Genomic DNA, 72,089 nt, shown 5'->3' with positions numbered 1-72,089 from the left:
CCAGGAGGGCAGCAGTCGGCGTGACGTGGCTGTGTGAGGGGCAGACATGGAGGTGGCGGCGTTGGTGGCCGTGTCTGTGGTGCTGGGGGGGATCATCCTTCTGCTGGCAGTGTGGAGACAGAAGGGGAGAGAGGTCAGCGAGCCGGAGCCGAGCGGTAAGTGGCTGTACAATGAGGGGAGCAGTGATAGGAGGTGTGTGCTGAATGAATAAAGTGCAGTCACTTCTAATGTACAGTGCTGGAGCCGGCTATTCTGCTGGGATCAGGCATGTATACAGGGACAGGAAACTGATACAATGAAAAGTGCTTTATTTAAATAAAAATGTCATTCATTTATGGTACAGCTAAAGGCTAAACTTTTTCTATTTTTTTTTTTTTAGTTATGGATAGAATGGAGAGGGATTAGACCCCCCTGTCAGTTTTTTTTGCTATCTGTGCCCCCGCTTGGGAGATTCGCCCTCTCTATTTATCCTCTTTAACGTTCTCTGAAAATGAAAGAAAATCTCAAATTTAAGGTTGTCACCAAAACTGAAATAGAGGGGAAATCGTCCAACCTCTGTGACACCCGGGATTCCCTCACTTTGGAGAGATTTCCTCTCACTTCCTGTTTTAGTTATGGGACAGGAAGTGAAGGGAAATCGCCCAATGGAAAACAGATGGCCCAAAAAAAATGATTACCCCCATGTACTCACGAATGGTGGCTACAGTGCGGATGGCTAGTTCTGGGAGGCCGTCATGTGATTGCCTCCTGTGATAGCACCCGCTGGAAGCTCTGTGATCAGCAGTGGCCAGAGGACATCAGCTGCTCTTTACCACGTGATCAGTTGTGTCCAATCACAGATTTAAATGGAAGCCAGTTTTCAGCACTCCTTTCCTGATGCTAACATGCATGAGAAGAGAGCCGATAACTGGCTTCTCTAAGACCCCTTTCACATGGTCTTCCCGATCAGGGCCGCTTGTCAGTTTTTCAGGCAGACCTGATCAGATGCTCCATGCACCTCTATGGAGCAGCAAAGACATCTCCGCTGACACCAGCTGTCAGTGAAATCCAGACAGATGGAAACCCTATTTTCCATCCATCTGGAGGATCAGATTGGATGAAAACAGACAGGCGATCTGTTTTCATCTGATCTCCCATGGAGGAGAGCGGGGATCTGACAGGTCTGTCTCCGCAAAGTAAGCGGAGACGAAGCTGTCATCCACCTGCTCAGCGGGGATTGGCGGATCGATCCCCGCTGAGCAAAACGGACTATGTCGGGCGCCTGGCAGACTCGGTTTTGCTCAGCGGGGATCGATCCGCCAATCCCTGCTGAGCAGGTGGATGACAGCTTTGTCTCCGCTTACTTTGCAGAGACAGAGCTGTCAGATCCCCGCTCTCCTCTATGGGAGATCGGATGAGAACGGACCGCCTGTCCATTTTCATTCGATCTTATCCGATCCAATCCTCCAGATGGATGGAAAATAGGGTTTCCATCCGTCCAGATTTCACGGACAGGATCGGATCGAATAGCAGCTGGTGTCAGCGGAGATGTCTCCCGCTGACATCTGCCACTCCATAGGGCTGCATGGAGCATCTGATCCGGTCTGCCTGAAAAACTGACAGGCGGACCGGATCCGAAAGCCCGTGTGAAAGGGGTCTTACAGTTCTCAGTCATTGTAAACCGCTTCAAAGTTACTGTAGCAGTCCTGATACTGCAGAACACAAGCTTGTTCAGTGATCCTTTCCTGACATGAAATGCAGTTTATTTTATTAATTTATTTATTTTTATTTGAAACATTGGAAATCTAACTTAGGCAGGCCATACAGGGTTTGAATCTCAGCTGGTTCAGCAGGCTGAATGTACCAAAACGATTGATCGATCAACTTGGGAACAACCAGCATTCCGGGTTTTAAGCTGTGATTTAGTACTAGAAGCAGCTATAGCTAGCAATAATCACTGTCTTCTCCCGGCGGGGACGGACTGTCTGTGTTGATGGCGGAATCAAGCAAATTTCTTTCATGCAAGCAAATTTGCTCCGTTTATGGCCGGCCTAAGCCGTAGTATGTCAACATGATAAGGTCAGCTTGTGAGCTTACTTGCAACACAAGGACAGTTCAGTGTAATTTGCTGGCACTATGTAAATACAAGATTTTAACTGATTCCTCTTTCTCTGCTTTGCCTTTTTTTAAGCTATTGTGTATATAAATGTGTTTTCTTGTACTGCTGTACTAGTTCTAAAACTATTGCTTTTCAAGACAGGAAAGCCTTGTGTGTGTATAAGGCATGTAAAATTCATGTTAGTGGTCCGCGGGATTCAAAATTGTGGTCCTTAAGGTCTGAAAGGTTGGCAACCACTGTGTTAGGGAACATGTTGTTATGCTTTAAGTGTGCTTTACTATTGTAATAATTTACTTTTCAGATCACCAAGCCAATGGACAAGCCGTTCCAGAGAAGCAGCTATCTAAGAAGCAGAAACAGCAAAAACCACGTAAAGAAAAGACTCGGCAACACACCTTCACCCACCCTCTCCTGGCATCTGCACTTAAGGTATTCTTATTAATGTTTAATGCACATTTAAAGAGGAAGTAAACCCTCCTCTGCAACTTTTCCCTATAGGTAAGCCTATGATAAGGCTTACCTATAGGTACTGTAAATATCTCCTAAACATATTTACCTTACATGCAGCCAGTGACGTCACTGGCGCATGCGCTCTGAAGGAACGGCCGCTTGTGCCGTTCCTTCAGAGTCCCGTGACCGTCGGCTCTCGTGCGCGTGCGCGGGAGTGACGTCACTGCGTCAGATGGCCAGATGCCGCGATCCCGGAAGACGGGCGACTGGACATGTCGCCCGTCATAGAGGTGAGTGAGCGGCACGGCGGGGGCTCGTTCTAAGGTAAGTATTGCATAATGAGCTAGTATGCAATGCATACTAGCTCATTATGTCTTTCTCTTGCAGGGTGAAAAAAAGAAAAAAAAAATTCGAGTTTACAACCTCTTTAAGGCTTGCTTTACTTTGCTCAAGAGTTCTCTTGTTTATGCAGAGCAGCACATTTATTAAACATGGCTAGCCATGCTCGTTAAGAAATCAATAGCTTCCTCCATCTATGCTAAACTGTATGGATAGAGGAATCGCCTACTGCCAGCTATTGTATTCTGACAACCGCTGCTCCAGCAATTGTCAGAATACCCCAACAGTGACTGATTGGGTCCTTGGATTGGCAGTCACTGTGACTGACTTGGCTCCTTTTGATATTTGGATCAAAGCTTATAGAGCCAGGTGGTGGTGACAAGGCCACCCAAGTCTTGAATTTCAGCCAAATCAGCAGAAAGGAGTTGAAACTCAAGCTGGGCATGACCAGCATAACTGGCCCTTCAACCAAAGTGTACTTATCCTTTTAGACACCCCCCCCCCCCCATATCCCTGATGCATATTTACCCACATGACATGGCTTATTGCAATGTTTACATCTTTGGGTAAAAAAAAATTTGCATGCCGTCCTCACTTTCCCTTCCTTTTCTCCTCAACCCCCCTTCCAAAATGTCCTCACTCATCTCGGTAGTCATTTTGGCCAGAGGGTGTAAACACTGGGGTTGAAACTAAACAAAAAGTCTGTGCTCGTTGGGCAGGTAAGGCAACTAGCAAAGAAAACTATATATGCCAATTACAGTAAATTTATATAAATATATTTGCAGTGCCAAAAAATAATAGTCAGATAAATTCACTGTGAAAATCCTTTAGTGCCTATAAATATCACTAATGAAATAAATTTCCCCATATGTATAATGTGATAAAAAAAAAAAGTCTGTGTCTATAATCAAAGAAAGTTCATAAATAAAGTGCAAAAATCAAATAATGAATGCAGAATGTAAACCAATAAGTGCATCGGTGCCTTTCCCAAGTTGAAATAATAAATGTCAGCTGTGAAGTGAATCCAGTGATCCCAGCACTACAGGTAGGTAATATGCTTACCAGACCCACACCCTCTTATAAAGGGGCTGATTGCATGTGTGTAACTGATCTCGGGATGGATGGATCCTCTCAGCACTTCTCTGCTGATCAACTGTGCCATCCAATTCAGATTCCGCTTCTCACAACAGTTTGATTATAAAGCGCATAGAAGAAAACTTGCGGGGGAGATTGCAGTTGGAGACAGAAGCAGAGCGGGTAAGTTAAATTTCCATTAGGGTACACTTACCCTTTAAGGGTTGTGCATAGACATCAGAAAGCCTTTGTCCAGTTTGTATGTAGGATTGTGTATGCTGTGTCTAAATAGAACATTTTAAAGAAAATGAGTGAACTGATCCAGGTGGAACAGTTTAATTTGTTTGTAGCAATGTAAATCTATGCAGGATATTAAAGCGGAGTTCCGGCCACAGAATCGTTTTTTTTAAAAAAATACTTCCCAAATAGTGATCCACCGCCCTTCCGCTAATCCGGTTTTACACAGTTTAATAAGTGATTTGCAATCATAAAATCTTACTTTAGAAATCGTTTGCTGAGCGCCGCCATCTTTGTTGTGGTCACCCGAAGCCACATTATGAAAATGTATGCCCTGGTTCTTGCTGGATGGGGCAGATGAATGCAGCGCGACATCTCGCACATGCCCAGTACTATGCGATCGGCATAGTAAGGGTTTCCATAGGGACGCCTATCATCGCGTCATTTCCTGTTTGCAAATAACGCGATGAGAGGAGCTGCCGGCCGCCTTGTCACTGCCCATTGCCTCCTGGGAGTGACGAGTAAGAGCTCCCAGGACGCATTGCAGGACAGGAAGTGACAGCGCGGGCTGCGGCCGCAGAGGGAGGAAGTGGAAGGAAGGTAAGTATATTTTCTTCTGAAACAAGGTAAGTAAAAAAAAAAAATCGGGAATATCCAATTGTTTTTCAGGTGACACTAAGGAAGCCGATGGCTCAAAATCTATTGTGATAATTTTGCGGCCGGAACTCCGCTTTAACATAAATCTGCTGTATAGCCAGAATCATGGGGGCAGCAGTCATAATGAATAATTTCCTTGAACAGTATCTGACCTTTAGCAAATTGTGGACTGATTAATTAATTTCTGGTAGCCAGGTTGGAATTTTTCTGTCCATTGCCATTTATTCTTCTGCTATTGGAAGAAAGCTGTTCTGACAGAGGGCTTGTTTACTGACATCAATACTCATTCACTGGCAGCCTTAAGCTGGGGCTACATGTGCATATTTAATGGCTTGTTAGCAAGATATTTAACCCCTTACTGACAGCTGTTTCCATTGAAGCTAACGTACTGTATATGTGAAGCAGTTGTTGTTGGAAAGATATTTAGTCTTTTATTCAGAAGTATTTAAAATTAAACAAGCAGCGCTGCTTTAGAAAGTACATGGACAGCTTGTGATTTCCTTTCAAATTTGTGTTCATCCGGTGTCTAGGTATTCTATTTTACGATCTAGTGGATTTCACTGTCTGTATTTGAAGCATCAGTGGCCAGAAAATTGGGAATGCATTATAATATACTTGGATCTATCAATAATTGAATTGATGGTGTTTGGCTTTTATCCACAGGCTCACAGTGGAAATATAACATGTTTGGATTTCAGCAGCAATGGCAAATATTTGGCTTCATGCTCCGATGACAGAACTGTCAGAATATGGAGCACCAAAGACTTCCTTGAGAGAGAACACCGCTGCATGAGAGCCAACGTGGACTTTGATCATGCCACCCGGGTCCGCTTCAGTCCTGACTGTCGGTAATGTGCTCTTCTGAAAATAAAATATACACCCTTCTTTTTTTCTTTTTTTTTTTTTTTTTTTTTTTTTTTTTTTTTACAGTATCAATCAGCAAATCATGGCAGTGTTCAGCCAGAATGAAATTGTCTGCTAACTCAAAGCTGCTAAATGCTAAAATATAATTTTATAGGTTGCTCATCGTTACGAATACCAGAATCAGATTATGTGAATTGTAACATACATTAAAGGGATTGCAAACCTGTGTAGAAATATTAATTGAATAAAATTACTTCTTTTTTTCAGAACTTTTATAGTTTGGTTAGCTAATGGAGATACGATCCGAATGTTTAAAATGACCAAGAAAGACGACTCCTTCATCTTTTCTGCAGCTCATGAGGATTTCTCAAAGCGACACAAAGCTTCCATCATTAATATTGGAATAGCAGAAACAGGTATAAATAATAGACAAAATACATTTAATAGGAGCTATTCCAGTCTTTATTGCAACCTCTGTTACTTAATCCGGGTAAAGATGTGAAAGGAGATTAGACTCCCTCCTACTAGCTAAGCAGTACACTGCATAATATTTATTTGCAATATTTCATTTGCCTATAAAAATTTGAAAACATGTTGTTTTTATAGTGGTCAGGACCATACAAATATATACCCAACCGCTGTACTTTCCCTTTTTAAGAGGACATGTAAGACCACTATATATTTTTTTTTTTATCTGTATAAAGTTAAAACACAAAAACACTGTGCATGTTGAAAAGACTAAGCCAATATTCACACTAGTGTGGCTATATAATTTTGCCTTTTTATTGTGTTTGTGCAGCGCATTTTCATGCTTAATGCAGTTTTTGGAGGAGATTATTTTATACACAGATCTCAGCCAAAATTTATAAAAAAGATGCATGCACGTGAGTTTTACGTGCACTTTCCATGCATTCTAATTTAAGTATATGGGGCACCGTGGTGCACCAAATAATATCAGCACCTTTTAAAAAAACGCATTGCACTCTGCTGCATTGATGTGAACAGGCACCATAGACAATATTATGATTACCATTGTTGTGCATGTTAGCAATATGGCAAATGCAATAGAAAACGCACAAGTGTGAATGGAGGTTGAAACAAAATACATGCATTGCCACATCCTGTGAGCTGACATAACTGACATGCTTATATGAGTTGAGAAGTGCATTATGGGAACACATTGTAAAACTGTATTTCTCTTTCGTTCAGTGACAGACACAGCTCCTAAATCTTCTTAACCATTGGGTTATACTGCCTCCTACAGGAGTAGGACACTAGGCAGAGAAAAAGTTGACTATGTCTATGGGCAATCCCAGGGGGTATACACCCACTCTCAGCTATAGGCACTCAGTGATGTTTTTCTCTGCCTAGTCAGGAGTAAGGACCTAGTACCTTGCTGGGATCTCTGGCCCTGGCAATTTTAATGTTAATGGATTTTTTTCCTATCTTTGTTATTTTGTTCCTGGGAGAATCTACAATCAATTGCCAGACTGGGCGATGGACTGGAGGTCCCCCCAGTCTGACCTATCGCCGTGCTAGGTAGGCCACGACATAGCCCCCCTGTGGGGGTTGGTGACTGGGGCAGGGATGTCCTCTGGGCTCCCTGCGACGGTAGTTGGGCTTTGGGAGTGGATAATTCAGCATCCACGGGTACGTCCATCACGCAGCTAGATCCGGCCAAAAATTTAGGCTGCGGCTTTGCGGCCTACTAGTCGGAAACTACGTGAGGCGGCCCCTGTGAGGGTGGCTGAAACCACTGACTCCCATTTGAGCATCCACTGTCCCTGGTTGGTCGGCTCCGCTGGGGCTCGCATCCAAGCGGCTGGGCGCCCACAAAAATTTAGGCCGCGGCTTGCGGCCTACTAGGCCATGTGGCCGAGTCAGGCGCCTCCGTTGGTGGCCCCAGTGCTTTTAGCTGAAGCCCCCACTCTTCGTTTGGACATCTGCTGGGCTGGGATCCGTGTACTTGTGGCTGGGCCTCCACAAAAACGAAGGCCGCGGCCTGCTAGGCTCTGTGGTCATCTTGGCGGGGTGCGCTGTGGGGGGAGCTTCCCTTTTTTTTGGACAGCCTTGCCACTATTATTTTTGGGGGCACCTGCCCCTTTTAGTGTTGCAAGACCATCAGGGTACCCTGCCTGCGTGTTCACATCACTGTGGGCGGCCCCCTTTTAAGGGGGCTATTTCCAATTATGCCCTCTATGGAGGGCTCGGAGGCCCCCCTTGTTTTTTGCCGGGTCCAGTAGGTGGTCCATTTGTGGGCTCTTGGTCGCTGTCCCCTTTGTAGGATCGCAGTTGGCAGCCTCCCCTGCTTGTTATGTTTTCCGGATGAGCTTAGTATATAGCGACCCTACTGGGTCTGTGTCCAAGCACACTGAGTGCTCAGATAGTGAGGACGATTCCTCTGTTCCTATAGCCGCGCATGAAAAGGCGCTGGTGGATGCACTGTTTGTGTCAGTGCGTGACACTTTAAAAATGGAGGTTGCGGCTGATGCGGTCCCTTTTGTCACCCGCAGGCCCTCTAAAGCAGCGGGGGTGTTCCCTTTTCCGCTTACTTTGACAACATTGTCACATAACAGTGAGATTGTCCAAAACGCAGTGGTTCTTAAGCGCTTTTTGCTTGTGGTGTCCTTCTGAACGGTCCCACCTGTAGTGAACTCGTCAGTTTCCAGGTTAAATAAAGCTACCTTCATTCCGGTTGAGGAGTCCCTGACCTTTAAATATGCAGCGGATAGGTGGGCGGAGGCTCTGGCCCGCCATATGTTCGCTGTGGCTGGTTTGGCACTTAGGCCGGTATTTTACTATTGCCCTGGTGTCGCAAGCTCTGACGGAGTGGGCTAAATTTTTTACACCGGGACCTGGAGGGAAAACTGCTTCCCCCTGTCTTGCAGAGCTGGCGGATCAGTTGGTCCAGGGGCTACAGTTTATCTTTGATGCCTCTCTGGATGCTGCTCCTTTTTGATTTTAGGCTGTCTGTATCAGCAGTGGTTCTTCAGCGTATTATCTGGCTGAAATACTGGTCTGTGGACCAGGCATCTAAGAAGGCCTTATCTGATCTTCCTCTTGTAGGGGATTGCCTGTTTTGGAGCTTCCTTGGATAACATCGTTAAGGGTCTCATAGAGGAAGAGTACTCTTCTTCCGCAGGTTACCAAGGGCAAGGAGCCCCGTCGTAGATGTGGGCCATTCTCCTTGGCTCATGAGAGGTTTTTTCGTCCCGCAGGGTCTTAAGACAAGGGATCAAAAGTCAGGGCCTACACCGGAGGTTCCAAGAGGATCTGGCAAGCCACAAGCGGGCTCTTCCTTACATACGGGCAATGCTGCCTCTGCATGAAGGGGCGTCCTCACCCGCATCTGAGGTGGGGGGACGTCTTTGCTGGTTTCCGGATCCATGGACCTCCCTGGTATAGGACACGTGGGACCACGAAGTTATTCGGTCAGGCTACAAGATCAAGTTTGGTCTTATCCTCCAGAAAGGTTCTTCCCTTCCAACCTGCACTTGATCTGGGGACACTTGCAGGTCTCTTTGGGGTAGTGTAAGACTTTATTCCTTCAAGCGGTGATTGTTCCGATCCGGAACGTTTTCAGGGGTTTTTACTCAAACCTCTTTACAGTTCCCATGAAGGAAGGCAAGGTACGTCGAATTCTGGACCTCAAGGGGCTAAACTGCTTGTGCGAGTCGACATCAAGGACGCCTACTTGCACATTCTAATATGTGCCAGTCACCAACTCTTCCTCTGTTTTGCCGTGGGTGAGGAGCATTATCGGTTTGTGGCATGGACCTTTGGTCTCGCCTCCGCTCCTCGGGTCTTCACAAAAGTGTTGGCCTCTGTGCTGGCATTGTTTGAGTTAGCAGGGGATCGCGGTACTGGGGTACCTGGATGATCTTCTTCTGCGAGCGGAGTCTCCGACTGCTCTGATGGACAACTGGAGATTGCACTGCAGGGAGTTTGGTTGGATTCTGAACCTTCAGGAGTCTGCTTTGTTTCTGTCCACCAAAACTGGACTATCTGAGTCTGACTCTGGATTTGGCCTCAGCCAGCGTGTTCCTTCCTCTGGAAAAACTCCAGACATTGCAGGAGGCAATTCAGCTTCTGTTGTTCAACAGACGGTAATCCCTCTGGGCTTGCATGTGGGTGCTGGGCCTGATTGTGTCCACCCTTGAGATGGTCTGTTTGCACAGTTCCACACAAGATCTCTGCTAAAGGAATTCTGGAAAATGGGACAAGGATCCACTGTCTTTAGAGGTGGCTTCATTCTCTGGCACTTTGACAGGGAAAATCCTTTCTCCCCCTGTACTGGACGGTTGTCACCACGGATGCCAGCCTGTTCAGGTGGGCAGGCGTCCTCAGCAGATGTGCACAGGGGGTCTGGACTCTGGCAGAATCCAGACTGCCGATTTAATGTCCTGGAAATCCAAACGATCAGCCTTTGTCTGGCTCATTGGACAATTTGTCTTCAGGGCTGTCCGGTACAAATTCATTTGGACAATGCCACGGCCGTGGTCTATGTCAATCACAAAGGGGGCATGGGTAGTGTCCTGGCGGCTCAGTAAGTAGCCGGAATTCTAAGGTGGGCTGACCGGTTCGTTCCAGCCCTCTCAAATTTCTGCCATGACTCCTGTGCAGGATCAAAGTAGAAGGGATTCCATCCAGACTAACCTCGCTGCTGTTGGTACGCCAATCGGGTATGGCTGGTTGCCGAGGCTCCTTGGGAACTTCCTCTCAAGGAGGATCTGCTGTCCCAAGGACCGATCTTCCATCCTTCTTTACAGTCCTTGGCATTGACTGCTTTGCTGTTGATGAAGGTTTGTCTGAAGCTGAAGGATGAAGGTTTGTCTGAGTCGGTGATTCTTACGCTGTTGAAAGCTAGGCAATCTACTTCTAGGAAGATCTACCATCCTACGTGGTGTGAGTCTCTTGGGGTTCATCCTCGCTCCTTCTCAGTGGCTCTAATCTAAACCTACCTTCAAAGGGGGGTTGAACAGAAATTGTTCTTGAGTACCATCAAGAGCCAGGTATCGGTTTTGGCAGTTTTTTTCCAATGACCTTTGGCCTCACTCCCTGGCGTGTACCTTTTTCTTCAGGGTGTCCGACATTTTGGCTCCTTCAGTGCGGGCTCCATTGCTGCCCTGGGATCTTGATGTGGTGCTTTTGGTTCTACAGAAGCCTCCCTTTTGAAAATATTAGGGAGGTTTCCCTGCTTGCGCTGCCCCAGAAGGTGGCCTTTTTTGGTGGTTATCACTTCTGCATGCAGGGTGTCGGAACTGACGGCGTTATCCTGTCCACCTTATTGGTGATTCACAAGGAAAAGGTGGTGCTTCGCCCCTGTTCGTCATTCCTTCCTAAGGTGGTCTCTTGACTGTCATTTGAATGAAGACATTGTTGCCTTCCCTGTGTCCCAGGCCAAACATCTGAAGGAAATTGCCTTGGATGTGGTCCGGACAATTAGGGTGTACCTGGCAGCTACGGAGTCCTTTTTAGGAAATCATACTCTCTTTGTGCTCATGGACAGACCTCACAAAGGGTTGTCCACTTCTTCTGCAGCCATTTCCAGATGGATCAGACAGACGGTGGTTCAGGCCTCTTGCATCAGGGGTCAGGTTCCTCCTTTCCCTGTCAAGGAGCACTCTACTAGGACGCCTAGTGTCTCCTGGGCTTCTGTCGAAATTTTTATAAAGTGGATTTGTTGGCATCTGCAAATGCTTCTTTTGGCCGCAAGGTTTTGCCGGCTGCGGTTTAGAGGACCTGGTCCTCTTTGAGGGTGTATTGTGTTTTTGTGTTTTGGTTGTGTTTTTTTTTTTTTTTTAATGGTTTAGCTCCATGTTAGCTTGTTGGCTATGGTTAGCCTTGGGAATTTTTTTTCTGCTGTTTTCTCACCCCTCATGTTTAACACTGCTTTGGGACATCCCAATGGTTAAGAAGAATCAGGAGCTGTCTCCGTCAGTGAACGAAAGAGTGGGTTTTTTTACTTGCCGTAAAATCCATTTCTCTGATGTTCATTGACGGGACACAGCACCGACCCCTCTGTGAAGTTGGCTTTTCCTATGACACTGCTACTAACAAAACTGTTATTGTGATGGGTGCCTATAGCTGAAAGTGGGTGTATACCCCCTGGGACTGCCCATAGGCGTAGTCAAGCTTTTTCCTGCCTAGTGTCCTACTCCTGTAGGGGGCAGTATAATCCAGTGGTTAAGAATCAGGAGCTGTGTCCTTCGAACATCAGAGAAATGGAATTTACAGCAAGTCAAAAATCCCACTTTCGTATTATGAAAACCCAACACATGTTAATATTCACTATGCTTATGTGCACTGGATGGGGAAAAGAAGTTCCAGTTTGTACATGACAGCCTTCCTGTACACTGTAGATGAATGGAGTAGCTGATTTCTATTGTGTTTGCACATGTAGATGGTTTTGTTGAATACCAGTGGAGTAATTTTCATTTATGGTCACGTTAAGGTGTATCTAAACCCAAGAACAAAAATATGCCCTCATCCCCTTTACTGAATCTAAGAAGGAGCAGCATTGTCACCCTAGGACAAAACATGTGGGTACTACAGATCACCTCTTTACTTTCTATCTCCATAACCTGGGCAGGAGGTGTTCTGTAGGCCACAGATAGCTGAGAATAATGCTGACTATAAGAGTGCAGTAGAGACAAAATGTACAGGATAATTTCCTGTGTGCTCATTGAGCATTTATAATGGTACATAGCATGTAACAAACCAAAAGTTCATGAGTAGGAGACATTTATTAGGGTTCACATGCGCTTTAATTATTGCTAATAGTATGGAAGATTTTGAATTGATGCTTCCGAATTTAAAAAAAAAAAAAAAAAAAGCTAAATGCAGATTGTTCTGAGCTTCCCAAAAAGTGAAAAACACTTAATACATGGTCACATTCCTCAAACTGCCCCAAGTTATCTGAATTGTGGGGTGCTGCCTCCTCTCAACATCTGTTGATATTTGTATTTTGCACAGCTGTGCGTGTCTCCACCCGTACCGCCACCTCATCAATTCACAGGAATCTCTGAATGGGAAGACTACACATCCCACCATACCAGAGGGGACTATCAGATCATGCTGATACACATGCAGTGACAATACCACACTTGTAGTCCGTTTACTTTGTCCAGTCCCTTAACATAAGTTCTGTACCTCTGTATGGACCTAGAGCCGGTAGTGAATGATTCAGGAGCCAGTGCATTTCTCCCACAATGTATGTATTGAATGCAAAATTGTAAATGCACATTTTTTTTATTTTGTTATTGTGGTTGAAGTTATTTTTTGCAAAATGCAGACTATGCATTTTAAAATCCTCTGCGATCTAAGAGGGAAGCAGCATTCATTAAATCGCAATGAAGAAATAACTTTTTGTCACTGCTGGCTTTTCTACAGGGAGGTTTATCATGACTGCATCAGATGACACCAGCATATTGATTTGGGATATGAAGGGAGAGGTGCTAGCATCCATCAATACTAACCAGGTGGCAAATGCATATGCTACAGTTTCACCTTGCGGGAGGTAAGAACACGGTGTTGTGTGTGTGTGTGTTTTCTTATTTCTTTTTTTTTTTTTTTTTTTTCTTCTCTCTCTTTCTCTCTACCTTTTTTTTAGTAGTAATCTCTTTCAGGAAGCTGGGGGGGTTGTTAGGGGTTTATATGATTGGGCCATTTTAAGGCCTCATGCACACTGGGCATAAAAATGCTGCTTAAACAGGAATTTGGCATGGGTTTTTTTTTTCCCTCTTTTAGCCTGTAGAAACCATTTTGTGTTAGCCTGTGTGTTCATGCACATTTGGGCATTTACAGGCATATTTGTAGAGGAGCGTTTACAGGCTGTAAAAAGGGGGGAAAAAACGTCTTCAAGTGTGTTTGTTTTTTAAGAGGAGTTTTTGGGGAGGAAAAAAATGCTTGATGCCACTAAACATGGCATTTACGCATGTCAAGCATTTTTAAGTGTTCAATTTTTCTAGTTCTAAATGTAAACATGTCTACACACACCTAAACATGTGTACTGTATGCTGCTTTTTTCTGCCAGCAGTTCTGGCATTTTTTTCTACTGCCTAGTGTGCATGGACCCTAAAAAGACAGCTAGCATGTGTTGTTATCTGTTGACTAATTATGCATTGGATGCCTGCCACCAGATGCAGCTTGTCACTTATTACCTTTGCCTGCCACCAGATGCAGCTTCCCACTATCCTGCCACAGGATGTAGAATGTCACCTATAGCTTGCCACCAAAAATACGAATTGAAGGGTGGGGGCAGTCAACTAGGGTCGATATGTTTGCGCTACTGTGGTTGATGTTATTTGCCTTACTGCCCTGTACTACTATCTGTATGATTCTTGGATATGCATTATTTCCTTCTTGATTGTACTCCTTGATTTATATTGGACTGTTGTCTGTGTTTCATGTTTTATTAATAAAAATACCTTTAAAAAAAAAAATACGAATTGAAGACCAATTTTTTAAAGTTTTTTTTTTTTTTGTTTTTTTTTCTGCAGTTGATTCGCTTGTCTTACTCACTTGCAGCCTCACAGCCTCTTCCCGGCGCTACGGCGTCCAACAGAGCGGTGAAACTGGCACATACGCAGTTGCTACTGTGTTCCGTCCTATCCTAGTATGAGAGGACGGAACAGCAGTGATGCAGGACGGGCAGATCATCTCTCTGCTCGCCCCCCACACCCCGATCAGTGCAGGCCTTCGCGGCCCGGCTGCAAGTAGAGTACCGGCCTGCGGCCCAGAGCTTGGGGACCCCCGATTTGTAGAAAGTTAAAACCAATGGTCAATAAAGGGATCCTCAAGACAAATGCAGTTGTTTATGCTCTCCTTTGTGTTGTTCCCTGAGCACTTGGTAATAGAATTGTCTTTGTATTTTTTAAGTAGTGTAAATTATTTGGTATGCCTACTTTCTTCTTCACAAGTATTTTATTATCAAAAGGTTTGTTGCAAGCTGTGGATTTACTCCAGATGTGAAGGTTTGGGAGGTTTGTTTCGGTAAGTCGGGGGATTTCCGAGAAGTGTGTCGGGCATTCGAGTTGAAAGGCCACTCTGCTGGTGTATGTGGATTCGCTTTCTCCAATGACTCGAGAAGGTTAGTAGATTTGTAATCTGTGCCTCCAGTGCATTATACTCCCATGTGAAATGACTGTATCCGATCTTTGACCTTTGTGAGAAAACCCCCACTATATGGGTAAAGGGAGGAATGAATTCTAGATAGATAATCATCCCATTCCCATTCCATGAAGAATCTGCAGCTTCATAGAGGTTGTATATTCCAACAAAATAACAATCCAAAATACAACTGTCCAATGGAAAACATACATAATAATGCTTGGGAAAATTTAGTAAATAGGATGCTTCCTCTTTATAGAATCAAGAAGCATCTAAAAAAAATAAAATAAATAACAACCTGGAGTGAGGGGATGGCGTGTTCTAACTCCTGTGACCAACAAAACTGAGCTTATTTGTCTCTCTTACGCTGTAGGTTAGTGTTCCAGATAAGGCTGACCTAAGCTACAGTAACTTGGGCCCAAACCCGCGGAAAATGTCAGTTGTGGTTTGAAATTCCCTGATTCAAAGCCGTACTTAATAAAGGGGTGGAGATGGTGGTGACATCATTGACCTTATATGGTTATATTTGGTCAACGCCTTTGTCCAGATGTGGCCATATTAGGCCAACGTCTCTAGCATCCCTGCCCCTTTTACATGCGGCTGCAGGGTGGAGAATTCCACAGTTGCAGCTGATTGGGCTTGTGGCCTGCTATCCTGTGACTATCACTAGCGAGTTAGGCCTGAACCTTGTCTGATTCTTAGTCCAGATGTACTGTCTATGTATGATCTACAATCATGTATTTTTCTTTTTGAGGGGGAACCAACAACCCTCGCACCATTTTGTTTCTGCAAAATATTCTTTATTATGTAACAACCCTTGAATGTATGCACAAGCCCTAATGATGCACAGAACTATTGACTGCTGTTCCTTGTCACACATTTTGTATTACTTTTAAAATGCTATATCCTTCCTTTATGGCTATGTTTATACTTCAAATCCCTAACCTTCTGTATGCCTTGAAACTGGATAACCTATACCTGTGTACTTTAATTTTATTAATAAAATACATTCTAAAACAATATTTGGCAATAACTAATTCGAAACATTGGAATAGTAATACAAATATTTGGGTAAATCTGACTGTGCATACAGTACAATTTAAGATTTTATTCTGAACTAGAAGTGTCCTGCCATGTAAAAGGGGAGGAAATCATTTTATAAAGAAAGAGAATATAGATTGTTGACTAGTTACAAAGAATTACATTTGTCAAAAGAGTTGTTATCCACAGATTGTCTACACTTTTGCACTTGTTCCACATCTTGTGTTTATTTTCTTTAGGCCCATTTTACACGGGGTGGACTCTGCCAGGAGTCTGCTTGCTCAGTGGGTGATCTGTCTGCTAATTCCTGCTGGGCAGGCAGATGACTGGTCTGCGTCCACTCCTCTCCACTTATGCAGACCAGACACAGACTGTTCTCCTCTATGGGTGGTTTGATGTAAATGGACCACCTGTCTTTTTACACCCAACTGCCATCCGATCCAACCAGACCGTGGGGAACGGAACCCCCTTCCATCTGTTTTCAGCAGATCGAATCAGATTGGATGTAAGACGCCGCTCCATAGAGGAGAATGGAGGGTCTGCCCGAAAAACAGACAGGTGGACCAAATTGGACCGCTAGTTTAAAAGGGGCCTTAGTCTGTTAAATTATGTAACTGGTAATGGCACATTTTTAAGTTTGTAGAAACAAGCCATTTGTTATGTATGTTCCTGCAAAGGGTGTGTTCAATCTTTTTATACTAGACTTCATCTTATTCTCTTTTTGTTTGCTCAAATACTTCTACTATTTGTCTAATTTGTTCATCCACAGGATGGCAACTGTATCTAAAGATGGAACATGGAAGCTCTGGAATACAGATGTGGAGTACAAGAAGCAGCAGGACCCCTATTTGCTTTTCACAGGACAGTGGCGTGGGAGAGAGCCTTGCCGCATTGCATTGTCTCCTGATGGCCGTGTTGTTGCCATTGCCAGTGTCTCCGATATCACCGTGTATAATGCACAGACAGGGCAGATAGAAGAAGAATTCCAATTGGTACATGGAGAGATAATCTCAGACCTTGCTTTTGACACTACCAATAGATTCTTAGTCTCCACTGGAGATCGAGCTATCCGTGTATTCCATAATACAGCTGGATACAGAGCTGCTATTGCCGACATGAAGGAGCTGCTAAAGAAAGCCACTAACAAGGGCATGAAGGACAGGCTACAGCAGCAAATTAAAGATGCTCAGAGTGCATTAGATGCTGTGTGCAAACAGAGAAAGTGATAGACTCTGTTTTTTTACCATTTTTATACTAAAAGAAATTGAAACATTTAAATTAAAATATTTCTGCGGAACTTGGTAATCCTATGCTTTGCTAGCTATTCTGTGTGTGTGTGTTAATTCGCCTCATGGCTGACATTAAAATAATCTATACTTGGCCCAAGTAGGGCAAACACATATTCACATGAATGCAGATATCCCCAGTGGCTTGTACTTACCATTTGCTTTCCCGCTCATCCATACAGCCAACAGGAGAGAAAGAAAAGCTAAAGACATAGTGAACACAGGACTATAGAATACCAAAGTGACGCCATTGATTGACTTAGCACAATCACTTGCTTCTCCATCAAAACAAAAATCCCCAGCTCTTTTACCAGCTAGCCTGCACCAAAACTGAATTGACCCTTTAACAGTTCATATTTAAAGCTAGGGGTTTAGCCGCAAATGTTTAAGCCGCAGTGGCCATGTCAAGGGACCCCAGTTTGCGGATTGTTATGGGCATGCACGGGATACCTTCAGCTGCCATTGTGCCCTTGCTGGATATCCCGTGCATACCTATACCTTTTAAGGAGGGATGGGCTTCCTCCAGGCACACCTGCCCTTTAATCTATCCAACTGATATGTATGTGGTCCAATTTGGGAGACTCAAAATTTTAGAGTTGGGACCGCAGTCAACTGGGGTGCCCTTATGCGGCCACTGTGGCTTACGCATATGTTTGCAAATGTGTGTGACTAAACTTTGCTTTAAACGTAAACTGTTGGACAGGGTCAATTTTCTTTTGTTGCAAGCTGGCTGGTAAGAAAACTAGGAATTCGTTTTTTGATGTGCGTTGCCCTTCCATGTGCTGTTTGCTGCAAAGGCTAGTTATAGATTGGGGTGGTTGCCATTTGTTTGCATTTGCTTCTCCATACCTGGAGGTTTGCTGGTGGGGGGGTTAAAGCAAACGTGTTGTATTGCCCTGAATTGGCTAAGCAAAGGTTTGCTTGAAAAAAAAATGTCTTTGCATTAGAGCAGGGCTCGTCAAAACCCAGACGCCAGGTCACAGTGGCGACTGGAAATTGCATCCTGGCGCCTGGGTTATACCGCAGCAGTAGTCGGGATCCTCCCATGTGGCCCACCCGTGGGTGCGTGGACTGGCGTTGGGCTGGCCTGATTATTGAGGCTGCAGCTTTGCTGGATACACGCTCCAATGTAAAAACCAGCGCCTCTGGTGTACGGTGCTGTGATGAGCACGGCTTGCTCTCACTGCCTGTCCACCTCCAACATCATCTTCCCAGGTTGACAGCTGGACTTGATCAATCACCCTTTGCTTACTGCCGCTGAGTGGACAGGGAGTGCTGTCCATCAGTGCTTATCAGTGCAGCTTAGTGTTAGTGCACCGTCTATTCATTTGAGTAGGCTGCATAACTCATTCCAAAAACCCTGCATGCAACATTCATGGCAGTGCACTCCAAGCCACAGTAATGTGCTTTCCGGTGCCATTCAGGGTGACTATGTAAATCCTCCTGCCTGCAGCAGACTGATGACATCTCAGCCTAGGCAGAGTCCTTTTACTGGAGCTCAATAATTATTTTTTAATATTAAGGGATAGCTTTTCTGAAAGATACTGTTGCTGTATGTGACGTGTTGAATTTATTTAGAGATTTCTAAGATTACTGATAGGCCCATTTTGAAGAAGGTGAAACCAGTTTACTATTCCTTTTACTAGGTTTCTGTGAATTGAAAACCCCTTTCCTAATCGGAGAAATTTTCTATTACAATGAAGGCTGGAGAGTGGTCTAGCATGGCACAGGGCCGCTATTAGAAATCACGGGGCCCCTGTACAGCCTACCTGATGCCCCCTCAGGGGCCGCCATCAACACCCCAAACCCCCCCCCCCCCTCTATTAGTGGACACAAACATTCAGTCACACAAAAAAAAAACATAAATTCCATCTTTACGCCAAAATTCTCCCCAAACAATAATTTACATATTACACCAACTCTCAGTTCCAATCTCCCCTCCCAGCACAAATCTTTACCGCCAGCTCAAATCCAGCCATATCCCCCCTCCTAGTACACATCCCCTTTCTTCAACTTTCTATCTTAGCCCAAATCCCTCGCATTAGCCTAAATTCCCCCCACCCCCTCCTGGCACAAAATCCCCTCCCATCACAAATCTTTCTTTAAACCCCCTCCTAGGACAAATTCCCACAAGTCTCTCCTCCATCCCCTCTAAATTACCATTCCCAGCACAAGTTCTTCCTCTCTACCCAAATCCCCCCCCCCACTCCCTCTTAGCTCAAACATCCCCTATCATGGTCACCCCCCATAAGTGGCCCTGAGGAAGCAGAGGATTGGAGCTCTGCTATACAGCTCACACTAAGCTTATTCTGCAGCCATTTAGCTACACTTTGGTCTTATGCCTGATTGCCCCCCAGTGCTACTTTTGTGCCCACATTGGTGACAATTGGGTCCGTCAAAACATCCTCCTGAGGCAGCAGCTCATCTGGAGAAGTTCTGCTGTATAGAGAAAAATCGCACCGCATCTACTTCTTAAGACCGCGATCCACCCTCTCTTTTCTCCTGTGGCCACTGAGGCTGCAGAGTTGTTGGAGGCTATATCTGCCAGACTACAAAAACCTCCAAAGAAAAAACAAATGTATGGTTGGGGAAATTCACACCTAGCCTGAGTAGACAAAGGCTACATTCGCACAGGCGACTAGCACTGATGTGAATGAAAGCAGCAAATAATATATTGTTTCCTGCAGCTTTTTCTTCTATCTGTGAGCAGCTAGCTGCGGCGGCCAACCCCTGGATACTTCAAAGACAGGCCGGTGATTTGCAGTGGAGCATGATCACTGCACTTCCTCCAGGTGACTCAACCAGGAGCTCCTCTGTGCACTTTCAAAACTGCTATATTTTTGCACTATAAAGAGTAGGACACAATACTCTGACTTACTCAGAAGAAATAGAAAATCCCTTTAAAAATTTTTTTACTAGTAGTCTATCTTGACAAGCATCAATACTCTACGTTTATGGAGGTCAAGAGAGTACTCAATCTGAAATTCATCATGTTGTACCCTGCCCTACTTTGATTAATAGATGCTGACCATGATGTTCTAAAGGTCAGACATTTTAGTGCATTCCCTACATTAAGGTAAAAAAAATGTCCCTGTATTTTGTATCGCCCACTTGCCAAAAAAATAAAATAACTAAAAAAAAGAAAAGAGAGAAATTTAAAGCACCCAATCCCTCCGCACTCGCGCGCAGAAGTGAACGCATACGTAAGTTGTGCCCGCAAATGTAAACAGTGTTCAAACCACACATATGAGGTAATGCCGCAATCTTTAAAGCGAGAGCAATAATTCTAGCACTGGACCTCCTCTGTAACTTTAAACTGGTAACAGTTAAAAAATTTTAAAGCATCGGCTATGGAGATTTTTTAAGTTCCGTAGTTTGTCGCAATTCCACACAAGTGTGCGCAATTTTAAAGCATGACATGTTGGGAAACTATTAATTTGGCGTAACATCATCTTTCACATTATACAAACATTGAGCTAACTTTAATGTTTTGTTTTTTTAATTCATATAAGTTTATTTTTTCCAAAAAAACTGCGCAAATGCAGTGTGACATAAAATATTGCAAGGACCGCCATTTTATTCTTCGGGGTCTCTGCTAAAACATTTATTTATATATATATATATATATATATATATATATATATATATATATATATATATATATATATACACACACACACACAGTATCTCACAAAAGTAAGTGCACCCTTACATTTTTGTAAATATTTTATTATATCTTTTCATGTGACAGCACTGAAGAAATGACACTTTGCTACAATGTAAAATAGTGAGTGTACAACAGTGTAAAATTGCTGTCCCCTCAAAATAACTCAACACACAGCCATTAATCAGGTGGCGCCTGTGAAGTGTTGCAGGACTTGGATAATGCTGAGACTGGAACGAGGTCAGAAGCCAGGTGGGTATTAGAGCAGGCATGGTCAGGTGGATGGCCGAGGTCAAACACAGGAAACAAGCAGGAGACAGGTCAAGGACAACCCAGGCCGGTAACGGGAGACACAGGAACAGGAATATCACGGAAATAATGCACTGGAGGACCCACTGACAGGCTTCCTTAAAAAGCCCCTGTGAAGTGCTGGTAGAGATGTTGGGTCCCAGAGTCCTTCTCCTGCCATGGTGCCGTGACAAGTTCTGGTAGAGATGCTGGGTCCTAGAGCCCTTCTCCTGCTGTTGGTGCACTGACATCACTGCCAAACCAATCACAGTGTCTCCAGTTAAGTGTAAGCCAGTAACTGTACCTGAGTGAGCCATGTACCAGTTGGCTGTAATTGAGCAGCAGTGAGCGTGTTCCAGAGACAGGTCTGTGACTTGTCAGGCAGTGTGGCAGCCTACCAAAACAAACTAACCAATACAGGCATGTTGTGTGGCAGCACAGCATCCTGTACCTCTAAATGGCCAGCCAAAGGGTGAAAACTGACTATTCTAATACAGATCAGCTTCTGAACAAGGAAGAAAAGTGACTGGCAGGCTAGACCAGGTACTTTAGATGGAAGAAATACAGTAATACCTTGGTTTGTGAGTAATATGGTATACAAGCATTTTGCAAGACGATTGACATTTTAAAGAAAATTGTAACTTGATATGCGACCACTGTCTTGCAAAACAAGCAGTAGGATTGCAGTTTAACAGTTTTAATGTAAAAAAAAAAGTGGAATTGCGCTCCAAATGTATATCTCGCGTTAAGAAGTCTGGTGCTCATCCATGTAAAGCCGCTGGTGTATACAGTAAATCTGCTGGTGTATACAGTACAGGAGGTGGCCAGAGGTCCAGGGGTGCTGGTGGCTCCCAGCCCTTCCTGGAGAACTTGGAAACATTCCCAGCTGGATGGGGCAGGCGTAACGTGTGTTCAGAGCACCCGGAAGTGTCAACAGTTCCCAAGTGTCTCTGAGTTCTCCAGGAAGTGCTGGAAGCCACCAGCACCCCCGGACCTCTGGCCACATACAGTAATGTATACACCAGCAGCTTTACTGTACACACCAGTGGCTTTACTGGGATGAACACCAGACTATTTAACGTGGGATATTGTTTTTAGCACTGTGAGTGTAATTCTTCTTTTTTCTTTGTTTTTACATTAAATCTGTTCTACTGCTCATAATGCCCCTGGACCTCTTTCCACATATTGTATACGCCATACACTTTATACTGAATTTTATATTGCGGTAATCATTTTTACATGAATAAATGGTTGTGGAATGAATCATCTGAGTTTCCCAGACATCCCAAGACTTGCGGGAGTCTCCTGCCTTTGGCCGGCGGCTCACGGACACCCGCAAGTGTAGTGCAATCTCCCGGCTGCCGTGGGAGACTTCGGATGTCTGCGACAGAGCCGCTGCTTCCTGTATAGTTCTGGCTCTATCACAGGCGGAGTGATATGAAATGCACTCCGCCCGTGACAGGAGCCACAGGAAGCAGCGGCAGAAAATCGGACTATGCAATCCGTCCTCATCTCCCCTCCTATACAGAGATATGAGGTAATAAAGTTGGTGATTTGTGAGAAGTACGATCCATTCCAGATCATATCTGTGGTGCTTCCTGCTTCTGGGAAGTTGTATTTGTCATATTTTATAAATCTTATATGGCTCTGTAGGGTGTAGCGATATCATCTGTAGTCTCCTCTATGGTGCAGGCATCTTTGTACGTGTCACCTCTCTTCCTCCTGTAGTACAACTTATTGCAAGTGGTCAGATCGTTAGAAACCAGAAATGAAGTAGGAGGTGTGTGTTAGTTAATAAATTTAATTTAACCGCTTGCCGACCGCCGCGCGACTATTTACGTCGGCAGTCAGCCCCTCACAGGCAAAGCGACGTAGGGCTACGTCGCTAGCCTGTGAGGGTCTAGGGAGCGAGCGCGCGGTCACGGACCCCCCCCCTCGCGCGCGTGTGCCCGGCCGACCCGATGTCCGCCGGTCACTCGCGATCGTCCGTTAGAGCAGGAGAAAGGCAGGCAGCTAATGTAAACAAGCCGCCTGTCATTCTCCCCTGTGTATGAATAGTGATCATACGCTTCTACTATGTAGGACCGTTGATCACTGTTCCTACACCTCAAGCCACAGCCAATCACAGTTAGAATCATGCCCCTAGGGACACACATAACCCCTCCCTCTCAAAAAAAGTTAACCCCTTCACTGCCAGTGTCATTTTACAGTAACAGTGCATATGTATAGCACTGATTAATGTAGTAATGTCACTGGTAACCCCAAAAGTGTCAAAAATGTCAGTCAAGGGTCCGATCTGTCCGCCGCAATGTCGCAGTACTGCAAAAAAAAAAAATTGCAGATCGCCGCCATTACGCGTTAAAACAAAAATGACAAAAATCTTTCCCTTAGTTAGTAAACTTTTGCGCAAACCAATCAAAATACGCTTTTTGGGATTTTTTTTTACCAAACATATGTAGCATAAAACAAATTGGCCTAAAATGTTAAATTTCGATTTTTACATTTTTTTTTTTTGGAATTTCATATAAAAAAATCAATTTTGCAAAATTGATGCACTTTTTTTGTTTATAGCGCAAAATTAAAAATCGCACAGGTGATCAAATACCACCAAAAGAAAGCTCTGTTTGTGGGAAAAAAAGGACGTCAAATTTGTTTAGGTACAGCGTCGCACGACCGCGCAATTGTCCGTTAAATTCATGCAGTGCCGAATCGCAAAATAGGCCCTGGTCAGGAAAGGGGTAAAATCTTCCGAGGCTTAAGTGGTTAATTAAACTGGCTTGAACCAGTGTAGGAAGTAGCAGTGTTAATCATAGTGATTTTGGGATGTAAAGCTAAAAACCAGTGCATAGGATTAGGAAAAAGGGGGGGGGGTAACAACTAGAGCATTCCCATTTTACTATTTTTAAAATATTTTTACAGTATATGGTACCTTTATTGATAAACAGTCCTCACAAGTCTAGGTTATTATACCGCATCAGCATTTTCAAGTCCAAACCCCATGCAGATTGAAGTCATAACAGCACATATTGCTCGCTAACAAATGCCATGTATAGTGAATATTGCTGGCCAAGTGCACTGAAATCACTAAAGTGGTCATGGTGGTTAGAGTGTTTTTTTAATATTTCTCAGAAGAAGTAAACGTGTGTATACTGATTCCATTTCATTTGATCATCCTCTAGTTGTGTTTAAATTAGTGTGGGGAGGGGGGAAAAGTGCAGCGGTGCGGGAAGGGAGCGGTGGCGAGAGGGGGTTGCGTCGGCGGCGCGGAGTGCCACCTCCCTGGAATGAGTTTGCCACCTCCCTGAAATTAGTTTTTACGGGTTGGGATTCCTGGTTTCCATTATTTCTTATGGGGAAATTTGATTTGATATACAGTCAGGTCCATAAATATTGGGACATTGACACAATTCTAATCTTTTTGGCTCTATACACCACCACAATGGATTTGAAATGAAACAAGCAAAATGTGCTTTAACTGCAGACTTTGAGCTTTAATTTGAGGGTACATCCAAATCAGGTGAAAGGTGTAGGAATTACAACAGTTTGTATATGTGCCTCCCACTTTTTAAGGGACCAAGGACCAAAAATAATGGGACAATTGGCTGCTCAGCTGTTCCATGGCCAGGTGTGTGTTATTCCCTCATTATCCAATTTACTCTATTTAACTCTCAATATGAGATCCAAAGAGCTGTCACTATCAGTGAAGCAAGCCATCATTCGGCTGAAAAAAAACAAAACAAACCCACCAGAGAGATAGCAAAAACATTAGGTGTGGCCAAATCAACTGTTTGGAACATCTTTAAAAAGAAAGAACGCATCGGTGAGCTCAGCGACACCAAAAGACCCGTAAGACCACGGAAAACAACTGTGGTGGATGACCGAAGAATTCTTTCCCTGGTGAAGAAAACACCTTTTACAACAGTTGGCCAGATCAAGAACACTCTCCAGGAGGTAGGTGTATGTGTGTCAAAGTCAACAATCAAGAGAAGACTTCACCAGAATGAATACAGAGGGTTCACCACAAGATGTAAACCATTGGTGAGCCTCAAAAACAGGAAGGTCAGGTAAGAGTTTGCCAAACAACATCTAAAAAAGCCTTCACAGTTCTGGAACAACATCCTATGGACAGATGAGACAAAGATCAACTTGTACCAGAGTGATGGGAAGAGAAGAGTATGGAGAAGGAAAGGAACTGCTCATATAAAGCATACCACCTCATCAGTGAAGCATGGTGGTGGTAGTGTCATGGCGTGAGCATGTATGGCTGCCAATGGAACTGGTTCTCTTTTATTTATTGATGATGTGACTGCTGACAAAAGCAGCAGGATGAATTCTGAAGTGTTTCGGGCAATATTATCTGCTCATATTCAGCCAAATGCTTCAGAACTCATTGGACGGAGCTTCACAGTGCAGATGGACAATGACCCAAAGCATACTGCGAAAGCAACCAAAGAGTTTTTTAAGGGAAAGAAGTGGAATGTTATGCAATGGCCAAGTCAATCACCTGACCTGAATCCGATTTAGCATGCATTTCACTTGCTGAAGACAAAACTGAAGGTAAAATGCCCCAAGAACAAGTAGGAACTGAAGAAAGTTGCAGTAGAGGCCTGGCAGAGCATCACCGGGGATGAAACCCAGCGTCTGGTGATGTTTATGCGTTCCAGACTTCAGGCTGTAATTGACTGCAAAAGATTTGCAACCAAGTATTAAAAAGCGAAAGTTTGATTTATGATTGTTAATCTGCCCCATTACTTTTGCTCCCTTAAAAAGTGGGAGGCACATATACAAACTGTTGTAATTCCTACACCGTTCACCTGATTTGGATGTAAATACCCTCCAATTAAATCTGAAAGTCTGCAGTTAAGGCACATCTTGTTTGTTTTATTTCAAATCCATTGTGGTGGTATATAGAGCCAAAAAGATTAGAATTGTGTTGATGTCCCAATATTTATGGACCTGACTGTACTAGTGCTTTGGATTACAAACATGTTTCTGGAACGAATAATGCTCGCAATTCAAGGTTTTACTGTACATAAAAATGACAGAGACTCTGATTTAAAAGAAATATATACATATGTGAACGCACAACTAGAAAAAAACATTCAGGGCAACATACACTTTTAAAGGGTATAAAACTCCACGCTAATGGTCTATCTGGATAAGAGGCAAAAAGGAGGATATGTGCAAAGATATATGTGCAAATTAGTAGTGTGTAGAAAATGGTGTAAAAGGTAATATATATGTGTGAAAAAAGATATAAAATGTGAAATATAGGCTGCAACCTCCCTAAATAATAGGCCGAAGACTATAAATATGGAAAAAAGAAGATAGGGTGGTGGCGCTGCCTAAAGTTAGAAAATGCTAAATATAAGGTGCAACAGAATTGTATCAGTGATAAAAACTCAATATACAAAGGTATTATCATATAAAGTGACAAGTGCATGTAGGTGTTGATAAACCATGTGATACAAGATAAATCTTAGATAAATACCAAACATAAAATGAAACAGATATTGATAAATGTTAATTGTGCAAATCTAAAAGTGCATATCAGGAAAAGTGCTCTAGTGCATATAGAATCCCCCAACTATACCACCCACCATGGTATAGAGGAAAAATATATAAATGCCAACGGAATGCAACAGATATGCACACCAAAGTCCAATATAAGCTAAATGTCTCTATGCCACATGCAGTGACCACATACAAGGTGTAAAATTCCAAAATAGGTGACAACACTCTGATGATAACTACAAGGAGTGACCCCGTGATGGACAGTGAGGTGCTGGGGGATCCTTCTGGTAAAAAAACTCACTCACCAGAAACCCCCACCCCACACAGGGGTATATAGCGGGTGTGTATATATATATATCCAGCGACCAGAGACTCTCAGTATCTCCACCTACTCCTGGATAAGGGCGTCCTGGAAGTGGTCTAGGAGATCCTATATGGAAGTGTCCCTTGGGGTAGTGGTGAGTCCTACTAGGCTCCTATCAGCTGGTAATGGTCCGAGATGTCCGCAGGATATCACTCGTAGTAGTGTACCAGGGAATAATGATAGACAAGGCACATAGTGTAATACCGTATGGACAATTTAATAAAGCAAAAAGTGGAGAGGTACTCGCATAACAGGAGAAAAACAACAGGCATGTAATCGTATGTATGGAGCCTCGATCACGATCGTGAGAAACCAGAAGTGACGCGACACGCTGAACAGGTTTCTCACGATCGAGATCGAGGCTTGGACCGCATAGCGCTCCATACATACGATTACATGCCTGTTGTTTTTCTCCTGTTATGCGAGTACCTCTCCACTTTTTGCTTTATTAAATTGTCCATACGGTATTACACTATGTGCCTTGTCTATCATTATTCCCTGGTACACTACTACGAGTGATATCCTGCGGACATCTCGGACCATTACCAGCTGATAGGAGCCTAGTAGGACTCACCACTACCCCAAGGGACACTTCCATATAGGATCTCCTAGACCACTTCCAGGACGCCCTTATCCAGGAGTAGGTGGAGATACTGAGAGTCTCTGGTCGCTGGATATATATATATACACACCCGCTATATACCCCTGTGTGGGGTGGGGGTTTCTGGTGAGTGAGTTTTTTTACCAGAAGGATCCCCCAGCACCTCACTGTCCATCACGGGGTCACTCCTTGTAGTTATCATCAGAGTGTTGTCACCTATTTTGGAATTTTACACCTTGTATGTGGTCACTGCATGTGGCATAGAGACATTTAGCTTATATTGGACTTTGGTGTGCATATCTGTTGCATTCCGTTGGCATTTATATATTTTTCCTCTATACCATGGTGGGTGGTATAGTTGGGGGATTCTATATGCACTAGAGCACTTTTCCTGATATGCACTTTTAGATTTGCACAATTAACATTTATCAATATCTGTTTCATTTTATGTTTGGTATTTATCTAAGATTTATCTTGTATCACAGGGTTTATCAACACCTACATGCACTTGTCACTCTATATGATAATACCTTTGTATATTGAGTTTTTATCACTGATACAATTCTGTTGCACCTTATATTTAGCATTTTCTAACTTTAGGCAACGCCACCACCCTATCTTCTTTTTTTAACATACACTTTTAACCCCTTCCTGACCGCGCTTTAGCCGAATGACAGGTCCGCCAGTTCTGGGAGGGCATCATATGACATCCTCCTGTGATCGCACACCCACTGCAGTGCGCTCTGTGATCGCTGTGTCCTTGGGATATAGCTGATCACAGATTAGGGGTAAAGGGCAAATCGCAGCGGCCCTTTACCACATGATCAGCTTTGTCCAGTCATAGCTGATCACGATGTAAACACAAGCCAGTTATTTGCATTTCTTTTCCTCATGCTAACAGTGTGAAAGTATAGGGAGCCTGCTTAAGGCTCCTGGACTCATGGGATAGTTACAGCAGAGCAAAATGATAGGTTTGCCCCCCAATTTTATTAATTCCCTCATAAGGGAGTTGGAATAGTGAATAAAAAAAAAAAAATAGGATATAGCATGGTTCAACCGACCCTATATAAAGCACCAAAAAACGGTTACCAATAGCCAGTACCTGAGGACCTTCAAACTGTGAGCTCCCCCTCCCTGTCGCGGCCTTGCTATTATGTGGTTTGGTCACCTTTCTGTCGAAAGGGGGACGGTTATATATGTATATGGTTGTTATACATTTTACAACATGAGTCTTAGTGGCTATGTTGTTTCGTCTGATGTTATTAAGTTTCAGTATTCAAATATGTAAATATTTTAATTTGTTATAACATTTTACACCAATAATAAAGGCCGTGGCCATTTAAACTCCACCATACTTGTTTTGCTATTGTTATTTATTGCTCTATGCTATCCGATGAGAAGAGAGCCAGGAAACGGCTTGTGATAGGGACATCTACACTGATAGTCAGGGTACTGATTATCATTATCCTGATTAACAGTGCAGCCTCATTAGTGCCCATCAGTGCCGCCTTCATCAGTGCCCATAGTGCAACCTCATCAGTGCTCATAGTGCAGCCTTATCATTGTCCATCACTGCCCATAGTGCAGCCTCATCAGTGCCGCCTTCATCAGTGCCCATATTGCAGCCTCATTACTATCACCTTTATCAGTGCCCATAGTGCAGCCTCATTACTACCACCTGTATCAGTGCCCATAGTGCAGCCTCATTACTACCACCTTTATCAGTGCCCATAGCGCAGCCTCATCAGTGCTGCCTTCCTCAGTGCCCATCAATGCAGCCTCATCAGTACCACCTTCATCAGTTTCCATAGTGCAGCCTCATCAGTGCTGCCTTCATCAGTGCCCATCAATGCAGCCTCATCAGTGCTGCCTTCATCAGTGCCCATAGTGCAGCCTCATCAGTACCACCTCCATCAGTGCCCATAGTGCAGCCTGATCAGTACCACCTTCACCAGTGCCCATAGTGCAGCCTGATCAGTGCTGCCTTCATCAGTGCCCATAGTGCAGCCTCATCAGTACCACCTTCACCAGTGCCCATAGTGCAGCCTGATCAGTGCTGCCTTCATCAGTGCCCATAGTGCAGCCTCATCAGTACCACCTTCACCAGTGCCCATAGTGCAGCCTCATCAGTACCACCTTCATCAGTGCCCATAGTGCAGCCTCATCAGTACCACCTTCATCAGTGCCCATAGTGCAGCCTCATCAGTACCACCTTCACCAGTGTCCATAGTGCAGCCTGATCAGTGCCGACTTCATCAGTGCCCATAGTGCAGCCTCATCAGTACCACCTTCATCAGTGCCCATAGTGCAGCCTCATCAGTACCACCTTCACCAGTGCCCATAGTGCAGCCTGATCAGTGCCGCCTTCATCGGTGTCCATAGTGCAGCCTCATCAGTACCACATTCATTAGTGCCCATAGTGCAGCCTCATCAGTACCACCTTCATCAGGGCCCATAGTGCAGCCTCATCAGTACCACCTTCATCAGTGCCCATAGTGCAGCCTGATCAGTGCCGCCTTCATCAGTGTCCATAGTGCAGCCTCATCAGTACCACCTTCATTAGTGCCCATAGTGCAGCCTCATCAGTACCACCTTCATCAGGGCCCATAGTGCAGCCTCATCAGTACCACCTTCACCAGTGCCCATAGTGCAGCCTCATCAGTACCACCTTCATCAGTGCCCATAGTGCAGCCTCATCAGTACCACCTTCATCAGTGCCCATAGTGAAGCCTCATCAGTACCACCTTCATCAGTGTCCATAGTGCAGCCTCATCAGTACCACCTTCATCAGTGCCCATAGTGCAGCCTCATCAGTACCACCTTCATCAGTACCACCTTCACCAGTGCCCATAGTGCAGCCTCATCAGTACCACCTTCATCAGTGCCCATAGTGCAGCCTCATCAGTACCACCTTCATCAGTGCCCATAGTGAAGCCTCATCAGTACCACCTTCATCAGTGTCCATAGTGCAGCCTCATCAGTACCACCTTCATCAGTGCCCATAGTGCAGCCTCATCAGTACCACCTTCATCAGTACCACCTTCACCAGTGCCCATAGTGCAGCCTCATCAGTACCACCTTCATCAGTGCCCATAGTGCAGCCTCATCAGTACCACCTTCATCAGTGCCCATAGTGCAGCCTGATCAGTGCCGCCTTCACCAGTGCCCATAGTGCAGCCTCATCAGTACCACCTTCATCAGTGCCCATAGTGCAGAATGTGAGAACGCTGAAAATGAACCTGGGCAGGAAGGGGGTAAAAGTGTCCAGTAGGCAGGTGGTAAAAGAAAGCTGTAAATATAAAATGAATTAAAAAAGACCATGAACATGGTAAAAGCCTATAATAGTGAAGTTGGTTTCCACCTCCTTTAATTATTATCAGTCCTGCCTTCTTACAAAACTATTTGGCAGACTAGAAGGGTATGTACTGCGCATGCTCGGACACAGTTACACTCAGCAGGAAGAACAGACAACTTTGTGAGACTTCCCGCCCAGTCCTATCTCCAGAGGCGTGCGCCTCGTCCCGCGACGTCACTGGCGGAGTGCTCTAAAGCCACGCCTATCCAGGCGTCTTCTAGCGGTGCCGAGAAGAAAATGTCAGGCCGCTCAGTTAGGGCAGAGACCCGCAGCCGGGCCAAAGATGACATCAAGAAAGTGATGGCGGCCATCGAGAAGGTCCGCAGATGGTGAGCATTACTCGGGACTCGGGGGTAGTGCCTTCCACTAGACTCCTGGAAGGGAAGAGTCGCTCATGTAAATTGGGACTCCCAGAGCCGGCAAATAACTTACCGAGAGGGAGGTGCTGATTGGAGGAGCGACTGAGTGACGTGGCTAACAGCCTGTCAGGCACCCCTTTTACAGGGCTGAGCTGTCAGTGTCTCATTTCAATAGGACAAGGGCGTGTCTAGGGGTAGTGATGGGATTGGTGGAAGTGAGCGGCAGGAGGGGCTCGGTGATTGGACGAAGAGAGCCTTGAGAGATCGCTAAGCCTGTGAAAGGGGTCTAGTGTGGGTTGCCATGGAGATGGGTGAGAGATGCAGTTAGAAGGGAAAGTTGTCTGATTCTGCTGGGATGTTTACTGGTGACGTCATGACTTATGCTTGCTACGTCACCAGCATGTATGTGTGTGGGTCCTGTATGGAGAAAGATGCGTTCTATTCGATGTAAAAACATTTCTCAGATCAGTAGACCAGCCATCGTTCTTTGTAAAGGGCAGAGGCCACCAGGTGCACCTGGATAGCAGCTTTCTTAAAGGGGAACTCTAGAGCCAGTCTTCGTTTTGTTGTGTCCCCATAAGACAGATTTCCATTTGGTTCTGATGCCTATTGTCACCAGTTTAGAATTCAAAACTTTTAGGGTTCATCCACATCATACTAAAACCCCTGTGCGATGTGTAGAGGAAGTATGATGTGGTGCTGGGACAAGATCATCGAGTACCCAGGGCTAAGATGACAAACGATGCCCCCGTAACATGTATGACAGCAACAATTCCCTCCCACCACCCTAAAAAATGTGAGCACCCCCACCCATCTCACATGATACCACTGTGCCCAGGGCAGCTCCCTCCTGCCCACCCCTGGTCCTGGCTACAATACATCACATTGTTTATTCGTTTGTCTTTTTTTTTTTTTTTACCATATTGAAGTGTCACAAAATAACCCTACTTTCACATCTGTGAACCGCAGCTCAATCCGCTCTTTCTTTCTTTTTTTTTTAATGCGACATTCTCAGCATGCCAGGAATGCACCTGAATGGGACATTCTCAGCATGCCAGGAATGCACCTGAATGCGACATTCTCAGCATGCTAGGAATGCACCTGAATGCGACATTCTCAGCATGCCAGGAATGCACCTGAATGGGACATTCTCAGCATGCCAGGAATGCACCTGAATGCGACATTCTCAGCATGCCAGGAATGCACCTGAATGCGACATTCTCAGCATGCCAGGAATGCACCTGAATGGGACATTCTCAGCATGCCAGGAATGCACCTGAATGCGACATTCTCAGCATGCCAGGAATGCACCTGAATGCGACATTCTCAGCATGCCAGGAATGCACCTGAATGGGACATTCTCAGCATGCCAGGAATGCACCTGAATGCGACATTCTCAGCATGCCAGGAATGCACCTGAATGCGACATTCTCAGCATGCCAGGAATGCACCTGAATGCGACATTCTCAGCATGCCAGGAATGCACCTGAATGCGACATTCTCAGCATGCCAGGAATGCACCTGAATGCGACATTCTCAGCATGCCAGGAATGCACATGAATGTGACATTCTCAGCATGCCAGGAATGCACATGAATGCGACATTCTCAGCATGCCAGGAATGCACATGAATGTGACATTCTCAGCATGCCAGGAATGCACATGAATGTGACATTCTCAGCATGCCAGGAATGCACATGGATGCGACATTCTCAGCATGCCAGGAATGCACATGGATGCGACATTCTCAGCATGCTAGGAATGCACATGAATGCGACATTCTCAGCATGCCAGGAATGCACATGAATGCGACATTCTCAGCGTGCCATGAATGCGACATTCTCAACATGCTAGGAATGCACATGAATGCAGCGTTATACTGTGAACACGGCACATAAAGCACATTTGTTGTCAATGTGTTCTTCCATTGATCTGTGTATCGGATGTGGAGTAAATGAGCACCTAGAAGGGTTACAGGAATATTAGTGAAAAGGTCATCCAAAGGGGAATCTGTTATTGGAAGAGCTGTGAGACGGTGGAATTTCCCCTCATTTGGGGGAGATTATCTCTCACTTCCTGTTCTATCTTTAGGACAATGTGAGGCTTGTATTCACACCTGAGCATTTTGTGAACACCAAATCGTGCGTCTTTTTTGTGTGCATTTTTGTGAGTTGCTGTATGCACAACAAATGTACCAAAGTAGCTCATGTAGCTTTATGAGTGTTACCCTTAGTGCATTTTTCAAGCAGAACTAAACCCTCCTATCCTTTACAGCTAAGGAAACTGCCATCTTAGTCTGCATTTGATTTTCATCTGCCATGGTGCTGCACACGTGATCAGTTATGACTCCAGCCATTAGATGGTATGAAAGTTTGGTTGAAAGCACAAGCAAATGTGTCAGTTAGCATTCTCAGCACGCCGGAATGTAAGGGTCCTTTCACACGGGCGATCCGATCCGCCTGTCAGTTTTTCAGGTGGACCTGATCGGATGCTCCATGCATCCCTATGGGGCAGCGGATGTCATCGGTGACGCATCCCTATGGGGCAGCGGATGTCATCGGTGACGCATCCCTATGGGGCAGCGGATGTCATCGGTGACGCATCCCTATGGGGCAGCGGATGTCATTGGTGACGCATCCCTATGGGGCAGCGGATGTCATCGGTGACGCATCCCTATGGGGCAGCGGATGTCATCGGTGACGCATCCCTATGGGGCAGCGGATGTCATTGGTGACGCATCCCTATGGGGCAGCGGATGTCATCGGTGACGCATCCCTATGGGGCAGCGGATGTCATCGGTGACGCATCCCTATGGGGCAGCGGATGTCATCGGTGACGCATCCCTATGGGGCAGCGGATGTCATCGGTGACGCATCCCTATGGGGCAGCGGATGTCATTGGTGACGCATCCCTATGGGGCAGCGGATGTCATTGGTGACGCATCCCTATGGGGCAGCGGATGTCATTGGTGAGGCATCCCTATGGGGCAGCGGATGTCATTGGTGAGGCATCCCTATGGGGCAGCGGATGTCATTGGTGAGGCATCCCTATGGGGCAGCGGATGTCATTGGTGAGGCATCCCTATGGGGCAGCGGATGTCATTGGTGAGGCATCCCTATGGGGCAGCGGATGTCATTGGTGAGGCATCCCTATGGGGCAGCGGATGTCATTGGTGAGGCATCCCTATGGGGCAGCGGATGTCATCGGTGACGCATCCCTATGGGGCAGCGGATGTCAGTGCTGACGCATCCCTATGGGGCAGCGGATGTCAGCGGAGAAGTTTCCACTGACGCCCGCTGCTCTCAGATCCGATCCTGTCTGTGAAATCCGGACGGATGGAAACCCTATTTTCCATCCGTCTGGAGGATCGGATCAGATGAGAAAGGACAGGCGATCAGTTTTTATCCGATCTCCCCATAGAGAACAGCGGGGATCTGACAGCTCCGTCTCTGCACACAGAGCGTAGATGGAGCTGTCATCTGCCTGCTCAGCGGGGATCAGCGTATCGATCCCTCGCTGAGCAGAACGGACTCCGTCGGCGGTTGCGCCCGTGTGAAAGGACCCTAACTGTTTTTTGAAACTGTTAGCCTAGGTTCACACATATGCGAAGTGGGAACCAGCGCAATTCTACTGCAGGTTCCCACATCACATCTCCCCCCCCCCCCGCAGGCAGTTCACGCTGAGCGCTGCGAACAGCTGTGGGTGTCAATGCAAAGTTAATGACACCCCCAGATCAGATCGCAGTGCGAACTGTGAATTTGGCAGGAATTGGATCACATGGGTGTGATCACCCATGCGATCAGAATCCAGTGTGGGGGGGGGGGAAAAAAAAGGTACCTGCACCTTTTTTGTGTGAATCCAATGCAAGTTCAGCCACACAACTGTATGGCTGAATACGCATTTGCACAGACATCGCATGTGATCTGCACAGCAATGCAATGCGAATCACATGCAATGTCTGACATTGCATGTGTGAACCCAGGCTTAAAGTGGTTATAAACTGTTCCATATACCCAGTGAAGTGACTGGCCTCAGGTAAAACACAGAGATTACCAATTGCCTACAGGGCACATTCACCTCTTTCCTGCCCAGGCCAATTTTCTGTTTTCGGTGATGTCACACTTTGAAAGACAATTGCACGGTCATGCAACACTGTACCCAAACTACATTTTTATCATTTTTTTTTTTTTTTTTTTCACACATATAGAACTTTCCTTTGGTGGTATTTATTCACCACTGGGTTTTTTATTTTTTGCTAAACAAACAAAAAAAGATTGAAAATTTTGAAGATAAAAAAACATTCTTCATAGTTTGTTATAAACCAGGTTGGGGTTAGATGTCCCTTCCACTGTCACACTTACATTTCCCAAGTCATCCTCCAGGACGGTCACATGAGAGAGATAGGCTCCTTCTCCTGCAGGAAACACAAGCACAGATAGGTTTAAAAAGGCCGCCCACCATTCTTGTTTCCTGTCCTGCAAGCATGAGCTCTGAAGATGACATTCATCCCCAGTTAAGTTTTTTTACCTTGTCCTAGATAGGACACCTCCTCCCTCTGCCTGTATCCAACTGGTGAGACAGCCAGTTCCAGGCTCCCTTGGGGTGGGATGGAGGATACCCAGGGGAAAGCTCTGTGGTTTCCCTCCTTTCTCCTGATTCCTCCTTGCCTTTCCTGCACCAGGGGGTGTGGTAGTAGTGGCAGGGGAAGGGGGTGCTTGGCTCCCCCTCAAGGTTTTTTCCACTCACCCCTGCTTCAGATCAAGTGTGGGAGTGTGAGGAGCCCAGAGGCACTTACCAGACAGCTGGAGGTCCTGTGTTAGGCTGCCCGCCACCCACCCTACTCGGGCTCGTACGAGGGGCTCCAGGGAGCTGGGGATCTCTCATGCAGCAAGCCAGCATGTTGCCGATTTGCGCAGCGGAAGTGACATTTTGTAGTCTGGCGGCCATCTTGAGTAAGAGAAGAAGCTGCGGCCAGCACTGGGGAACCTTCCCTTGCAAGGATTTGCCGGCGGCTGAGTGAGGGGCGGGTTGGGTCTTGTCCTCTCTACTTTCCCCTTTTCTCCCTTTTATATATAGGCCGTCTGCAAGATGGTGGCGGCGCTTTTCAGGAGAGGCTGGTGTGCTCCTTTCCCTCCAGGCGGTCCTAATGGCAGGGGACCTAGCCCCCCTACCAGAGGCTGCAGAACCAGGCCCCAGCCTTGCAATGGTAAGTAGAGGGAAGGATGTGGGTGGGCAGCTGCTTTGGTTGGGGGGCCTTTCATGCATGTCTCAAGTCTGATAGATCCTCCCCTCTGTCTGTTTTTTTTTTTTTCTTGCTCTATGCCCAAAAGACAGGAAGCTGCAGTGGTGGTAGACAAAACAAAAAAATAAATACTGCAGCACTTGCGGTGTGAAGTAGCAAATTATTTCTTCTTGAAAAGAGAAAAGGATTCTTTAGGGATAGACACCCTGGGATTCCCTTGACGATTCAACCTTGCCTACGCATTTCCACCAATCCAACTCATTGCAAGGACAATCAGGAAGATTCGGCTAGAGGGGATAAGATTGATTCTTTTAGCATGGTTCACACCTCTGAAAAAGATGGCGAAAAAGGACCCTTGGATCCTACCGAGCCACAACGATCTACTATCGCAATCAGGAGCTTATCGCCCACAAATCCAAACCTTGAAACTGTCAGCATGAATCCTGAACGGAGCAAGCTGCTAGACAAGGGACTCTCAACCAAGGTGGTAGATACCCTACTACAAAGTAGGAAGCCAGAAACGAGGAAGATTTACGGCAAAATGTGGAAGATACTATAAATCAAAAATGCGGTCCAAAAATAGAAGTCTGCAGAGGATAAGTACTATTTAGACTTCCTCCTGGAGGGTGTAGAAGCCGGGCTTGCAGAGAGTACCCTCAAGGTCCAGGGGGCTGCCCTATCAGTATTCCTTGACATGCCGATCAACAATTACCATTAGTCAAAAGACTTCAAATCCATTGAGAGAACCCTTCGCAGCAAGTGCCTGAGGGAAGCCCCCTGGGGCCTTTCATTGGTGCTCAAGGCCTTCAGCAGAGATCCTTTTGAACCTCTAGTGGAACCATCCCTTAAACACCTCACCTGTAAGGTAGTATTACTGGTTGCCATCACATCGCCCAGGCGTGTAATGGTGCTTTTCCACTGCATGGAACCGCAAAGGTTCGGCACGCTTTTGTGCTTTTCCACTGCTGGTACCGCATGGTATAGGGTTGGAACGGTTCGGTACGGTACGGTATAGGTTTGCTCTTCCACTGCATGGAACCGAACGGTACGGTACGGCTCTGAAAAAACAGTACCTACTCGATTGTGGTTCCAACAGGTACCAAACTGGTACCATATCCCACAATCCTTTGCATGCAGTCACTACTAGCCACTGATTGGTCAGAGAATCCCACCCACCCCGTTGTTATCCCACCCACTTAACTTAGTACTACTTTAGTGGAAAAGCAAACCTATACCGTACCGTACCAAACCGTTCCGACACTATACCATGCGGTACCAGCAGTAGAAAAGCAAACCGGGCCAAGCAGGGCTGAGTAGAGCCAAGCCAGTACGAGCCGGTACTTGCAGTGGAAAAGTGCCATAAGTGAGCTACAAGCCCTGTCCATAAAAATAACCATTCCTCATGATCTTTCCAGATAAGCTGGTACTCAAAACAGACCCTCTGTTCCTACCTAAAGTAGCATCGGCATTTCATTGATCACAAGAAGTGGTATTTCCATCTTTTTGCCAGAATCTTTCTAACCAGGGAGAAGATGTTTTCGCTACACTGGACATCCGGAGGTGCGTCCTACGTTATTTGGAGGTCACTAAACCCGTCGGAAGGTGTCCAACCTCTTCATATTGTTCGGAGGCACTAACAAGGGAAAATCTGCATCTAAAAGTTCTATAGCCAGATGGATTAAGATGGCGATAATTAAAACCTACTCGACCCAAATCCAGACAAGTCATCCAGATGTGAAGGCACACTCCACTCGCTCTGTAGCTACTTCCTGGGCGGAAAAGGCTGGGACATCCATCAAGCAAATTTGCCGAGCAGCCACCTGGTTTAGTGACTCCACTTTCGTGAGACACTACAGGATTGATCTGGTCTCCACCCAAGATCTGACCTTTGGTCGTAAGGTCCTGCAAGCGGTAGTCCCACCCTAGGTATGCATCGTTGGGGGTCTTGTGTATCCACCGTCCTGAAGGATGACTTGGGGAAAGTCAGAGTTATTACCTGATAACTCCCTTTCCAGGAATCCTCCAGGACGGTGGACCCCCACCATTGCTAATGGGAAACTGTTAACTAGATTTATCAGACTCTTAGCCTTTGCTGACCAGGTCATTTTTATACGACTGAGGGGCAGCCAGTGGGCGGCCTTTTTAAACCTATCTGTGCTTATCTCTCTCCCGTGACCGTCCTGGAGGATTCCTGGAAAGGGAGTTATCAGGTAGTAACTCTGACTTTTAGGTTTTTTGGATGAATATCTTTAGTGTATACAAAAAACTATTTGTTACGTATAGAGTAGGGAAGGATTAGCCCCCTCTGTGCCCTGATCTGTTTCGGGGTACAAGGGCCCCCCTGATTCTGAACTCCAGCCAGATATGAGACTGAAATTGTTTCTTTTTTTTTTTTTTTTTTAATTCATTAATGCATCCTTAAATGTATTTATTGAAATGTAAGCCATGTAAGTACTTGAATTTGATGGTGTCAGCCTTGTGCGGTCATTGTACAGCAGAGCTCAGATTGGAAGAGAGAAGCAGCACAAGGAACATGCTGATGGGAAGAGAGAGCAGAGTGACAGAGCTGAGCTCTTTGGTCTGTCCCTCGCCTTTCTGCTGTCCAGTCAAAGACTCAGGGAGTGGGTAAATGTAACTTAAACTGTATCTATGGTCAAAATACAAAATTATTTTTTCATTTCCACCTTGTATTTCAGTTATTTGTAGCCTACTCCGATTAATCTGAAAGATCTTGACGTTCCCTGCACATTTCTTCCTTGAATTTTGGGACATGTATTCACTATGTCCTGTGAGTAGGCACTGCTGTGTCACCCATTTCACAGAGCCTGCCTTCTCAACTACAGAGGTGCTGAGAGGAGTCAGAAGGAGAAGTCAATACAGGAATCAGTGTGCAGGCAGCAAGGTAACATAGGAAATGTCCTTAGAGATCCAAAGCAAATAGCAGAGGAGAAGCTACAAAACATTTAGATTACATTTCTCCCATGGGTCCACATACAGCTATACAATCTGACAGAGGTTCTAACCCTACAGAGCTTTCTTTTGGTGGTATTTGATCACCTGTGCGATTTTTACTTTTTGCGCTATAAACAAAAAAAGAGCGATAATTTTGAAAAAATAACAATATTTTTCACATTTTTTTTTTTTATATGAAGTTCCCCCCCAAAAAAATGTAAAAATCAAAATTTTTTAAAATTTTTGGCCAATTTGTTTTCTGCTACCTATGTTTTGGTAAAAAAAATCACAATAAGCGTATTTTGATTGGTTTGCGCAAAAGTTATTGCGTTTTTACTAACTAAGGGAAAGATTTCTGTCATTTTTGGTGTTTTTTTTTCTTTTTTAACGAGTAATGGCGGTGGTCTGCATTTTTTGTTGTTTTTTTTTGCGGGACTGCGACATTGCGGCGGACAGATCGGACCCTTGACTGACATTTTTGGGGGTACAAGTGACATTACTACAGTAATCAGTGCTATAAATATGCACTGTTACTGTAAAAATGACACTGGCAGGGAAGGGGTTAATTTTATTGGAGAGGAAGGGGTTAATGTATGCCTGGTGCTTACTAACGTGTGTGGGGGGAGGTGACTGAGTGACACAGGGACAGATCGCATGTTCAGCTATGCTGAACCCTGCAATCTGTCACTGTCTGTTTGTTTACACAAGCGGGCGGGTCTCCAAACTGGATTCCCCGACGATCGGGGAAGACGATCGGGGAAGAGTAGCGGCGATCGCCGCTGCTCCTCCCCTGGCCCAACTCCCGCTGTGACAGAGGTTCTCATTTTTCTACACTCTACAAAATAATTGTTTATTATTGCTGTCTGTGTCCATGTCCCAGGTGGCACCACCAGGGGAGAAGTGAGGAGAGATCTCCCCTGTGGGGTCACAGAGCAATAAAACCCTGTCAGATTCTAATCTCTCTTCACGCCACCTGTTACCCCGTGGAAGAGAGAACTGACCGTACATAAACCTCAAAAGTTTTTTTTTTTTTTTTTAGAGGTTCTAGTACCCCCCACAAAAACCCACCCTCAAAAATAAAAAAAAACAATGTACACACGTTTTTTTAGAGGAAGATTGTTTCCCCCAGACAATCACACATGGGTTAAATATATGAAAATGGATGGTTTTATGGATGGCATTTTCCTACAGGCAGGTCCTCCTGATCCACAGGTTTGTAGGAACCCCCCACTGGTCATATCCTGAGCACATTACAAAAGTAAAGCCATGGATTTTCTTGTGTGCACTTTACATGCTGCCCCCCAAATGACATCCTATTGCTGCTACTACCCCTCTCCTCCTAGACCAGTATGGCTAGAGAATGCTGCTGTACAGCAAGAAATCCAGTTTATATATCACCCAATGCAGTACATGTAGCACAAGTAGCTTATATGCTCCATCATATTTACAAAATATGTGAAAATTCCCTCTGTGGTTGTCACAAGGACAAGTGACCTCCATGTTTCTAGCAGATTTCATTCTGAAGACTTGCAAGTTTATTCACTGCATCTGAATAACAAATCTGTTAAAGGAGATAAACAAGAAACTTGCAATTTCCCCTCCTTTATAATACTAGCATTGTTCAATGAAATGTATAGTTTAAGTTTAGTATATATGACTATGTTTGCTTTTCCTGCAGGGAGAAGAAATGGGTGACAGTTGGGGACACCTCCCTACGGATTTTTAAATGGGTTCCTGTAATTGATGGCAGAGATGTACGTATGGTAAATCGTATGGTAAATGCATTGTAAACCTTCCTACCTGCACCTTGTGTTTTTCACCTGCATACGATGGGCATTAATCATGTCATTTCATGGTGTCATTTGTTGACACAGTCTATAGTACAGCAAATTGTCACATTTCGGTGTCAGCTATTTCTGTTTGTACTCAAACATGAGGCATGCGATATTGCACTGCACAGGTTAATGCAGGATCTCTGTCTGTAGTCTGAGAACTGAAACTTCCTGTGATGAAACTATATATCTCACAATCCGTGGGTGTCTAATGCTGGCCATACACCTGCCAAAAAATTGTTCGAAAAGCTGTCATTTGGTCCGATCGTCCATTTTTCGTCCAGATAATGGGCACAAATAGAAAATAGTTTTCAACTTTTCAGAGCCGAAAAATCGAAGGAACCCTTTTGAAAATCTGCCGGAACGATAAACGAAGGATAAATTGAAAGGTTAATGTGTTTCTCGGCTGACCTGCTTGCACTAGGTATATGTGACAAACTGAATTCATTTATGTCCATTGAACGATTTATCTTTCGAAATTCAGCCATTACATGATGGCACGATCGTCTGCTCTCAAGGCTGAGTTTTCATTTTTCGAAAATGAGTTTGTCCAATATTTCGGCTAGTGTATGGCCAGCATTAGTCTAGTGCTGGTGCAAGTGCGAGCAAACTAGATCAGACACAAGCAGGCAAAGCACTCACAGAGAGCTTACTATGCAACTTGAGATGGTTTTGTATTACATTAGCATCCCACATTTGTGATGTAAAGCTGAGCGGATGGCAACGCATGCATCAAATACTGTGATCTGGAACAGGAAGTTGTCTTGTCCCTTTGGCAATTAGGGACAAGGTAGCTGTAGCAAACAATGAACATAGGGGAATCTAATAAACCATGACATTGCAAACTGCAAGTGAGCCCATCATTACAAGGTAAGGCAAATAAACAGCACAGGGAATATAACTTCCCTAATACCTACTTAAAACAACAAACCCGTATAAAAGTGCTTTTAAACTTCTTCTTTCAGGGGAAGCTAACTTAAGGAAAATAGTGACTTTATTCAGGACTCGACAAACCCTGGGCGCCAGGTCGCATTGGCGACTAGAATTAGCGACCTGGCGCCTGGGGTGCACTGCAAGAGGTGTCCTGTCCCTCTTGCAGTGGTCTGTTTCCATCCGATTGCGCTATAGAGGAGAGTGGGGTTCTAGTCGTCTTATGTGTAAATTTAGTATGTTATTTTTTTGGAAATAAAGCTTGGTTGTTTGTTTTAAAAAAAAAAAAAAGTCTTCTAACTTTTTTAGCTGGCTCCTAGATTTCAGGAAAATTTGTCAAGCCCTGACTTTATTGAATGACGATAGCTTATATATAGGAGTGTCTACTGTTATTTACTGTCCTGTCACAGATAATAAAGGGACAATCAATCTGTTCAGTGCCATTCAATGATACTTTGTAGTTACCATGTTGTACCATATACATAAGGGTGTCTACAGAGAAGTAAATGTGTGTGATTTCCTGAATTGTGGGTGGGCACTTGGCATCCTCATGTACAGTGTAGGGCTGCTGGCCCTGCATTGTATAGTCTAGACAGCAAAGCTGCAACCAATTGGCCAGCAAAAGGGGATTGGGTTTGGGGGCCGGCCAATAAGAAAATATATTGGACTGCAATTTCTAACCTCCTGCAAAATACTTGTTGCCTGGCTGTAATGCGGACCCTCTGGGTTTCAGTATTTTCTGAGTAATGGAACAGCTATGCTGGCTTTGAAACCTCTTGAACTGTCAGAGGTCCTTATTTTCATGATTGTTTTGGGTCAGAAAGCATTAAAGAGAGAAAAAGAAGCTCAGCATGACAACCAGATAACTAGCATATTGGGAAGTAGAGGGCAGTAATAGACATCTCCATGTTTTCCCAAGAGCAGTTTCCATTAAAGAACATCCCATGAAATCCACAATAATCTGTGTGGCTACACATACAGCACATTCTGAACAGTACAATCATAATCACAAATGTCCTATGTGCTACAAAGTTCTCACTACACTTCTTATATAGTTTGCCTTCCATATTCACAAATCGATTTAAACCTTTCCATTTGCAGAAAGAGAAGGTGAAAGGAAACACATCTCGGGGCAGCTCATCCACCTCCAACAACTCTCTCCTGCTGGAATTTCAGGGTAAGATTAATTTTCTCTTTTACTCAGAAACCACAAAGATTCTTTCATGTCGTCAGTAATTGTACTATATATTACTTCACATCTGACTAGTCATAATGTTTGACTGTAGTCCAAATATGAGATGGCAAGCTTCCTTGGAGGCAGAAACCTGGCCTTGATTCAGAAGTTTCTTCATTGGTTCAAAATTGTGATGGCTGCCTTCACTGGCCAATTGGAAAGCTCCATTTAAATTGCTTAGATTTTTTCACTTTTACGTTAAAGTAAACCTGTAAATTGCCTGTTCTGGGCACAGAAAACTCTCTAAAAAAGGATTTTTATAATACATTTGAGTTGTTTTAGGGATCATATAGTGTAAAACGTTAGAGCAGCTATAAATAGTGGGTGAAAGTGTTGCGCTGCCCTTGGACTAAACAGTAAATATGGTTCCTTCAAATCAATAAATTGCAAAACCACATCAATAAGTGAAGTGCATAAGCCAAATAGTTGAACAAACGTGCATATATCTGAATAATAATCCCCTGAATTCACCTAATTCCCTGAAGAAGTCACATGATCGTGACGTAACGTGTAGGGTTTAGACAGAGGCTTCCGGAAGTGACGTCATCATGGATACGAACAGAATGTTTGTGAGCGCTCGCTGGATGTTTTTTTATCTGAACTGTGGCAAGTGAGCTGAGCAGCCAGTGATAGGGCTGACATTGGATGGGAAATCTATGCACAGAGGACATCTAGTGGCGGAAATTAATATGACCAATCCAATGATGGGCTAATTCTATATGCGTTTTTCAAGTTACATTGAGGTGAGAATATAGAGAACACAGGAAAGCAAGAAGAGCACCCTATAAGAATTTTCTACACTTCGGTGAAGGGATTCACTTGAGCATTCATTAAGGATTTATTTACATCCAATTGACGTTTTTTTTTTTTTTTTTTTCTTTTTACTATTTTTGCACGGCGCACTTTACAGATGTGAAGAGACACATTTGTTTACACATCCAGGGCTTGTTTTATTCCGATTTCATTGTTTAATAAACACATTGTGATATACTTTTGCACGGTTTACTTTTCTAGATTTGTTCTTGCACTTTGGCACTTTATGAAAATGAGTTTATTATGAATTTGTTTTTATAGTCATTTATTATTCAGATATATGCACGTTTGTTCAACTATTTGGCTTATGCACTTTGCTTATTGATGTGTCTTTGCAATTTATTGATTTGAAAGTTCCATGTTTAGTCCAAGGGCAGCACAACACTTTCACCCACTATTTATACACAATCTATTGCTGAGGATAAGCATTTGAAAACAATCGTCCTTTACATATTCCCTTATGAGAAAAGATCTTGTGGTTTTGTTTATATTGTCTTTATTAATATGTAATAACATGTTTTTTGGATGTATTGAAAACTCTGTACATACAATAGATCACTGTTGCCAGGGTTTGCAAGAAAGATACTGTACATTTGTTTGCATATCTGTTATGAAGGATAAACATAGGAGCTTACCTTTTACCCATCTCCTAGAGCAGCCTTTCCCGACCTTTATACTCTCGAGGAACACTTTTTTCAAAATTATTTTAGATCTCAAGGAAACCCTAAAATAATTTTTGGACTGCAGTACACAGAACATTAGTGTGATCAGTAAGTTGTACATACAATTATAAAAAAAAAAAAAAAAATTGGAAATTTTAGGAAATCTAGACTTGTTTTTAGATGAACAAAATACTCAATTCTGGGTTCAACTTGGGGATTAAACATAACGGTGAGGAAAGGCATGCACTGACAACTGTGTTCGTTTAGTGGCAAGAATAAATCTGCATTCGTGTTAAGTTAAAAACAAAATCTGCATTGGTATTCATTTTCAAGAATAAAGTTGCATTGGTGTTCGCTTGTGCAAAATTAACGTAATACAAATTAGATGAAAAAAACAAAAACTTGCACTTTTTCACTTGGTGTGTTAAACTTGTTTTGATGTTCAATGGCTAGATTAAACCTGCATTGGTGTTCAGCGGTCAGATTAATCTTGCATTGGTGTTAGGTGGCAAGATCAAACATAAATTTGGTGTTAATTGTTAATTCTGCTACAAGTCAGTGTTATGCCCCAGCTCATCATACTTTCCTGAGAGAATAGACATGATCATCTAATTCTGCACTGCTGTCTCTTCATAGTGCCATCAGGCACCAGAACACTAAAAGTGTCATTAGAAAGAAATTAATTTACTGCTTCATCTGCTGGAACTGAAACAAAGGTACTGTCATGTGAATATGAATCCGCTGCAATGGTAGCTACTGGGGGAATACCTGAAGGCACTGTTGATGAAATATGACTGCAGTGGTAGCCAGTGACAGAGTCCCTGGCACCCCAGTTGAGAAAAACTGCTGTAAAGTGCAATATGAGCCCCTAAACCTGGGGTACTTGGTAAGAAATGGCTGCCTCTGATTCAGAGATGAGTTTTGCCCCCCCCCCCCCCCCCCCCCGCATCCATCAATCCAGTGCACTGACCCTCTTTAACCCCAATGGAGAGGTTTGTGTTTATAGGTATTTTAGGTTCTGATAATTATTTGCATATTAGATCGTTTTTGTGGTTGGCTAGATAAAGGTACAACCACATGCCTGCTTTTTTGCCTCAGTGACAGTGTACAGTGTTTTGTTTAGGGTGACCATAGATCTACTTTACAGGCTAAGTGCCTTTTTAGTACGTCTGACTTTTTTCTGTTTTATTGCATAGATGACACAAATAGAATCATACAATCGATCAAATGTAGAAAATGGCTATTTAACAGTGTTAAATCATGGCAATAAACAAAGCAAAGGAAAAGTCAAAACCCTACATACAAACAACCCTCCGTCTTATATATCTTTCCCCAATGCAGGATAATAACACTGCAGGTAACACATCGAGTGGTACAATTAGGACAGATCATCCAACTTCCCAGAACATCAGACATGTTTAACCAGATATTATCACAGTCTTATCGGATAAGGGGGGGGGGGGTATTTGTATTCTAATTGGAAGGAACAGCCTGCAGCTCTTGGTTTTTATTTTTTTCTCTAAGAGATGAATATACTGTAGTGTATCCTTTCCTTTTAACTAATGCAGTGTCATATTTTTTTTTTTATGTACAGATGAGACCAGTAACCAAAGTTCCTTTTCTGATGTATACCAGCCTAAGGTAGAAAGCAGCAACTCCAGCCCAAGCCCCCCACATAGTGAGTCTCCCAGTCCAGTGCACACATCTGACTCTCAGCCCCCAACCCTGGGACAGGAGAGCTTGGCTGGTAAGAATATGTGATCCTGAGACCTTGTGTGAAGAGGCAACAAGGGGCGGCATCTGGATCACACTACTGTCTTTTGTGTCTTTGTGTCATTGTTAGAGGGTTGGGCAGCTGTCAAACACACATTAATGAACCAATTGTATACATTAACACAGAAAAACTGATTGGTATGTTTGATAACTGAAAAATTACATATTAAATTTAATCTGTAGTTGGGATAAATATGTGAACTTTGTAATGATAGTGCCAAATAGGCATCGTATTGTAAGGTGCAAGAACATACCGATCCACTTATGGCACTTTTCCACTTCAAGTACCGGCTCGGCTCCACTCGGCACTGCTTGGCCCAGCTCGGCTCAGTTTGCTTTTCCACTGTGTGGTACGAGTCGGCACCTTTCAGCACTGTATAGGCTCTACTCAGCTCGGTTTGCTTTTCCACGAAAGTAGTAGTGGGTGGGATTACAACAATTCTCTGACCAATCAGTGGCTAGTAGTGACAAACAATCAATGCTGCATGCAAAGGATTGTGGGATATGGTATCGGTACGGCCTGCTTGGAACCCCAACCAAGGTGGTACTGTTTAAGCGAGCCGTACCATGTAGTGGAAAAGCGCCGCTGTACCGAATCGTTCTAACCGGTACCATGCGGTACCATGCAGTTGAAAAGCGCCAAACCGATCCGTACCATGCAGTGGAAAAGTGCCATTAGAATCTGCTTTTGGAACTCCTCCATGGAGTCCTTACTTCATATTACAGTCGAGTGCTGTGTGTGTGTGTGTGTGTGTGTGTGTGTGGTGCATAGCTGTGTAAATACCAGTTTTGCATATTCACTGATATAATGTATTGGTGCTCTAAGGTTTGCAAACGGAATAGCACAATTATGATCTTGCACATTATGGTACATGCTTTTTACCAGTAAATTTAATTCAAATATTTTACCTTCACAATAGGGGTCTACTTTAACTGTATTATGTGTTACTTATTATTCACAGAAAAATGTAATGTTTTATACTATATATGGACCCATTTTTGGTCTATTTTGTATAGCAGTTTGGTAATCTATTAATAAACTTGGTAAGAACGCAGATGTGCTCTTGCATGCAGCACAAACACTCATAAGTTTTTCACTGTTCTACCCAAAATGAAAAGTGAAACCACATTATATCACATGAAAACTGTTAAAGCAAAACTTAATCTTCTTACCCTTTACTGTCAAGGAAGTTGCAATCTTCGCCTCTGTTTGATCTTTAACTGCCATGGTGCTGCACATGTGCTCAGCTATGACACCAGTCATTTGATGGCTTGAAAGTTCAGTTGAAAGATAACATAAGCACCCTAATAACTGTTTTGAGAAACCGTTAAATCAATGGATTTGGTTCCACTGTTTACAACTATTGATAGACTGCAGGTGGAAAAGTTTCTGCCAGATTTTTTTTTTTTTCCTGTCTGACTCTTGTAAAGAGATTTTCCTTTTGTCCATGTGCAAGGAGCATAGGCGTGCGCACGGGGTGTGCCGGGTGTGCCCAGGCACACCCTAATCACCCTCGGCCTCCTTGCAGGTTCCGCCATGGCCGCCGGCCCGCCGCTGAGTCTCTTCTTCGGCTCTGCCCCTGGCTCACTGGCTGCGGCTGGCCTTCAGCTTGGCGGCTCGGATGCTCAGCTCCAGCCTTCAGACCGAATCCGATCCAGCCGGCGCCGCCCACTGTGGAGTGGTGGTGGAGATAGGTGTGCGTGCGGTGCGGAGGGTTCACTGGGGGAGGGACTTTTCTGTGCAGCGGCCGTGCAGCACGGGAGACAACCAGCAGAAGAAGCCGGTGGTGCGGCAAGGAGGAGGAGGAGGACAGGACAGACAGCAACAGCAGTTCAGCAAAGGAGGGGGAGAGGCCAGAGAGCCTGAACTTCATGCCCTGAAGTGTGGTGACGGACGGTCTGTGGTGCTGCAGAAAAACCTTGCCTGGGGACAGGTGAAAAAAATGGTAAGAGGGAACCTGCCCTTGCCTGGCCTGCTGTAAGGGAAGGGGGGGAATCTATATGGGGGACCTCACCTCACCCTGGCCTGCTGTAAGGGGGATCTATATGGGGTTTTAAATCCCCCTTATAGTCCCCCTTATAGATCCCCCTTACAGCAGGCCAGGGTGAGGTGAGGTCCCCCATATAGATCCCCCCTTACAGCAAGTAGGGTGAGGTCCCCCATATAGATCCCCCTTACAACAGGCCAGGGGGAGCTGAGGTCCCCCATATAGATCCCCCCTTACAGCAGGCAGGGTGAGGTGAGGTCCCCCATATAGATTGCCCTTTAGAGCCGGCCAGGGTCCCCATAGAGCCGGCCAGGGTCCCCATAGATCCCCCTTTAGAGCAGGGTCCCCATAGATTATATTTTAGTTTACATTTATTTATAAAAGTGTGTGTGTGTGTGTGTGTGTGTGTATATGTATATGTGTATGTATGTGTGTGTGTGTGTGTATGTGTATATATATATATATATATATATATATATATATATATATATATATATATATATATATATATATATATATATATATATATATATATATATTATATAATGTGTGTGTGTGTGTGTGTGTGTGTGTGTATATGTATATGTATGTGTGTGTGTGTATATATATATAATATATATATATACACACGCGCACATGTGTTTGAGCTTTGGTTTGAGGTGCACACCCTAATGACATAGGCTGCGCACGCCAGTGGCAAGGAGTGAGGGGTGTGGTGATGGCAATAAAGAAATTTTGTCAGTAGGTAAAGACTGTGAATCCTTCTATTAACAATGGGAGAAATTGGTAGCTGGCGATAGTAACTAATCAACTTCTAGGTTTAAGCCCCGGTTCATCCAAAATGGGGCTTTGAAATCGCACTACTTCAGTGCAATTTCAAAGCCACCGGTCAGTGCGATTTTAGGTGTGGCTTGCTAACATCTGTGCAAGTTCATAAACAGATGTCAATGCAAGTCGCACATGAAATCGCCAAAAATAGAGCAGATACCTTTTCAAAGTTGGTGCAAGTCAGGGTGCACTGATTTGAACAGTTCCTTTGCCAGAAATAGGGCGCAACTTGCTATACAACTTAAATCTGTCAAATTTGCATGACAAATTGCACAGGTGTAATGTCTTAAAGCGGAGTTCCGGGCACAGATATGATTTTTCAACAAACATACCCCCGGGACAGTCAGGGCTAGTACATTCCACAATGGCTAGCCTCTGATCTGTCCCGGTTCGCACTTACCTTTTAGAAGAAATACTTACTTATAAAATTTCTTCCACAGCGTTTCCATCTCTCGTGTGGGCAGCTGAAGCTGGCGCGGTCCTCTTCTGCGTCTTCTTCCGCGTCTTCTTCTCCCAGAATGCGCCTGCACCTGCCCCTCTCGTCACTTCCGGTGCGGCGCCGCATTCCTAAACAGCTTCTGGGCATGCCCAGAAGCTGTTTAGCAGGGGAATGCGGCGTCGCCCGGAAGTGACGAGCGGGGGCCGGTGCCGTCGCATTGATTCCTGGGAGCGATGACGTTCAGCTCTCGGGAATCATCGCAAGACAGGAAGTGACGGCGGAGCCGCGGCGCTGAGGGAGGAAGTACCCTGAGGTGAGTATTTACGATCTTCAATTACAAGGTGAGTTTTAAAAAAAAAAACCTAACTATCCAATTCCTTTTCAGGTGATGTCGAACTAGCGGATGGGCACAAAAAAAAATATCAATTTTGTGCCCGGAACTCCGCTTTAACCGCTTGCCACCTGCAATATAGCTGAAAGACGTCCATTCATGGACATCCTCCCAGGATCGCTGCCTGTGCACCCCCTGCGGCATGTGGGCGGCGTGCTCTGTGATCACCAAATCCTTCAGACTCAGCTGATCACTGATCGGGGTAAAGGGCCAATCACAGCGGCCCTTTACTATGTGATCAGCTGTCAGCCAATGACAGCTGATCATAGGATGTAAACACAAGCTGGTTATCGGCTTTTCTGAGGAGAGCCAGTAACCGGCTTGTGTTTGGGACATTTGCACTGATAATGAGGGCTCCTGATTATCAGTGTCCTGATTATCCATGCAGACCAACCAGTGCCACCTACCAGTGCCCATCAGTGATGCCTATCAGTGCAGCCTAATCAGCACACAATAATCAGGGGAAAAAACCTGTTTGCAAAATTTTATAACGAACTATGAAAAAAAAGAAATCCAAATTTTCGCTCTTTTTTTTGTTTGCCTATTAAATACCACCATTTTGCGTGAAAAAAAAAGGTCCATTTTGTGTGAAAAAATTGTCATTCAGGCTGGGTTCACATATGTGCAGCCGTGGGTTCGGGCCCGGGGTCCGGTGCGTGTCTGTTCATCGATTTCAGGTCTGAATTTTTTCCTGAATTTGCACCCGGACCGGACCCAAACATGCACAAGACCCTTTTGCAATCTGCTCCGCGGCCGCCCCAGACTTGTGTGAAACGGCTCCATTGCGAGCCAGTCACACTCGCATGCCATGCGAATTGGTTGCGGGGGAAACCAGCGTTCAATTCACACATATGTGATCCCAGCCTCAAAGTGTGACAGCACTAAAAGTTGAAAATTGACCTGGGAAGGAAGGGGGTAAAAAAGCTCAGTAGGTAAGTGGTTAATTGAACAATCTGAAGTTAGAAGCTGATTGGTTACTATGCACAGCTGCACCAGATTCTGTGTGTACCAGTTTTAATAAATCTTCCTCAATGTGTCTTTGCCCCGTTGGAGCGATTTCCCATTATTTCTTGTTTTGACAGAATATGAAGGGAGGTTTTGCCATTTGGGAAACCGATGGTAATAAAAACCTAATCGAGGCTTTAACCTCCCCCCCACCCCTCCCCCCTGTCTATCCAAAACAAACAACTTGGCGGAATTTGGGCTTTCAAGCAAACCTTTCTTATTTACCACTTCCCACAAACCGTCGTACCTGTACGTTGGCTTGTAGAAGTGGTTCTACCAAGATGATGCCCGCAGCTCCAGGCATCAACCCAGTACCATTTTTTTTTTTTTAGAGCCGTCGGTCAGCTTTCAGGAGATAACAGCTGATGCAGCTCAGCAGCCACTTGGCCGTTATCTCAGCGAGTGGGAGGGGACGTCCGTCGGCTGGTTGGAGTCCCGAACAAAGACGGATTCGGCTTTGATCGGGTCTCCGATGTAGTAACCCAGAAGCGATATCACTTCTGGTTTACTCGGCTGCTAACGACGCTGAATTTAAAAAACTGTCAGTATTCAAAGTATTCAAAATGCTGAAACTGGCATTTTTGAAGTGCAGTGGAGGAGGTGGGGGGTCTATTAGACCCCCAATCTCTCCATAAAGAGTACCTGTCACTGCCTATTACTGTCACAAGGGATGTTTACATTGCTTGTGACAGCAATTAAAAAAAGCAGTACTAAAAATAAAAAATTAAATCAATCGGAATAAAACATTTTTTAAAGCGTCGCCATGAGCTCGTGCACAAAAGAAAATGCATATGTAAGTCGCGCCCGCAAATTAAAACTATGTTCCAACCACACATGTGAGGTATCGCCGCAATCGCCAGAGCGATCGCATTAGTTCTAGAAAAAGACCTCCTCTGTAACTCTAAGAGTCCATTCACACTGATCCAATTTGGACCGCGACTTGTCAGCCTGACAAGTCGTGGTCCGTCACGCTCCCATTGTGCTGTACAGGAGCCGTTCTAATAGGAGCGACACAAGTCGCTCCGACTTAGAAAAAGGGTTCTGTACTACTTTGGGGTGACCTGGAGCGACTTGCATAGACATTAATTTTATGAAGTCCGTGCAAGTCGCGCCAAAGTGGCGCTGCACGCGATTTCACAGGTCGCCCCGAAGTCGGATGTCGGTGTAGTTTGTTGCCAATCCACGACAGTGTGCAATTTTAAAATGTAACATGTTATATATCTATTTACTCGCCGTGACATCATCTTTCACAATATACTGTCTGACTTTACTGTTTTTAGTTTTGTTTTTTTTTAATGCAGTGAAATTTATTTTTTTCCAAAAAAAATTGTTTGAAAGACCGCTGCGCAAATACCGCATGGCAAAAAATATTGCAATGACCGCAATTTTATTCTCCGGAGTCTTTGCTAAAATTTTTTTTTTCTCTCCATTTTGGAGTAAGAGAGGGTTATACCTACTGTTAGGTTTTTGGCATCTTTGTATCATTGAGGAGATTTCCATCACTTCCTGTCCCATAGCCCCAACAGGAAGTGAGGGTAAATCACTCCAAAGTGAGGGAAATCTGTGGTAGTCACCAGTATTATCAGAATTAGTGTCCCCATTGGTAGATGTCCCTTTTATTCCTCTTCTAGAGCCCACGAATTTTTGATTTTCTTTCTATTTTGGTGATAATGGGAACTAAGTGCAGTATCAAATTCCCAAAAAAATACTGCAAATATAATCACGAAAACGTCAAAGGATGTGTTTATGAAAACAAATTCCTGAATTCATGGTGCACAGAGACCCTATAATAGATACAGCATTCAAGTTGTTATATATACATTGTACAAACTGCTAAAAGTAACACAACCCAATTCATAATAAAAGACACAGACCATGTATATTGAATAAACTCCATATTTTCAATATGAACTATATCTTATAATTAATACAGCACATGTATCTTATGTACAAGTCTAAGGATTTAGTTTTAAATCTACTGGAGATAAGGTAACGTCATCACGTTTGCGCGGAGGGGAGGCACAAGGCCCTAGAACTGTATACAACATCGCCTCCGCAAGCCTAGAATTACCCGTTTGTTAGCGTTTTTATTTTGTGCGCAGCTTCAATTTACTGTTACATGTCAGTGTGTCCTTTTTTTTTTAGGATTTTAATAAAGAGATTTTTTTATGGAAAGTTTTTTTCTCCTTTTCCAAGGTGCACATCCTGAAGAAATATTAGAACTAATCCAGATGGTTGCCATTTAGTGCGCTGCCAAAAATGCAGCATTTCTGCATCACACCAGTGTTAGTCCAGGCTCACATCTATCTGCGTCCATTTTCAGCGTGTTCTTTAATGTCCATTGTAGCACATTTACCAGCATTTTCATTATTCTATTGGCCATTACAGCACATGAAAATACACAGGAAAACAGAAATGCCTAATTTTTTAAACAGCACCACATCTCGTAGATCTAAACAGCCTCATTGAATAACGTTGCTTCTTATGACACATCTGTTTTGCTTGACAACCAGCACAATAAAATCTGAAGGTGTAAACCGTGCCTTATGCTGTGAATGGTGCATATTGAAAACAATTATTTTCCATGTGCCCTGGTAAGGACCTGAATTTTACATGTGCTCTGCACATGGCATGAATGAGCACTTCTCAAAAATCTGTAAGGAGAACTTACACTGGACCCCCTTCCCCATCCCTCCTGATCCCCCTATACAGGAGTCCTGCGATCACACGCTGTGAGACATCTGGTCGCCACTTCACCGGTTTGAAATCCCCACAGTTTAACCGCCTATACGTATCTCTCAATGTGTACAGGTAGGGAGGCATTCTAATTGGTCAGTGCTGACCAATCAGAATATGCCTAGCCAGTCCTGTTGGCGCTGGAGAAGAGAGAAAGCCGTGGGGATTTCAAATCCCCAGACCAGTAAAGCGGTGACCCGATGTTTAATAGCGGGACTGGGGGGGGGGGGGGGACCAGTGTAAGTTTGCCTTGCAGCTTTCCTGTAAAGGTGAACATACACTTTAAAGTCCAGAGCTTGTATAAACACGCATCACTAATTTTTCTTTTTTGACGGCCTAATTGGCTGTGTGAATGGGGATACTGTGCTACAATTGCGAGTCTAGCATTTGGTTAGTGGTTGCAGTGCAACCCCATTCAGTTGGATATGTTATGTTCAGTGGTACAGCATAGAAAAACCGAACAGGGGAATCATTTTTGGTTGTGTACACCCGCCAACAGCTGCCTTTTCAGCTTAAAGTGCTTGTAAACTTCAGACATGAAATATGAACAATGCATATCCATTTTATAGTGTGTACTTGTCTCAATCCAGAGCACTAAGTGCCATTTTTGTCTGATGCTTCGTTCCTCTGCTATCAGCGTGATTTACCTAAGACAAACTTTCCTGACACCAAGAGAAAAAAGTGACAGGGAGGGAGCTCCAGCAGATTGACAGCCTAAGCTCTGTTTCTGTGTGCTGTGTGAAGGGGGGTGTGTCTCTTCCCTCCAATCAGCTCTCAGAGCTCTCCACACTGAGCACCGCAGAGTGTAACTTCAGCTCTTTGCCCCCTTTTTTCTGAATGCTCAGGCAGCTTTAAAAATTCTTGACTTTGAGCAGATCTAGAGATGAGAAGACTGCAGTAAAATAGGTAAAATTTATGTAGGGGGATTTGTTCACTGTGGATCACCTAAGGCCATTCACTTCACTTGGTATATGTAAGGGTTTACAACCACTTTAAGAAGGAGGGCGAGATGTAAAAATACAGCTGAACTGCTTATATTTATGACACCCCCCTCAACTGCATGTGCAATCCTATGCTAGCCATAGATTTTTTTAAAATGTATTTAATTTTTTCTTTAAGCCAGAGGGCTTAACGAATGGTTTCCTCCATCTAGGTGGAAGGAGAAATGCCCCCCACTAGGGCACTAGCGCATTGTATTTTTACGGTGGGACTACTCGCTGTCAGAGTACCTTGATCAGTGCAGACTCTGATCGACAAAAGTTTTTCAATATTCACATCCTAAACTGGGACGGCCATACATGGATTGAAATTTAGCCTGTCCATCTATAGCCAGCCTAAGCCTGAGACTTTTCTCACACAGTGTGAAACATCACTAGTCATTAAAGTGTTTGTTACCCTAAAAAAAAAATGATCCTTTTCCCTTAAAGCATGTTATGCAGCACAGTGCTTGTGCTGTATAATTTGCCCCCCCCCCCCTATCATCTGAAATACCTAGCTGATCCTGCCTGGCTATACCTCCCCCCCCCCCCCCCCCTGTTAACTGACCACGGTTTATCATGGCTGCTCAGCCCTGACACCATGGTCAGTTTATGTGCCTCTGTCAGCCCCAGCTCTCCTCTCTGCTCTCCTGTTTCCTCCTTTGTCCCCCCCCCTCCTCTTCTCGCTGCCTGTCAGCTGCTTCCATGATCCTCCCCTCCTATCTATACAATGATCATGCCATCCCCTCTGTTATATAATGCTATGTGTCCCTGTGCCTGTGCTGTATAAAAAGATGCCGATTATACCTTATATCAGAGCTTCTACCGGTGCTCACGTGACTCTTTGGCTCGCTCTCCTTCCCTGGTGACGTTAGTGGGAGTGTTCAGCCCCGCCTGCTATAGCTGTTAGCCGAGCAGAGGATTCACGTGAGCGCTGGGAGACGCTCTGATAGAAGGTATAATCTGCATTTTTTTTATAGAGCACAGGGACACATAGCGTTCTATAACAGAGGGGAGGGCATGCTTATACAATAGTTGGGTAACAACCACTTTACCTCCTGATAACCAGTAGTTTTGGGAACATCACTGCCCTTACACAAAGATACTTTGAATGCTGTATTTGTTATAGTGTCTTGAAGAACAGCACTAATTGTTATATCGTTTTTGTGTGTGTTAATATAGAACTGCACTTAGTAATTGATAAATAATGATCAACAATATATATTTGTGTGCTAGCAAGCTTAAAACAGTATTAAACCCAAAAACAAAAGTTTGTTCAATTGCAGTTTATTAATTCTTAGATGTGGTGGCTGTTTTCGTTTTCTTTTTTTAGGCTTTCTTTTCATCTGGTGATCCAACCACTTTTTCAACAGAACAAGTTTTCATGCTAATGTAGCAGTTACAGGGATGAGACAAACCATTGACCACTGACAGGGGCAATTACAGTGATCAGCTTTTATTTATTAAATATAAAATCTTTATCCCAAAAGGAAAAAAGCTGTGGCTGTAAAAGCCTGGGTAACTGCAGCTTAAGCCGGAGTTTGCAGAGAGAATAAAAACAGTGGTCATGGGACTTTTAGATAATGTCATTTACTAACTAAATATCAAGATAATATGAAATCACTGAATGATAAATAATTTATTGGATATTTCATGATTGACATAATGGTATATAATGCAGATATAAATATAGACATACACAGATGGACAGAGAACAAGACATGAAGTAAATAAATTAATATAAATACATTTCATAGTAATAAGTAAATATATCATAAATATTATATATCATAAACAACATATAGTCAGTCTCCAACTTGTATGTCTTCTTAGCTTTGAGCTCTACGCGTTTCGTGGCTCTTGGTCCACTCGTCAGGAGGCATTTAAAATTGATATCTGTAAATATAGGCTAATATTAGAATACAAAATACTCCTATAAACAAAAGGAATATAAACAGACTGCTCCAAATATGTATAGATATAAATAAATACCAGTTACTTACAAATGGTATAAGATGACCCAATGACTATGGGATGAAATTAGACCACCCCAAAAGCAACTGTCTAACCCGGGGCAATTCAGGACACCAAAAGAGTTTTCAGAATTTGTGAGCACGCATAGTGACCAGATGATAAAAGAAAAAATATATATATATAATCAGGTAGGAGGATACATGGTGATGTGTGCTAAACAAAGCCAGGGGGTCTTCCATAGGGCAAGATAAACCTCAAGAAAAGAAAGGATTGTTAAAAAATACCAAGTGCCCAAAAAAAGTGAAAATTACACAGTAACGGTGCTGGAATTGTACCGAGTGATATCTTACCAAAAGCTGGGAAATGTAGTGAAAGAACTACACAATGAAAGTAGATGAGCAGCCAACCAGATGAAACAATGAAAGGGGAGGACAGAAGGCGTCCTGGCCACCCTCAACTAAAACACCCCCATGACCAAGGCGAAAACCCACCAACGCCACGTATGACGCCAATATAAGGGTCAGAAAGGAATAACCTCATATCCGACGCACTGCGCCGGAGATGGGTCACATCCGCCCGACCAAGGCGTCAAAAGGATGGTAACCATTGCCCTGACAACGCGATACAAGGAGAGAATCGCGGGTGAGGCAACGGAACATGGCGCCGATGCAGCTTGTAACTACACCCCACCCACATCCCGGATGGAATGCAGAAACGGGGCGGGGGGGATATCAAACAGTGCATCGCAACCCCAGGAATTTCCAGGCCAGAGAGGGATCACAAAGCCTCCCTGGGTCGGTAGTTTAACAGAATACAACTTATGCAAGCATAAAAAAGCTGTATAATAAGGAAAAAATAGTCAAAATATAAATATAATATGGTATTACCACAAGAAAAAGATGGAGCAATTTGTTAAAAATTCCTACTAGCGATACAGCAGATCATGGGGGACCCAGGTGTCTTCCACCCAATAATTACAGACAAGAAAAGGTGATCTGGGGTAAACGTGGTGGCGAACCTCCATCCCTAGTAAATATGCAGAGAGAATAATAACAGTGGTCGTGGGACTTTTAGATGAGGTCAGTCACTTACTAAATATCAAGATAATATGAAATCATTGAATGATAAATAATAATTTATTGGATATTTTATGATTGACACAATGGTATAAAATACAGATAAAAATATAAATATAGACATACACAGAGAACAAGACATGAAGTGGATAAATTAATATAAATACATTTCATAGTAATAAGTAAATATAGCATAAATATTATATATCATAAACAACATATAGTCAGTCTCCAAATGGTATGTCTTCTTATCTATGAGCTCTACGCGTTTCGTGGCTCTTGGTCCACTCGTCAGGAGCTGTTTAAAGCATATTTTTATATGAGTATTTTGTATTCTAATATTAGCCTATATTTACAGATATATAAATTTTAAATAGCTCCTGACGAGTGGACCAAGGGGCCACGAAACGCGTAGAGCTCATAGATAAGAAGACATACCATTTGGAGACTGACTATATGTTGTTTATGATATATAATATTTATAATATACTTGCTTATTACTATGAAATGTATTTATATTAATTTATTTACTTCATCTCTTGTTCTCTATCTGTGTGTATCTATATTTATATTTTTATCTGTATTTTATACCATTGTGTCATTCATGAAATATCCAATAAACTATTTATCATTCAATGATTATTTTAATATTTAGTAAGTGACTGATCTCATCTAAAAGTCCCACGACCACTGTTATTATTCTCTCTGCATATTTACTAGTGATGGAGGTTCCCCACCGTGTATACCCCAGATCATATTCTTTTTTCTTAAGCTGGAGATTGTTTTGAATTTGTAAGTGTATCTAAATCTGCTAGTACATTTAACACTCCCAAACTGAGAATGCTGCTGTCCAAAGGTGGCCCTGTGCTTTTTCATCCAGAGTGGGTGGCATCCAGAGGTATCTTTTGGCCAGATCACCATGTGAAAACAGGGGGGGAAAGCCGAAAACAAATGCAGCCACTACATCTAATGATTGGTAAGCTGCAATATTACATTTTGGGTTTATTACCGCTTTAGGCCCCTTTCACACTTCTGCGACTTGTCCTGTGACATGGGACTGCAAAGTCGCATGGCAAGTCGTACTCCATGATTTCTAATGAGTACCGTTCATATCTGTGTGACTTCAAAGTAGTCCCTGCACTACTTTGGTCTGACTTTGATGCGTTTTGAGGTCCATAGCCCTCAAGATTACACAGGCATTGGTCAAGTCCAGTCACAATCACGTGACATTTAGGTCGCACAAGTGTGAAAGGGGCCTTAATTTGTGTGCAGCAGAATTTGACAGGTTAACCACTCCACTGCAGTCCAGATTTTAAAATGTAAAAAAACTTAAGAACAAAAATATTTATATTCATAGTAGTGGACTTCAGACTGCTAGCCAGAAGTAAATAATGCCAGGAGCCATTCAGATGCTTCAAAAGGTGTGGAAGATTCATTTTCAGTTTTACCCTTTAGTCCAGGTTCACACTATCGCAGTGTTCTCGCATCACAAATCTACTGCGTGTTCCCGCATCGCATTCGCAGCACAGGCAGTTTACACTGCCATATGCAAATGGCTGGGGTGTCAATTCAAAGTTAACGACACCCCCAGATCAGATCGCATATCGCAGTGTGATCTGACAGTTCACACCTGAATCGGTTCGCACTGGTGTGAACCACCATGCGATCCGATTCTGCTGCGGACCAAAAAAAGGGTCCTGTGCAGGTTCACTGCGATTGCGGTGCAAATTCAGTCATACAAACTGTATGGCTCAATTCGCACCGCACAGACATTGCATGTGATTTTAGGAGCAGTGCACTCTGAATCACATGCAATGTCTGTCTTTGCAATAGTGTCAACCGGCACTTAGGCCCCTTTCACACTTGTGTGACTTTAAAGTCGCATGATTTTGATGCGAGTTTGACTGGGCTTCAATGTATTTGGACCTCAAAACGCATCAAAATCGTGATCAAAGTAGTGCAGGAGCTACTTTGAAGTCGGTGCGACTTCAAGTCGCACAGATATGGTACTCATTGGAAACAATGGAGAACGGCTTGTCATGCAATTTTGCAGTCCCAAATCACATGACAAGTCGCACAAGTGTGAAAGGGGCCTTACTGCCAAGGAAGCTTCTATCTTGGCCTTTGTTTGATCTACAGTTGCCATGGTGCTGCACATGTGATCAGCTTTGACACCATCCATTTGATGGCTTAACAGTTCAGTGGGGAGCTAACATAAGAGCACTACTAACTGTAACCGCTATCATTTAAATTGGAACTAAACCCATCAAAGTAACAGTTTCAAAAAACAGTTTACAAATGTAAATGTCACATTGGCTTGTGCTCTCAACCAAATTGTCAAATCATCCAATGAATGGCTGGTGTCCTCACACATGCAGCATCATGGCATTTGAAGATCAAACAAAGGCTAAGATGGCAGCTTCCTTGGCTGAAAACGATCGATTTTAAAATGGTAAATCAATTGGTTCCCCTTTAAAATGGAACTAAACCCATGATTTTAACAGTTTAAAAAAATAGTTACATTCTGGCACACGTCCGCAATCTAACTGTTACATTGGTTGTGCTCTCAACCAAACTGTCAAACCATCAAATGGCTGGAGTCATAACTGATCACATGTGCAGCATCATGGCAGTTGAAGATCCAACAGAGGGTGAAGATGGCAGCTTCCTTGGCTGAAAACAATAGGAGGGTTTAGTTCCACTTTAAAGCATGCTTGGAATACAACTGTTTTGGGAGACCTTTTAACCGGTTGCCGACCGCCGCAGTATATAGTCGGCGGTCGGCCCCGGCCAGGCAGAGTGACGTATCGGTACGTCACTCGCCTGTCACTGACTTGCGAGCCTATCGCGGGCGGGCGCGCGCCCGCCGAGGCGCCCGCCGCGGCTCGTTCACAGACAAGTCAGTGCGTGTGACCGGCGGACTCGATGTCCGCCAGTCACACTGCGATCGCTCCTGTGAAGGGAGAAAGACAGAGCGGCTTGTGTAAACAAGCTGCCTGTCAGTTCTCCCTGTGTAAAAGTGAAGATCTGTCCGTTCTACTATGTAGAACGGTTGATCTTTGCTTTTACACCAATAGGAATGTCCCTACACAGTTAGAATCACGCCCCTAGGACACACTTAACCCCTCCCTGTCCAATAAAGTTAACCCCTTCCCTGCCAGTGTCATTTTTGCAGTAACAGTGCATATGTATAGCACTGATTACTGCAGTAATGTCACTGGTACCCCCAAAAGTGTCAAAAATGTCAGTCAAGGGTCCGATCTGTCCGCCGCAATGTCGCAGTACCGAAAAAAAAATCGCAGATCGCCGCCATTACGCGTTAAAAAAAAAAACATCAAAAATGACAAAAATCTTTCCCTTTGTTAGTAAACGCGATAACTTTTGCGCAAACCAATCAAAATACGCTTTTTGCGATTTTTTTTTTTTTTTTACCAAACATAGGTAGCATAAAACAAATTGGCCGAAAAATGTTAAAAAATTTTGATTTTTACTTTTTTTTTTGGGGAATTTCATATAAAAAAATGTGAAAAATATTGTTATTTTTGCAAAATTTACGCACTTTTTTTGTTTATAGCGCGTGATCAAAAAATCGCACAGGTGATCAAATACCACCAAAAGAAAGCTCTGTTTGTGGGAAAAAAAGGACGTCAAATTCGTTTAGGTACAGCATCGCACGACCGCGCAATTGTCCGTTAAAGTCACGCAGTAAAAAATCGCAAAAAAACCCCTGGTCCTTTAGCAGCCAAATCCTCCGGGGCTTAAGTGGTTAATCAGTGGGATTAGTTCCACTTTAAAGGGGAGTTCCCCCCCCCCCCTCCAAAAATTAAAAGTCAGCAGCTTCACATACTGTAGCTGCTGACTTTTAATATTAAGACACTTACCTGTCTTGGAGTCCAGCGATGTCGGCACTGCAGCCGATGTTTCCATCGGCTGTCGGGTGCTGCCGCCACCATTGCCGGTAAGGGAACCCAGCAGTGAAGCCTTTCCGGCTTCACGGGCAGGTCCCTACTGCACATGCATGAAGCACGCTGCGCATTCAGATTGGCTCAGCGGCAGGGGGAAGGAGGAGGGGGCCAAACTTCCGAGTAACAGCTCCGCAGCGAGGTCCAATGGAAATGGGGACAGGGCACCTGTCAAAAACAGGTACCCATTCCCCCCTCCCCCCTGAAAGGGGGGAGCAAATGAGCGGAAGTTCCACTTTTGTGTGGAACTCCACTTTAAAGTGGAACTTTCGTCAGAAAATTAAATCCTGCTAGATCACTTCAGGCTGCCCCATTTTGCAGGTATAGCTATGTAAAACATTAAAACTAAGTGTCTATACTGTTTATAATGCAGAAAATATACTGTCTCTCTCTGCACATGCTCAGTTGCTCTCCATTTTATGCATTTTAATGCACTTGCTGAGTCTGTAGAGGCTGATCTGCTGACCGCCTCAAAGTGGAATTAAACCCTCCTATCCTTTACAGCCAATAATAAAAAGAAATTAACAGAAACTGATTCTTAGGGTCCTTTCACGCGGGGCGGACCTTTTTTGATCCGCTTCGGCACTTTTTCTTTACGGACACGGATGACACTTGTGTCATCCCATCCGTTTGCGGATGATAAACGGAGATAATGCATGTCAATGGGATTGCGGATAACACCGCTGACATCCGTTTTTTGCGTCTGTTCCGTTTTTTTAAACGGAAGAAAAATGGGGTTCTCTTCTGTTCAAAAAACCTGAACTGATCGGAAAGGACGCAAATCGGATGTCAGCGGATTGTCATCCACAATCCCATTGACATGCATTATGTCCGTTTTTCATCCGCAAAAAAAAAAATGGGATGAAATACGGACATACGGAGCGCCCATGTGAAAGGACCCTTACATGGCATTGCAGACATTTTCAGCATGCACAGTCATTTTGCTCTTTGGTTCCTCCTATATCAGTGTGCTTGCCTGCCATTAACAAAGATCAACTTCCAGGGGCTGACGCTAACCTACCACCTCCTACTCCACACTGTCCATTACGTTCATGGGTATCCTCACAAGAGAAAGAGGATAAGCCTAAGCCATCGATCAGGATGCTGGTTACTATTTGCAGGGGAAATGTTCAAGGCTTTTCACTGATCCTGGGACACTAGACAGTGAAAAGATAGCTTCAAGACGGTATCATAGGTTCATTTTATAGCCTAAAGGGCCATACACACTATAAGATTTTCTGAAGACTTTTTCCTTCAGATTTACCTTTTCTATGTAGTGCAAGGGCCTGCCAGATTGCATAAAAATTGAAAGTGTTTAGGTTTGACCTCATATTATATAGTTTTGGTAAGTCTAAAGGAAAAAGTCTTCAGAAAATCTTATAGTTTGTATGGCCCATAACTCTTTTTTTATCTATGATGACATGGATAAATAATGAGCAATAACCAGCAATAGAAAGGGTGGCATACTTTACTTTTCTTTAGAAAATGCTGTTCCATACTCTCTCCGTTGCTGCTTGCATAACCATAAATCATAGCATTTTATTATATGATCCCTGCTGAAGGAGGGGATTTACCAATCCAAATTTTGATCTTTATCTGGAGTAGAACTCAAAGGACCACATACATAGACTCTCTGTTCTAAGAGCAACATCATAGCTGCATTTTATGGCCAGGATCTATGAATCCTTATTCATCCTGCCATCAGAGTTTAGGAATGGCATTTCCACTGTGCTACAATCTTCTTGTGCCTCTTTTCTGAAAGCTGGTTCAAGATATTCCTTGGCAACAATCCATTTTACAAGTATATGTTTAGAAGACTTCTGCTTAGTCTTCCTTCAACTTTAAACCTATAATCTTGTTATAAAGATGGCATAGGAGTCATGTTGTGTAATCTATAGTATGTTGGAGTGGATGGGAGTGACAGTACATGAATACTATTTGATGATTTGTGTATCATTTTTCAGAGCCCTCTGCTGCTGTTTCTGAGGGAGCTGATGAACCACCCACTCTGACCAAGGAGGAGCCTGCTCAGTCTTCCGCTCAGGTACATGTTGATGCCAGATGCTACAATACCATGTCCAATTCTACTAGTACCAGAAACCTTGCAGAAAATATTTACTTCCTAACAAAGCCACTCACGTGAATCAGTCTTCGTAGCAATAGAAGATTATTTCTTAATGTGTTCAAAATCTCCCTGCCAGGACATTGTATTCTAACAGCAGAAGTCGCTGCCATCAGAATACACTGACCAGTGGCTGCAGCTACTGATCGACAAAAATTTGCCTACTTGTTCATTCGACACAACAGGCATGGCCACACACTGATCGAAATTCAGATGGTCCCTGCTGATCCGGTTGAATTTCAATCCTTCTATGGCCACCTTGATGGGGACCTTCACCCTGTTTTTGAAGTTCTGTAATTGTGATTATCTGCCCCTCCTATAATGTAATTGGAAATATTATTTTTTTATTTTATCTCAAAATACCTTTAATTGTAAGTGTGCCACTGTACTTCCTCTTCCGCCTAGGCAAATGACGTAGCTATAGGAGGAGTCTTCAGGCAGTGAGACAGAGCAACGAGTCATCCGAAAGGGGGTGTGTTTGCATGGGGAGGAGATAAGAGGAAGAGCGAGCCGGTGTAACGTTAAAAAACCCTACCTCGTGAAAATTCCCTACCCTCGTCACTTAAAATGTAAAAGCGGCGGGTGTATGAAAATATAAACCATGGAGATCTCTGCTCCGCCGCCGCTTTTACATTTAGTAGCTGAGATCAGGGAAGTGAAAGGGGTAGGAGCGGAGATGATTCATGTTGCAGCGGAGATGTTTTAATGTAACCGCGGCAACAGCTGATGCGGTGTAACGTTACAACACACTACCATAAAAATTCCCTACCCTCCGAGCATGCGCAATGCTAAGCTCCTCAGCTGTTCAATGACGTAGGTGCACCGGAAGTGACGAGGGTAGGGAATTTTCACGGGTATGGTTTTTTCACGGAACACCGGCTTCAGAGTGTACAGCCTGAGGCTCTGCTACCTGCTGTGGGGGGTAGGAGAAGTTTATTGTGTGTACTGGCAGCAACTGCTGCTTGGGGGAAAGTGGGGGGGAGGGGGGGCGGTATTTGCAGCATTCTGTGTGTAGTGGCAGTGACTGCTGGAGGGGATGTCATGAGCAAAACACTGTGTGTAGCGGCAACGGCTGTTGTGGGGGATTTATAGAGCAGCATACTGTGTGCAGCATTGGTGGCTGCTGTGGAAAGGGGGGGGGGGAGTAGTATACTGTGTGTAACAGCAGCTGGTGCAGTGTAGGAGCAGACAGAGAATTGTGTGTGTGTGTGTCTAGATGTTCCAGGAAAAGATTGCCCACTGGCTTCACCTGCCCTTACTACAAATGGCCGCCATGACAATATTGCTCAGCACTGCATAAATAACAGCTTCTCTTGTAAATATAGAATATATTTAAATATTAAGCGCCTAATTCTAGTTGACAATATGATTGGCTGCTACAGGCTTTTTCTTTTTTTAATTTTACATTATGACTGAAGAGCCTCTTTAAGTATAAAAGTACAGATTTTGTTGCATTCTGCCAATTACATGTTTTAGTAAGACGGATGTGGTTACAGTGTATCTAGTAGTAATGAATGATACTTAACTGAAATTTTTTTTTCCCCCCTTTAGCTAGAAGATCTGGATGAGTCTGGAGCACCACCATTGAAGCGAGCATGCCCAGATGTGCCTTCCCATCCAACAACCGCTTTAAAAAGCTAGTGCCAGTCTAAGCATGCTTAAAGCAGAACTAAACCCCCTGTGTCCTATCCTTGAGGAGGGTGCCATCTTAGCCTCTGTTTAGATATGCAGTTGTCATGGTGCTACTTATGTAAACAGCTATTGTACCAGCCATTTGAGGGCTTAAAAGTTTGATTGAGAGCAGACAAACGAACACTGGCAAGTTTGACAGTTCACGAGAGGCATGCCTTGAATATTACTGTTTTATGAAACAGTGAACCTGATGGGTTTAGTTCTGCTTAAATTGTCTTGCTGTCATAGTCTTGAAAGCCTTAGCTGACAATGTTTGCACTTAAAGGGAATATGTCAGGATGGCTGTGAGATCCTGGGCTGTGAAGGATAACAGATGTCCTGGCAGGTTTCATTAAAGGCTGGATGTTGTGCAATTACTGACCATATAGCTTTCAAAGGGAGGAAATTGTAACCTACCTGACTGAGATGCAGTCCAGACTGCAAAGTGTGACCGTAAAGTTTTGCTTTATTGTCACATTTTTTTTTTTTAAGGCACTTTTAAAATAATGTTTTATCAGTTCCCTGAAATCTGCAGATGCCAACCATGTATGCAGTTTCCATGCAATGTTCTCATTTAGCTTTATTGCCCTGCTTAATGGAGTTTATGAAGAATTATGTCTAACAGTTGATATTGTGTGTCCTATCCTGTGTGGCCTAATCGTCACCTGGCCAGTAAACAGAATAGACTGACACAATTGCACTTTGTCAGACACCTTCCAGAAGATAATGAGACAAATGGAGCTAAAGTACACCTTTTATCCATAATGAACAGTTACATTCTTTCATTTGAAATAGAAAATTTGATCATAATTGAGTTTCAGTGTCTCATGCCCACCACTGAGAATAGTAACAATTTTTCCACACGTTATCAAACAATTTCATTCCTTAAACCTACAGAGATCCTATATATTGTGTTAAGCTTATTTCATAAGAGCTATAGTATTACCTGTTCTATAACATTTAGAAGTTTATGGATGTGTTTCAGCACAACAAAAGATATTTTTAATAAATTAAGCTATTTGAAATGGGTTTCCTTGTTTATTTCTTATGTTGCATATAAAAAAAAATGCACAGATAAATGGCACACGAGACAAAAAACTTTTTTTCTCTATCATTCATTGACAGACGCAGTCTCTGATCTTCATATCAGTAGGGTTATGCTGCCCCCTACAGTGGTGCTTAGGAGTGTGTTGTGGCCTAAGTGTTGGTCTGCGGATCAGACTTGATTAAAAAGAATAAGCCATAAGGCTAGTTGGGGGTGAAGACTTCCAATGCATAGTTATAGTTTTTTTTGGCGTAAAATAAAGCTAGATGTAAAAAGAGTTGAGAATTTTTGGAGAGGGACTCGTAAATATAGCCCAGAAGGAACCCTAAAGGATTACAGATATTGAGTACAATGGAAATTGAGCTGATAAAAGCGGTTACCTCTGACCAAAGTGCTCTAATTGGTGGACATTCCCATATCATATGATAAAACGTGCCATCCGTTGCAGAACATCTAAAAGCACATGGCAGAGGGTATCCTATTTAGTCGAAAAAGGAGACATGGGGTGTAGTAAGCCCTATACGAAAATTTAGTCTGAATAACTTTGCCCCTAGAAGAAATAACTATAGGGACTTGTAAAAGGAGAATCTCCTGCCACATCCACTCCGTAAGTTCTGGTATATCCGCCCGCCATCTAGATTCGGTAAGACTGAGTCTAGTAGTTTTAGAATGTAATAAAGAGGAGTAATAAGTACATATAAGTTTAGTGTGCATTGGTTCATTCAATAAACGCTCCAAAGGGGAGGATTGTATAGAAATATTACCAACTTACAGAAGGTGCAGGAATTCTGTGGGTGATTCCATCTTGATGCTTTCCCAGGCTCTCCAACACATGGCAGAGTCACCTCTGGTACTTCATCTCAGGTCTCCATCCTTTCCTTCATGCTTCCAGGTAGTGTGCAAGCTCTCCCTTACAGAGCCCCGAGCACATGGCTAAGCCTCAGGCCTACCCAGCAGCAGCTGTTCCTCACACACCCACCCAGACAGGGTTCTGGGTGGTAAGGACAAAGATCACCTGACTTCCTCCAAATAAATCTCCTCTCCCAGCATGCTCAGCTATCAGTGTGATTGGCTGAGAGAAACATACATATTCATTGCCTGACTCACTGTAATTCATCACACTAATGCCAAAGGTAAAAGTGCCATCTACTGACAGAAGGGAGAAGTACAGCCAAACCAGGATTAGGAGGGAAATCAAATGACTACAAATCAGCCAAGCTAGCTACCACCTAGCATAGCTAAATTTACTAGCAACCCTGCTTAGGACAAGGGTGTTACATGTGCAAAAGACTGCATGGCTGCACCTATCTCCTTGGACGTCAAAGGAGCATCTAGCAATGACATCTGATCTGCAGATAACTTAAGAAGTTGAGCATCAAATAGATAGTTGTCTAAGTCTACAATAGTGTGGTATATACAGTGCAATAAAATGCAACAAATGCATCTACTACGTCTTTAGTTTGATCAACCACTGTACTAGTAGAGTTTTGATTCTGAGGACATTGCATGGCTGAAAGTCAGGTTGCGAGAGATATGCTAGGAGATGGCTATTTTTATCCCCAAACTCTGAGATTCTCTGGTTCTCGTATAGCAATTTTTTCTGGGTAGGTTCCAGCAGGACCAAGTCCAATTCCCTGGCTTTATGTCTCCATGTGGAGTAATTGTCAGGAGTAGGAGAGGTAGAATCGTGAGTCTCCGCAGCATAATGCTCTCATTCTGCCTCTATCAATCTAGACTTGGTAGCCATACGGGCCCTCCCAATAGCATCAACAAATGTACCACGCATGGTGGCTTTAAAGGCATCCCAAACCATGGGCACAGAGGCACTTTGCCAATTAGTGACCCAAAAAGAGTTAATTTCCACCAAGCCTTGATCTATTACAGCCGGATCAGCTAGCCAGAGAGGGCTTAGTCTCCATATTCTATAGGAGCTAGACATGCCCAGAGCGAGATCCAATAACAAAGGAGAGTGATCAGACACCGCTCTGGGCAAATATCTAACTGCAGACACCATACTAGGCAAGTCAAGCAAGTCATGGGATATTAGGCATAAATCAATACTAGATAACATACCATATGTATCTGAATAATGGGAGTATTCTTTTGTATCCACATGTCTCCATCTCCAAGCGTCTACTAAATCAAATTTATCCAAATAAGATAGTAAAGGAGTAGGGGGCTGGGTAGACCCACCAAATTTGTCCAGGGAATTGTCTAGAACAGTGTTAAAATCGCCAACCAATAGGAGGGCACCTTCAGCTATTTCGAGGACCAAGCTCATAATACGTTAAAACAGGCTTTTAGTAAATGGAAGTGGCATATATAGATTACTAAGGTGATGTGTACAATTAACCTAGAACTTCAAGGACCAGGATAACAAAGCATCCTCTGGGATCTGTTTTAATATGTTTAAGGGTAATCTGGGTAGATTTAGAGATTAGTATAGAAGTACCCTGAGAGTACGTAGAGTAAATGGAGTGTATAGCAAAAGCTATTTTGGCATGTTTGAGGGCCATTACCCTAGAACCCTGAAACAGGGTTCATACACATTTTCACCAATAAAATTCCATGACTTTTCCATGACTTCACGTAAATATTCATGACCTAATGTTCCATGAAATGTCTATGTATACATGTTAAATAAGAAGAAAATCCATGTCACAACCAGAATATTTTTACTAAAATAAATGACAACCTTTGTAGTGTACAGTACCTCTGCAGTTAGAGTTTCGTTTCTGGATACAGCGTGACTCAAAATGGTCCCTTGTTTTACAGTGGATGAGATGGAAGGACCGCTGCCGCAGCTGGGAGCCGGTGTCACTTCAAACGCACAGGTGAAAAAGCCAGCGATCGGATTGGAAGCTGTCAAGCACGCAGCTGCAGACTGGTGCTTTGCACCTTTAGCGTGGCTAGACAGCGCTGCCTCTCCCATGTTCGAAATGTCAAACGTTTTACGACACACACTGTACATTTAGCGGACATGATACAGGAGAAGGTCAAAGGCTGCGGACATGACACAGGACAAGGACAGAGGCTGCGGACATGATACAGGACAAGGTCAGAGGCTGCGGACATGATACAGGAAGTGGTCAGAGACTGCAGACATGATACAGGAGGTGGTCAGAGGCTGCGGACATGATACAAGAGAAGGTCAGAGACTGCAGACATGATACAGGAGGTGGTCAGAGGCTGCGGACATGATACAGGAGGGGGTCAGAGGCTGCGGACATGATACAAGAGAAGGTCAGAGACTGCAGACATGATACAGGAGGTGGTCAGAGGCTGCGGACATGATACAGGAGGTGGTCAGAGGCTGCGGACATGATACAAGAGAAGGTCAGAGGCTGCGGACATGATACAGGAGGTGGTTAGAGGCTGCGGACATGATACAGGAGGTAGTCAGAGGCTGTGGACATGATAGAATATAGAAGAGCACAGGGGAAGCAGAGAGCACTGGAGGAGCTGAAGGGCACGGGGGGGGGGGGGAGAGACTGGAGAGAATTAAGGGGGGGTTTGGAAAGCATTGCAGGGGGGTTGGAAGGTGCAGTGATGACGCGGAAGGGGGCGGTAACCGTTTCGGTTACCGCACCCTCGCGTCATCACGTTCATGTGGCCGGCCCGCCCTCCAGTGACGCTTCCGCTGCCTGTGATTGGTTTGTATCTCCCGGCTGTTATTGCTGCTGCTGGCCAGTCACAGTGTCTTCAGGCAAACTGCGGCCGGCCCTCCCCGCTGCCTGATTGGTTCACGATCATCTCCTCGGGTGCTGCTGGCCAGTGACAGCGCGGACCCGGAAGCAAAGTAAATAGTATGTGGCACTGGCAATAAAATAACATTAGGGAATAAAATAATAAATTAAAATAATTAAGCATCGGCTCCCCGCTCCTCCACAGTAAATTCCATGACTTTTCCAAAACCTTAGTGTGTTTCCTAAGTTTCCATGACCTTTCCAGGCCTGGAAAGTGTCATCTACAAATTCCAAAACGTTTCCAGGTTTTCAAGGACCGTACGAACCCTGCTGAAAGTGCATTTCTTGCATGAAGGTCATGGCGTCAACTGTCTAAGACACCTGTAGAGAGTTCTGAAGTTGCAAAAGGTAGGTGTAATTGAGGATAAGAAGCTAGAAACATAGTTCCGTCCTGGCCCACATCATGAGAAACAGAGGAACGTTCCAAACCCTGTAGGTGAGATGCAGTGCAACAGGGTAATCCCAGCAATACAATGCAGAGTCTTGGCAAGTCCAAAATATTGAGGTATGGGTATCTAACAGAGCAAAGGTTATGTGGAAATTCAGGCCTCGGGTAGCTCAGCAGACACACAGAGAACATGGTGTAAAAATCTGCATAGCTTTGTAGAGGAAAAACATCTTGGCAGCCTTGAAAGTGAGGAACACACGCCAGTCACAAACAGGGGTAAAACAAGCAAACATCAATGTCTGGGATAAGAATGTTTTAGAAAGGTACCATTTGATCAGGTATGCTCAGCAAGGTGGTGTTTAGCAGTTTGAACGAGAGGGTGCTGGCAATCCCAGGGCATCCACCCTTTGTAGTGCCGCATGCAGATCCGTGAAAAAATTAGCCTTCCCCTGATAAATGACGCGCAGCCTGGCTGGATAAAGAAAAAAAAGAAAAAAAGAAAACCACATTCACATTTAGAATTTTGTTAATTTAAGAAAAAAATTCCATCCTGCTCCTTCAAATTTTCCTAACACTATGGTTGATTTTTACCCACTAACCATTAAAAAAACAATGTTCTGAAAATAAAAACTTTAGAATGTCCCTGGGCATCCCCATTGTGTAATACATAGAGGACCACCTGCTGAAGTGGACAATGTAGCACAGACCATCCAGACTCTCCAGACTCTTAAAACTTTTGGCTGTGTCCTAAACCCTCAAATGTTAGTGCTAGAACTAACTCAATACTTGGAATGTCTGGATCTTATCCTAGGCACAGCTCAAGCCAGATTTTTTCTACCACAGGACAAACTTCAGACTGTCTACTTCCAAACTTGAACTCTTCAATATAGGAGTTCCATCTCTTCTCTTCTGTATGAAAGTTCTTCTGAAGTAGTCCAATTTGTCCAGTTCCACTCTAGACCCCTAAAATACAACATTCTGTCATTTGGAAAGAAGTCAGTC

General features: G+C 44.0%; 2 protein-coding genes across 4 annotated transcripts in view; both read left to right on the top strand.

The window, feature by feature from the left end:
• TBL2 (transducin beta like 2) overlaps window positions 1–17,168 on the top strand; it is a 17,175-nt gene extending 7 nt beyond the window's left edge. Inside the window, exons 1-7 of the mRNA XM_082244708.1 lie at window positions 1–155; window positions 2,400–2,527; window positions 5,519–5,703; window positions 5,987–6,135; window positions 13,112–13,238; window positions 14,658–14,810; window positions 16,641–17,168. The exon at window positions 1–155 is cut by the window's left edge and continues 7 nt beyond it. Coding sequence (XP_082100834.1) covers window positions 47–155; window positions 2,400–2,527; window positions 5,519–5,703; window positions 5,987–6,135; window positions 13,112–13,238; window positions 14,658–14,810; window positions 16,641–17,097 — 1,308 coding nt within the window. The 5' untranslated portion in view covers window positions 1–46 and the 3' untranslated portion in view covers window positions 17,098–17,168. The remainder of the gene's footprint in view (window positions 156–2,399; window positions 2,528–5,518; window positions 5,704–5,986; window positions 6,136–13,111; window positions 13,239–14,657; window positions 14,811–16,640) is intronic.
• A 13,860-nt stretch (window positions 17,169–31,028) lies between these two features.
• Window positions 31,029–66,614, top strand: BCL7B (BAF chromatin remodeling complex subunit BCL7B). Of its 3 annotated transcripts, none has more exons than XM_082246850.1 (6): window positions 31,029–31,272; window positions 41,174–41,249; window positions 43,359–43,434; window positions 46,561–46,713; window positions 64,080–64,159; window positions 65,789–66,614. In XM_082246850.1, the coding sequence occupies exons 1-6, from the start codon at window positions 31,181–31,183 to the stop codon at window positions 65,876–65,878; spliced, it is 567 nt and encodes a 188-aa protein (XP_082102976.1). In that variant the 5' UTR covers window positions 31,029–31,180; the 3' UTR covers window positions 65,879–66,614. The 3 variants fall into 3 exon arrangements, with proteins under 3 accessions (XP_082102976.1, XP_082102977.1, XP_082102975.1); XM_082246851.1 differs by having other exon boundaries at window positions 41,174–41,258; window positions 46,561–46,644; XM_082246849.1 differs by having other exon boundaries at window positions 41,174–41,258.
• The last annotated feature ends 5,475 nt before the right edge of the window (window positions 66,615–72,089 follow it).

This window comes from Pelophylax lessonae (genome assembly GCF_965119305.1).
Source record: "Pelophylax lessonae genome assembly, chromosome: 2".
NCBI classification, from domain to species: domain Eukaryota; kingdom Metazoa; phylum Chordata; class Amphibia; order Anura; family Ranidae; genus Pelophylax; species Pelophylax lessonae.
This window is presented reverse-complemented; position numbering and strand designations above follow the sequence as displayed.

Bases quoted from the DNA above. Each gene is read 5' to 3' on its own strand.
- BCL7B (XM_082246849.1), top strand. From the start codon at position 31,181: ATGTCAGGCCGCTCAGTTAGGGCAGAGACCCGCAGCCGGGCCAAAGAT. The intron at 31,273-41,173 runs GTGAGCATTACT...CTTTTCCTGCAG, and splicing joins ATCGAGAAGGTCCGCAGATG to GGAGAAGAAATGGGTGACAG. The intron at 41,259-43,358 runs GTAAATCGTATG...TTCCATTTGCAG, and splicing joins ATGGCAGAGATGTACGTATG to AAAGAGAAGGTGAAAGGAAA.